The sequence below is a fragment of the Juglans regia genome, chromosome 9 (genome assembly GCF_001411555.2).
Source record: "Juglans regia cultivar Chandler chromosome 9, Walnut 2.0, whole genome shotgun sequence".
Lineage (NCBI taxonomy): Eukaryota > Viridiplantae > Streptophyta > Magnoliopsida > Fagales > Juglandaceae > Juglans > Juglans regia.
The window spans coordinates 470,441-542,529 of record NC_049909.1 but is presented as its reverse complement, the minus strand read 5'-3'; the positions used below and the strand labels follow the sequence as shown (position 1 = coordinate 542,529).

The 72,089-nt window shown below is 36.2% G+C and overlaps 1 protein-coding gene across 1 annotated transcript; it reads right to left on the bottom strand.

Moving 5' to 3' along the window:
• Positions 1 to 65,224: 65,224 nt before the first annotated feature.
• LOC109009724 (floricaula/leafy homolog) lies at positions 65,225 to 68,472 on the bottom strand. Its single transcript, XM_035694181.1, has 3 exons — positions 67,928 to 68,472; positions 67,021 to 67,382; positions 65,225 to 65,855 (listed from the first exon to the last, which is right to left on the bottom strand). Exons 1-3 carry the CDS (start codon positions 68,358 to 68,360, stop codon positions 65,493 to 65,495), a joined length of 1,158 nt encoding a protein of 385 aa, XP_035550074.1. The 5' UTR covers positions 68,361 to 68,472; the 3' UTR covers positions 65,225 to 65,492.
• Between the last annotated feature and the right edge of the window lie 3,617 nt (positions 68,473 to 72,089).

Sequence of the window (72,089 nt, the reverse complement as noted above, 5' to 3'; positions counted from 1 at the left end):
TCTATTATTTTTCTATTACTTTTTTCTCTCACTTCCATTTTCAAACTTAACTACTTAATATTTTTTCTTATGTTTTGATCTATTATTATAGTGAATATTTTAAACAAAAATTTAAATTATTTTTTTAAGGGTTTAATAATATTTTTAAAATTATTATTTTTAAAAATATTATTTAAAAGTATAATAAATATGAGTATAAGAGAAAAATGTAGTTGATTGAAAAAAGAATTTATTTTATTTATTCAAATAAAATATTAATAAAAAAATGATTTAGGAGATGAATAGTAGTTTCCTATATTATTTAGGGAACCACTGTTCATTCCCTAAATCAAAATCTTAAAATAGGGAATGGGATGGGAGGGGATTTTTGAACTTTTTCCTAAATTTTTTCCTATAATTTAGAGATAATAGTGATATGAGGAATGAGATGAGGATGCTCTTACGTAGATAAATAGGCGATGATAAATTTAAATAACCACTTCATTATTGTTAACGAAACACAAATAAAAATAGAAAAATAATTAAACAAATTTTAAATAAACAAGTCTTATATAAATCTTTATAAAAAAAAATAGATCTCATTCAAAAAAATGTAAAAAAAAAAATTATTTTTATTAATAAGATTTATTTTTTTAAAAAAATTATTTTTATTAATAAGATTTATTTTTTACAAAAGACTTATATAAAATTTATTTATTTGAAACTTATATTCAACATTACTTATTTAAAACTTGTATCTATTATCTACTATTTTTTGCATTTTAACTTGTTATTTGTGGTCCTGTGGATTGCAATGTAAGGCCCAAATTGTTCTAAGTTCTAACTGTTTTGAGTCCATAGATTAATAATATTTAGTTAAGAGCACTTTCATTGGATTAGTTAAAAGTTAAATCCAATGAGAATTTAACTATTGAACTATAAAATATATCACATTGGACTAGCTATATTCCAAGCTACAGTAACTTTTAAAGTTATTTCTAAATTTGAAAGACACTATTTATTCATTAAATTCATTTTATATTATTTGTTTCTCTCTCTCAATATTTCCATCAATGTCTTTCTAGTTTCTATTTTTAATCTATAATTTAATTATAATATAATTACTAATTAATATAAAATATTATGATAAAATAAAATAATTTCATAATTAAAAAAATAAAATTTTTTTTAAATTGATATATTAATTTGAGTTAGTGATATATTAATTTAATAAGAATATGATTATTAATTAATATGTAATAGGTAGAATAGTAAAATATGATAAAATTAAATAAATTAATAATTAAAAAAATTAAATATTTTTAAAATTATTAGTTATTCATTATTATATAATAAATAAATATATAATCTAATGTGGAGATTTGATATAAATAATTAAAATTAAATTAATATTATATTATTTTATTATTATATAATGAAAAAATAAATATTTCAATGTGGAGATTTATGTGGATGGAATAGTTAAAAGTTAATTTTTTTTTTTATTTATTAAAAATATTCTTTAATTTTGACTAATTTAACAAGAGTGTTAAAAGGGAAGCGAAAACAGAAATAGGTTGGATGCTGCAAACAATCCGAATAGCCAGTGGCCAAGAATGTTCATGAGAGACTGTTTTGGATCCCACGCCCCAGGCCCACACCTTTGGGCCTTTTGAAACTAGGTGCGTCGAAAGAATATACATTGCAACGCATGAGTCGTACGTACGGCATAGGCCACGCATGGGTCATAGAGTCAAGGCGATGTTTAAATAATGAATTGAGAAAAGGTGAATTAAGATAAAAATTAAAAATTAAATAAAATATTATTAAAATATTATTTATTAATATTAATATTATTTTAATATTTAAAAAAATTAAATTATTTATTAAATTTTATATAAAAATTTAAAAAATTTATAATAATAAAATGAGATAAAATATTTTTCCTATCTAAATGGAACTAATAGTTTGGTTGCGCTTCTCCAAGCTTATGAAGGATCAACGACTGATGAATCTAAATGAGCAGACATGTTGAGACTTCAACACCGAAAGATAGTAGATCAAGCCATTTCCTAGCTTTGGAGGAAAAATCATAAAAAGCATTACGTTTCATTTGAATATAAGAATTATTTTATCTCATCTTATTATATTTTATTTTATTTTATTTTTATAATTTTTTTAAATTTTTACATAAAATATAATAAATAATTTAATTTTTTTAAATTTTAAAATAATAATAATATTAAAAATAATATTTTATTCAATATTTATTTCAATTTATTTTATTTCAACTCACTATTTAAACCGCAATTAAAACATAAAAAAGCTGGCAGCACTATGGACAAGGGAGAGTGGGGCGGGAGGGGCAGAAGTAGGAGAAGCCGAAGCACTTCCTTCCCTCAGCCCGGTGGTTGGTGGTATTGTATGGGAGTTTGGTGGACTTTTTGTCACTCATGGGAGGGAGTGAGCCGCTATAATCACCCATATTACTCGTTAATTCCCTTGTCCTATTGTTAAAACATCGAACATTGTTAATATGGTGTAATCATAATTTTAATGTTGTGACTATCTATGTATTTTAATTGTTTTACTAGTTAATACATGCTCGTCAGGAATGTTCTTCAAGTATTACACTCATGATGCTTTCGGTATTATTACAATGTTACTTATTGCATTCACATTATTACTTCATTTTTATCAAGTAGTACACTTATGATGTTATCGGTATTCTACCTTTTTACTCCTAGTAAGATGAGTGCTGCTGTTGTGCCATCTAGGTTTGACCATTGGCCATGCTCTTTAGTGTAAATTATATATTTTTTTCAAATATTTTTATATATTTAAAAAATATCAATAATTGTCATTTTCTTTATTATTAAGAAAAAATTAAAAATTAAAAATTAAAATAAAATAATTGAACGGTCAAAATGAGAAGACAAAATTATGCGACATAATATCATTTTTCTATTAAGATATCAATAAAAAAAAGGTGCATTTTATGCCATTTTAATTATTAAGTCGAGATATTACATCTTATAATTATTAAAAACTTTATATTAATAGATACACTCCAATTAAAATATATCTTATTTATTTATGAGTTGTTTGGAAAACTAAACTCATCGCATCGCATAATTTCTCATAATTTATTTCATAAACAATACTCAATACAAACATTTTTCAACTTCAAATTTTTAATTTTTTTATCTAACTATTACATAATCATTATAATTTTTTCAAACTTCTAAACAAACACAAAAACTAATGCAACTTTTTTAAATTTAAAAAAAGTTATATTAAAAAATTATATTTTAATAATATTTTAACTTTATAATATATGTATTTAATTTTTTCTGTCTACTTTTCTAAAACCTAATAAAACTTTTAATACAAATCATTTTATTACTATTCACATATTATTTTACTATTATTTATAAAATTTTCATCTCATTCAACTCTCAAAGCAACCCACAGTATTAAGAAGTCAACCTAAACATTGGGCTCTATTTACTCAAAAATATCATTTTAACTTTTATTCTCAAGTAAACGCCACAAGTTTTTATTCCTCATCTCTTCTTCATAGAGTTTTCCTTAAAATGGGATGTGATGGTCTTGGTTCTTTCACACCCACCAATAGGTATAGGTCACATCGGCACTCCTTATTTTTTAAAGGTAGACCTTGCCGCATGGGATTGTAGACCAACTTCAGCAATCTTCTCCTCCATCTTATTTCTCTCGAACTCGTCTCCGTTGTCGTTTACCCTACATCGTCTTCATTTTGCCATAACCACCCAACACCGATAAACTCTCTTTGATCTATTTCTCCTGCTCTCTCACTCTCTCACTCATATTTTGGTCTTCTAAGATGTTCTTTTCAATCTCGTCCGTCTCTCTATTGCTGGTTAGATTTTCTTTTTGGTGGAAAAATGCCAAGTTGGTTTTAAGATGTCCCACCATCCCGTAGCATTCAATCAAAGGTTTTTTTTTTCTTCTCTTTTTTGTTTGTTTTTTGTCTTAAAACCTGGATCTCTCTGGATAAACGCAAACGGTTGGCCTTTGAAATGGATCAATTTTGGATCTTTTTCAGAAGATGTTTAAGTGACATCTAAAAGCAGATAGATTCAACTATAGATGCACCTTCTTTCTTATTATTCTAAAAAGAACCTCCTTTGTAATGGAGCTACAATTTTCGTTATGAATTTTTGTGCAGAAAAAATCTTGAGCGGTCTAATTTGGGACAATTAAGGTGGAATACAAGTGGAGGGAAACAAGAACAAAGTGTAGTAGTCACTAGATTCAAGGAACGTTGCGATGGAGCATGTGGTTAGCGACACCAACAAACACTGGTTGACGTGCTCGGTGTGGAGGGAGTGATGTTTAAAGATTTGAGCGCAAATTTCGTGTGGCAAAGCTTATTTATGAGGTTCACATGCAGGACTCCTATTGGGTGGTGTATAGTCCTACTTTACAGCAAATCTTATTAGAAGGGGCTTTCTCTCTCATAATCCAAATACATCGTGGGGGATCTGCTACATCATTACGCTTTATTGCAAAGTTGGGTGACAGTTTTACATCATTTCATCCAAAGACCTCTTCATCTGGCACCCATTTTGCTATCTCATGTTCAAGCCCATTTGCTTCTCTTTGACTCCAACCTACTTGCCAATTTCTATTCCCCTACAGTACCTGTTGACAATGTGTTTCGCACTCTGGTCATTGGGCTCAATCACCTACGACCTAAGAAATATTAGGGCTTGAGGATGATGAAACACCTTTAATGTCTAAATTAATTTTCTGCACCTTGTAGAGAATTTTAATACGTGAAAGAATGTAAGAAAACAATTCTAACTTGGTGCTCGACTTTTATACCCCTTGCCGAGGTGGTCCTCCATATCCCATGTTAGAGGTGCCTATCTCCTATAAGGCGGTAAGGGACACCATGTTGTTGCCTTTAATGTGGCGTGACTTCCCCGATTTGTGTCCTTGCGGCAGGTGGGTGAGTGCACCACCTTCTATGCATTATGTTAGGGACAAAGGACCTTATCGTGCACTCTGTCAGGGATAGGGGGCCCTACCGCAATCCCTGTCCACATCCCGTATATGGTCCGTAAGTACGGCGTGGCTCTGCCACTACGTACGTGTGTAGGGTAGTGTCAAGAGAGTTGGCGTCCCATCCTTCCACATCGATTTACTTCACGCCCAAGCTTTGGGCCTTAGTCTTCTTTGCCCAACTTGTGGGCTAACTATGCTTCGGTCACTAGGCCTCCCGAGACAAGTTTGACCTAGCCCAGTAGGGCATATAAACATCCCTTCCAATTACCTCGCAAATTCCTATTACATTTGTGCGGTGAAAATTTTCCTTCTCCTTTCTCTTTCTTTCCCCCTTTCTCTTTTTTTTTTTTTTTTTTAAAAAGACCCATAATGTTTCATTGTTTAGTAACACATAATGGGTGGGTTGCCCGTTGTGCACGCCTGTCTGCTTTCCCACATCGTGCAGCAGAAATCGCAGGATTTGCTCCTTTTCGTTTCACTTCTAGCAACGCGTGTTACTCTCTGGTTTGGGGTAGCCAGTCGACACAGGTGCCTATTTAAACCCATGCCCCATCTGCTTTGACCTTCATTTCTTTACCTTTTTCTCGTTCTTTGTTACAATCTCCTGACCCTCTTGCGTTTTAGCTTCCCTGCTTCCTTCCCCCTTTAACCATCTCTAACCTTCATTGTTTCTCTGCAATGGTGCCTAAGAACACCTTTCATTTTGTGTCTCGGGACTCACGTTCATCCCTTCCATAAGGACCTTCCAGGGTTCCCAGGGGTCTGGATCCTCCTAAGATTCGTGGTGACTCTCAATTCTTCGAGGGATACCACTGGGCCTCTATTGTTTCCTCCACCAACCTAAGGTCGTTGAAGTCTTCTTTTAGGGTGCCTGACTCCACAGATTTAGAGATTCTAGCAGCTCACCAAGGGGCAGTCTATTCGGAAGGCTTTGCCGAGAAGATGGCATTGTGCCCTTTGATGTTCTCCAATGTATTGCGGCTTCCTTTCTATCGCCCTGTACAAGAAGTTTTTGACTACCTTCGACTGGCCCCATCGCAGCTTCACCCTCACACGTGGAGGATTTTGATATTCTGTTGCATCGTTTGGCGCATTGTCTTGGGGACCACTGGAGATGATTACCTGGAACTTACCGCCAGGGAGTTTCTCTTTATGCGGGGTGTAGAGACTTGATGGACACCTGTGTAGCTTTCGTTCCTGACCAGAATATAGGGTTGCCCACCTGGAAACTCGTTTCTCTCCTATGAAGGACTAGTTCAAACGGTTCTTCTTCATGTCCTTGTGTGACAAGAAAATTTGCATGACATTAACCGGGCAAGAGCAAGCTAGGTTGGTAATGGTTTATGCTTGGGTGGAGACATAAGAGGAGGAAGTCCATACCGACACCCTGCTAACCAGAACTAACGTTGATCAGTTCCTGGTGTCCCCAAATCGATCTTACTTCCATTGTTGACACATCCCTGAGGCCTTGGGGGGGGGGGGTCAGCTACTTCTTGGGATTGAAAAAAGGCATTCAGTCCTCTCTTGGAAGCGAAAGGGAAGATCAACAGCCTACCTTGGGTCGTGTGGGCAGATCTCGGCTTCCCACTTCATTGCGACCAGTGTTCCCTTCTTCTACCGTGCCTGGCAACGTAAGGCCGACAAAGATCCTTTGCCGAGGGGAGGAGGAGCTCAAGATGGCCTTCCTTGATCCTTCTCCAAGGGAATCTCACATCACTGTCATGCCGCCCGAGGATGCACAGTAGATGGCTCTCTCCCCCAACATCGATGCTAACATGCATGTTGTAGATTTTGAGATAGCAGCTGATGTTGAGGTGTCGTCGTCTCTGGGAAATGGCGAGGATGTACATTCCCCACACCTAGACCATTCCACAGGGTAATGAGGACTGGTTCATGATTTGATAGAGCTCAAGTCGATGCCATCAGCTGGGTAGCCGACAAACTCAGGGATTTCTTTTCCTTGGTTAGGCATTTTCATCATTATTTGCTATAGTCTTCCATATTCCCTTTCCTCAACTTGTGTTTCACTTTGTCCAACTTTGTTTGGCCTGCTAGGGAGTAGATCAGTTAGCCACCCTGATTGTGTACAAGAGGGGAGAGTTAGAAGATGAGGTCAGGGCACTACAGTCTCTTTCCATCCTCACTCGCATGGAGATTTGCAAGGTGAACTAGAAGAGGAAGGAAGTCGAGGAGACTTTCGTCCAACTATACTCCAGCTGAAAATGGAAGAAGAAGAAGATTGACAGGCTTCGCTAGGAGAAGGCCTTCCTCTAAGACGATTCAGCTAAAGCTCAGGAAGAGGCCGGCAAATGCCTCCTCAAGATCAAGTTTTGAGAGGGGGCGGGGGGGGGAGAGCAGGATACCTTGTGTGATCCATGGGACCATTAAGAGGAAGAGTTGGAGTGGCTCAAGAAATCATGTCACAATCTTGAGGGTGAGAAGGATAGGCTGGTCAAGCAGCAAAACTTGGACGCGAGGTCAAACAACTAGTTGTAGAAGACCTACTTGGACCTCACCAAGTCCTGGAAATGCAAGTCGACCCTCCTAGATTCTTGGGTCAAGCAAGTCAAGACCTTGGAGTCTGAATTGGCTTCGGCCAGGGGTGAGTTGTAGTTGCGAGATCTACAGGTGGAGGCTTTGGAGTCCGGGTTAGCTACCTATTAAGAAGAGATTGTCTCTCGGGACTTGGAGGTCGAAACCTTACAGTTTGAGTTAGCTGACTCTCAAGGGGAAGTTACCCGTCTTTCTATGTAGATGTCAACGACGAAGAGATTCCATAGTTGGGCTTGGGGTTGTGGCTGCAAAGAGGACCTGAATAGGGTGAGGGCCGACTTGCTGGAGAAATGCCAGACCGACTTGAGGACTCTCAACCTGATGTCTCTCTAGCTGGACCATCAAGCGCTAAAATTTGCCAACTCACTAGGGAAGGACCATATTCCCAATGCTTTCTCAGAAACGACTATGGGCTCTTGAATGTATATTTTTGTTTTATTTTTGTAAATGAAGACAATTTTCCTTAATGTATAAAGGTGTTCTTACCCAATTTATTTGTTTCTTCTCTTCTCGTTGTTTTCCTCTTGTTTTTATGTGCGAGAAGGTCAAGCAGTCAAATGATTGTCACCGACTGTTGGGTCACGGTGAGTCTAGTGACTCAACTTTTATGGGATATCTTGTGAGACCAAACACATAATACGGGAAAAAAGATAATTTTATTCATGATCTTTCAATATTTGTCAATACATTTTTCGAGTACATTTAAGCAAAGTATTTTTGCAAGTGCTCTACATTCCAAGGGTATGTTACCTCATTTCCACAAGTGTCCCTAAGTCGATAAGAGCCCAGCCTGTTGTTGGTAGTGACAATTAATGTTTCTCCTATCGTGGCCCCAACTTTCCCTCCTCTTGCGTGGTCGTTCCTGTTTGTCTCAACACCAGATTGCCCACTTTGAAGGACCTTGGTTGGACTCTCCTATTGAAGTAGTGCTCGATCTTTCTATTGTTAATCATCATCCTAACCTCAGCTTCTTGTCTTTTTTCTTCTAGTAGGTCTAGTTGTTCTTCCAGTTTTTCATCGTTAGAGCTTTGGTTGAATTGTTGGACCCTGTAGGTTGGCATCCCCACTTCCACAAGCATCACTGCTTTGCTCCCATAGGTGAGGGTGAAAGGGGTTTCACTTGTTGGTGTTTTATTGTAGTTCAATAAGCCCATAGGACCTTGCAGAGCTCCTCTGCCCAACTACTTTCTCATCAGTTAGCTTCTTCTTCAGCATCTTGAGTAATGTCTTGTTGGTCACTTTGACTTGTCCGTTGGCCTACCAGTGTCCCGAGGAGGAGTACTTGAATTTTATTCCTAACTCTGCGCACCAACTGTGGTTGTGGCTTGAATCGAACTGTTGTCCATTGTCCAAGATTAGGCTGTGGGGGATGCTGAACCTGCAGATCATGACCTTCCACAAAAATCAGGTGATATTGTTCGTCGTAATCATCGCAAGAGCTTCTGCCTCTACCTACTTGGTAAAGTAATCTACAACGACGATCACGAATCTTACACCAACCTTACTCAGGGGCAAGGGTCCGACCAGGTCAATTCCCTCACTATGCGAATGGCCACGACATGATCGACGTCAATTCCTCTAGTAGGCAATGCGATATTGGGGCCTACAGTTGGCATTTCAGACAATGTTTTGACAAATTCTTCAGCCTCTTTGAGGGTGTGTGATCAATAGTACCCTGCCCTTACCAAATTTCCAGCTAACACCATCTACCAGGGTGAAGTGTGCCACCCGATTTTTGACCTTCATTGCTTCCCACTTATCGTCAGGGAGTTCCACAACATCTAGGTATTTGATCACTTCCAATGCCCATTTCGGTGCTCTTAGCCTTAATTTTCAGACTACAATTCCCACGGCGGGCACATCAATTATTCTAGTGACCGTTTGCTCTGGTAGGGGAAATCTTCCTATCCCAAGGCAACCCATGCTAACTTGTCGGCCCTTTAGTTCTCTCCCCTCGGTATCTGTCAAATATGGAAATACCATAAATGGTTGCATTTTTCCTACACTAGCTGTAGGTACATCTTCAATTTTTCTCCCTTTGTGGCGAATTCTCCCAAGACTTGGTTGACGAGTACTTGGAAGTCAGCTCTCATTTCCACTTTAGCGGCCCCCAGTGATTCGCTGACTGATAAACCGACCAATGGTGCTTCGTATTTTGCTTTGTTGTTGTTGGTTTTAAAAGTGAGCTTGATCACGTAATTGTGTTCCTACCCAGAGTCTGTGGTAATATGCATCCTACTCCCCCTCCAGCAAGGCAGGATGAGCTGTCGACGAAGACCTGATAGGGCTTTCTTGTGGGTGCAACTTGGATTTCCTCAGGGAAGTCGGTGAACTCGGTTATGAAGTCGGCCAATATATGTCCCTTTACCATATTTCAAGGAACGTAGTCGATGTTAAACTCGCTCAATTTGATTGCCCAATTCATCAAACGACTCGAGGCATCTAGTCGCTGTAACACCTTTTTTTAAAGGTGCTTTCGTCAGCACCTTGATCAAGTGGACTTGAAAGTACGATCTCTAGAGTCAGGCTATATCACTAGCACAAAGGCCAACATATCCATCTAGGGATATCTTGGCTCCTCTCCCTAGAAGGCTCGACTAGAGTAGTAAATCAACTTCTGGGCTCCCTTACTAAGGATGCTAAGACGACATGTAGGGACAAGGACAGGTACAGGCTTAGAGTTCTCAAGGCTCAGCTTGGCTAAGGAGTGGTGTGTTGGTAAGATACTCATTGAGTTTCCCGAACACTCGATCACACTCATCATCTCAAGTTTGTGCCTTTCGTAACACTTTGAAGAATGATAGGCACTTGTTCGTTGATCAGGAAACGAATCGATTGAGAGCTATTACTCACCTGGCCAACTTTTACACTTCATTTATGTTCTGGGGTGAGGACATGTCTTTATGGATTTTACCTTTTCGGGTTTCCTTCTATTCCCCTCTATGAAACCATGAAGCCCAAAAACTTCTTGGACTCCACCTTGAAAGTGCACTTTGCTGGATTGCGCTTCATGTTGTACTGTTGTAGGGCCGCAAAAGCCTCTAGAAGATCTGCCAGGTGCTGCTTGGGCGCTTTAATCTTAACGAGTAGATCATCCACATAGACTTCTATGTTGCACTTGATCTAGCTTTTCAACATACGATTGACCAACCTTTGGTAGGTCGCTCCCGCATTTTTTAGTCCAAATGGCATGGCTCGATAGTAATAGATTCCTCAATCAGTTATGAATGACATTTTCTCCTCATCATTGGGGTTCATTCGGATCTGGTTATACCCCAAGTAAGCATCCATGAAGTTCAACCTGTGATGACCTGCGATGGAGTCCATGATCCAGTAAATGCAAGGTAGTGGAAAGCTATTTTTCGGGCAGACCTTATTCAGGTCAGTGAAGTGAATGCACACCCTCCACTTCCCATTCGACTTCTTCACCAACACCACATTGGACAACCATTCTAGCCATAAGGTGATCAACTTCATTGGATATGGCGGTGCACTTCTCCACATTGTAGCTTCTACGCTTCTGTCGAACTTTCTTTGCCTCGTGATTTACATAAAGGGGGTGTTCAATTATTGCATTATCTATCCCAGACATGTCTTCGTGGCTCCAGGCGAACATGTAACAACCCGCTATAGACTTTAGGAACCTCGTGAAAACTCCTTAACTTTTTATGAATCAACCAATTGCATATTTTTGGAATGTCAGCGTAGTTAGTGTTGTCATTCACTATAGGGCCAAATGTGTAATTTTAGTTATTTGAGATAATTAGAAATGTCAAAATGAGATATAATCTGCATCATTTGTTTTGTTTGAATATTTAGGCTTTTATGGTGTAATAATCTCATTATTAGTTTTTGAATAGTTTTCGGATGAAATGCTTGTTCAAAAACGTATTTTATTTATTTCAAGGCACTTCGAGGTTGGATTTCAATAAACGAATTGCACAATTAGGTTAGTGTGTATGTTTAGGATTTTACAATGTAAAGTTTATTTTCACTTTTCTCGGAGTGAATAGTAATCTCAATAGTAGCACCAAGTGAAATGTTTTTAAAATCACAATGTGAAATGTCCAAATTAGGTTAGAGAAGTTTTATTTGGACACATGACAAGACCTTAGTCATACTTGGTGAATAATATTGGACACTTGGCACCAAGATGAACTATGAGATGGAAATGTGAAACAAATCAAGGTGTGAGATCATGCCACCTAAGCAAAATACTATTCATCCAACCAGCCAAATTGTGCCAAGCCAAAGAAGGTTTCAACCCTATTGAAACCCTAAATAATTAGAATCTAATTGAAACCCTAAAAACTTGGTTGAAACTGAAATCCTAAATAGTTTCCCCAAACCCTATAGTTTGCCTCCAAACATTATTGACCTGACTTCTAGTATTGTGTTTAATCACTTGATTAAAACATTTCCACAATCTATTAATTCCTCAAATTCATATTATGAAATCATTATCCAACCCTTTAAACCTTGGAAATTTGATTGGGTCAAGAAAAATCAGATTTGATCTTGATAACATCTCAAACCCTAACCCAACCCACTTTAAACCCCAAAATGAAGCCCACTTGTTTAAGGCCCATTAGGCCCACGAATTTCGGCCACCTTGGAAAAGCTTCTTGAGGAAATTTCCAACCACTCAAGGCTGAATATCCATTGTCCATGACAGCCCCAAAGTTGTGCATGATGTGAAGGCCAAATGCCACCTCACCACCACCCTTCTTTTGGAAGTTTCCTTGGCTGAAAACTACTTACTGTTTGCACATTTTGTGACCTAATCACCACCCATCAAGGTGTCAGTTAAGCCCATACTTCACTTTCAGAAATGTATTAGGCGCACAAGTCATCATTTCACCCATTTTCATTTCCGTTCTTGGAGAGAACACTTAGAAGCTCTCTTAGATAGTTTTATGAGCCTTTTTTCGTGCCCTTTTTGAAACCCTTCTATGTATTATCTCTCTAAAATTCCTCATGATAGGTATTAGTCTTTGAGTCTAGTTTCTGTGGGTATCTTTTTTATTTGATTGCACGGTCGTTTGATTAGTCAAAAATTATTTTAACCATAGAAAGGTCAATTTGGGCAATATCTAAATAGTGTGTTGTATTTTAGAGTTTTTGACCAAGCTAATGGAAAAATCTTGGTCTGAATGTTTTATGGAGTGTTGTCAAAAGTTTTATATGAATGTTTTTTGGAGGTTTGTTGCATGATTAAAGCGTTTGATGAAATATTTTGTCTATCTAGAAACTTAGAAACTAGAATGAGAAAACAAGTTTTTGTTTTAAGAAAGTTTGGATATTTTGTGGTTTAATCTTACTCCAATGACTTTGACATTTTATTTGATAATTATAAGCCTTGGATATACATGTTAGGATGTTGGGTTGAAGATTTTAGATGTTGATTTGTGAAGATATGATTTTTATGCAAGAGAATACTTGGTTAGCTCAAAAGTTTGATCTTTTCGGCTAGATCCATGTTTTGGTTTATTTTCAGCCATGTGGTTTTAAGTTTAATGTTTGGATCTAATTTAGGATACATTTTAAAACCATATGATGTTTTGGTTTGAAGATCTCATAATGGTATGCCTCGGATCAAGTGTTTGATCAAAGCAAAGTTAGAAAAAATTCTGTTTTTGACTAAGTGTTGGAGCCGAGTACTTCAAATGAGGTTTTGTGATTTTTGGGTTAATTTTATTTGTTGATTAAAAACATGTCAGTTCTTAGGAATGTGTTATGAATATGTTAGAATAAAGTTTTGAATTTTTGGGAGTTCTTGGAGATGCTTTGAAAAAGGTCAAAAGCTTGAGATTCAAGGGTTTGTGTTTTGGTTAAAAGTTTGGATCTTTTGCTTAAAATTTTTTGTGTTTATAAGAAGTGGATTTTTTTGGATGTTTTAAGCATGTTTTTAAACTTAGTATATGAGTATCTTTGTTGCAATATTTCAATTTGATCATGAGTTTTGGAGTTGGATGAAATTGCAACAAAATCAAGAAATATGGCCTTTGGAAGTTTAGGCCTTATGGTGTTTTTCATAGTTGTGATTGTTTTTCTAAGTTGATATTTGAGTTTAGGACTAAATTTACATGAGAAATGTAAATTTAGAACTCCTACTTACAGTTTCCCATGTTTCATGCTTTGCCTTCTAAAACGCAACGACCACTGTAAGGTAGCTTCGAACTTACTGTCAGATTACTGTATATGTGTGTTGGTAAGAGAACTATTGGTTATGTAATTATGTTATCATATATGCCATGCCATGCCACTACACGTTTCTCTGTTACACATTATATTCTATCAAGAAATATTCATTTGTTACACATAGTATATTTTGTCACAAAATAGTTATCTGTTATATGTTATGACATGTCAAGTAATCCTATCTATTACATGTTAGGCCATGTCACGTAATGTTGTCTATTAAATGTTATGTCATGTCGCGTAATGTTATATGTTACATGTTATGCCATGTTACATATTGTTCATCTATTTCAAGTTACGTCAAGTTATGCGTCTCACGTATATTGTCACATTACGTATGTCATGCCATCTGTCATTTCATTTCATATCACATCATTTCTCGAGTATAAAGTATGTCTCTAAAATAGTATTTTCTCATTTAGTCATGCATGGGACACTCCTAATGCAATTACTATGATTATCTGAGCATTTCCATTTATAATACCTCCGGTCTAATCATTTTGATTGTTAGAATACCTCTACTCAAATGCTTCTGGCGTAATCATTCTGATTGTCAAAGTATTACTAGGTACTCCTAGCATAATCATTCTGATTGTTTGAGTATCTCTGACGGAATATGTTGAGCAGAATCATTCTGATTGTTCACTATTCCTAACGAAACGACTGGCAAAATCATTTTTATTGTCAGAATTCATCTCACGTTCAGTTCATGTTTTAAGTTCATGCATTCAGTTATGTTACAAGTTCATGTTCAGTCATGTTTTAAGTTCACGTTCAGTTCATGTTTCAAGTTTACGTTCAGTTCATATTTCAATTCACATTAAGTTCATATTCAGTTTCAGTTCAAGCTTAGTTTATGTTCATGTTCATGTTTGAGTTTATGTCCAAGTCAGTTCATGTTCAAGCTCATGTCATGTCATGTTAAGTTTAGTTTCAGTTCAGTGTATGCTTAAGTTCAAGTCATGTCAGTTCATGCCATGTTAAATGTCAAGTCACATCAAGCTTATTTATGATCATGTATGGATTTATGCTTTTACTACCATGCATGTATCTTTGACTTGAATGTTAAGTTATCTGTTAACTTGCTGAGATTTGTAATCAAGTCTCACCACAGTAGTCCCAACTATAATTCCCTTCGGAATGGAAGACCATGTGTTAGGATCAGAAGGCACACTAGAGGTTGGCCGACTAGAGACGGTCGATTAGATAGTAATGGCACGACACGGAGCTCATAGCCTCAATGCTCCAATTTATCATTAGTATTATGACATCCTTGACTGAGTTGTGTGAGCTATAGAATGGATAAGCCTAGTGGTTGCTTTAGTTCTTGCTTGTACTTAAGGTGCTCGGTATCCAATACTCTTATGATTACAGACATTTTGGACTCGTGCTGTAATTATGGATGTTTAGCATTTCAATATATATGGATTATATTTTAAGTAATTGGGATATCTTTAGTTTGGTTTATAGTATTGCTCAAGAAAAAAATTATTTGCTGCGAATATTGTATATTGCTAGATGCATGCTTCATGCTAGGTGCATTGCATCTTTAATTGTCATGAATATGGCAGGTAACCTTATGTTGCATGTCCCAACGCTTTGGATGTTTGTCTATTCCCCAGTGGAAATCTAGGGGGGTTACAGAATACATCCTGGTGCTCAGACAGAAGTTGCTTCATTGATTGCCTTATCTTTGGTTCCATCCTGGTCCCAAGCCTTACAATTTTCCCAGGGCAGTTAGGATCCAGGGCGACTTGCTCCAATGGCTCATTCGGCTCCCCCTATTGAACGGTTTGCTCATCTCTGACTTCTTTTTTGCTGACAATGTCTGGAGGCGGTGGTGGGTCTGCTCCATAGGTCTGCCTTTCAATTATTCTAGCATCTCCCCCTTCGGTCTTTAGTTCACATTGCACTCTTGCACTAGCACTTGCTTATTGTAAACCTCTCCTACGCCGATCACCATGGGGAATTTCATCTTCAGGTGGTAAGTTGACGTTACCGCCTTCAGAATGTTTAGGGTTGGTTGCCTCGATATGACATTGTAAGAAGAAGAGGCTTTCATCACCCTGAAGTCATCCATTGTTGCGGCAATGTTAAGGGCCTTATCGGCTAAGATCGATAGAGTAATGGTTCCCACTAGTTAGACAACATCCCCAGCACTTGCTCATCGTGGACCTCTCCTACGCCGATCACCATGGGGAATTTCATCTTCAGGTGGTAAGTTGACGTTACCTTGTTTAGGGTTGGGCAACTCAATATGGCATTGTAAGATGAAAAGGCTTTCATCACCACGAAGTCGTCCATTGTTGCGGCAATGTTAGGGGCCTTGTCGGCTAAGATCGACAGAGTAATGGTTCCCACTAGTTAGACAACATCCCCAAAGATCCCTTTCTATGGGTGCAGGGCATAGGCGGTTGGGATCGATTCCCATATTTGTGAAAGCGTTCTAAAAGAGGATGTCTAAAGAGCTGCCATTATCGATTAGAATCCTTTGAGTTGTGAAGTTGGCGACGAGCATGGTTACCACAAGCATGTCATCGTGGGGGTAAAGGACTCCCTAACACTATTCTTCACCAAAAAGAGATGACCATTGTCACCGAACGCCTCATCTACTTGGTCGGGAGAGAATTTAGTCTGAAGCGATTCCCTTTAGAGAATTGGTGAAGAGTGCCTGGAGAGCCAACCTGTCCAGAGTCCGTCAGATTTGTGAGAGAGCTTAATCCTTATATAAAGGTTATTTCCTTAGAGTGGTAGAGTCCAACTTGCCTTGTGATATCTTTTCCTTTTAGGAATCTGAGCCAACTTCTTTGCCTAATCTCTTTCCTGCCTTACCTCTTGGCTTTATCTCTTTCCTTGGTGATAGGTTTCCAAAGGGTTTAACCTAGTCAATTTTGTCCCTAACAGATGTCCTTGATTCTTAAGGTTAACTTGTTTATCAAGAAGGCCTTGAGAATCTTCAAGTCAACCATGGTGAAGGTAACCTGTAGAAAAAGAAATTCTGGTAGTTGGTTTGTAGTTTTTCACTGTTATGTAATGGAGATCTCCATGAGTGGTCCTCAAGAAGAATTTATAAACTTTGTAGTAAGGGCCATCGAGGATGGGCCATTGTGAAGTTTGTAAGAACATTTGCGAAGTGATTGTATGTGAATGTTTATTGTTAGTAGAGTGCGTATATTTCTTTGCTCAGTGATCGTTTTTGGGTTTTTGGTGGCCTCAATGGATTTTGCCCCATGTTGTATTTTTTGTTGGTGTTTTTCTGTTTTGATGTGGATGTAAGAATTTGTTTGTAGTAACCCACGCTTAAGTGGTCAGGGTGTCTGTCGATCCCCTAGATCCATCTTAGGCAGTTGCTGAGCCCGTCGACTAGTTCTCGAAGGAGACCCGCGCGAGGAGGTTTTAAAGTTTGGAGGCTTGTTCCCGAAGGCAACCCGCTGGCGGCGGTTGTAGCGAGTGGAACACTCGGATATGAGTGTAACGAGAGATGCCCTCGACCGCGTAACTCTTGGCGATGGGCGTAACGAGAGAGATGCTCGACCGTGTATCCTTGGCAAATAGGTGTGGCGGGAGTGATGCTTGACCGCGTAACCTTACCGATTGGAGAAAGGCAGGAGATATGCTCAACTGCTCAGTTCTTGAGTAGAAGGTGTGGCAGGAGTGATGCTCGATCGCGTAACCTTACTAATTGGAGAAAGGCGAGAGAGATGCTCGACCACTTAGAAACTTTTTAAAGGAATTAACAATAAGCTAAGTCATACCATATGGACCATATTACAAAGAATTCATGGAAGCATCTTTTCCGATGAATGTAACAAGTATGAGCATAAGGAGATCTTAATAGTTGGAAAGATTTAAGCTGATATCAATTAGAGTGAATCCCAAAGGTATCAATAATTGAAGGATTCACAACGAAGAAACTTCAAATTGTTTCCTCAACTTCTCCACATGCCTACATATATACTAATGATCAGCTTTATGGCGATGGTATCCTCAAACCCAAACTTCATTCAAGATGTTCTTGTCAAATCAAAAGTCCCACATCCCATCTAAAATAAGCATTGAACTCTAAAGGCCTAAAACCATCCAATTAAATAAATAAATGCACCGATAAATTTCATATAGACAACATAGACTTAAAAGCTCATCACCTCAATTCAAACCAGCATTTAAACTATTGGTTAGCAAAATCAATTTGAATGATGACTAAAATCCACCAAAATAATAACCGAAGCCAACTTGAATATACCCAATCCTACACTTCACATAGCTTGACGACATCCAACAATCTATTCAAACAACTGCATCATTTCCAATAATTTGCTAAATCTATGTTAGATTTGACAAAAATCATTTCCTAAATTTGCAGAGTCTACAACCTTAAATTTGATAATAATCATTTCCTAAAGTCTACAAAATCTATAACCTCATATTTGGTCACGCTCACATATTAATGTTTGCATGATCGAAAACCTCATATTTCATAAAAATCATTCTTTAAAGTTTGCAAAATCTAACACCTTAGATTTGAGCAACTATATATTAAAGTCTAGAGAATCTAAAACAACCTAACTTTGATAACAACTGTCACGCCCTGTACTCGAGTTTGAACCTTTTAACTTGAAATCCACAAAATATAAAATCTAGATATTATAATCCTCGAAAACCAAATGTCTCAAAAGTTCTTCCAAACAAAATAAACTAAACACTGGAAAAATTTCTCTTAACTCATACTAATCCACTCATGCCACCTAGCACTTACCTCACTTTTCTCTTATAATCATGTTAAGTATCATCTATTCAAACTGACACAAACATCAAGAATCTAAACAAATGGTAGATTAACGGGTGAGTCCACAGATTTTATAATTAGCAAACTTATACTAGTGTGTAAACATGATCCACATACAAAATGTAGAAATAGACAATTCTTAAAAATGGCAGTGGTATAGTGCAATAATAGAATCTTATGCCTTGCTTTTTTAGATGTAAAGCAGTAACATAATAGTATACTAAACAGATAATATCATATAATCAAAGAAAGATTATCTCAAGATTCATATTCACCTTTTATACCGTAGAGATATAGTGAACAAAAATTGCTCATGTCGAAACCAGTAGTGATCAAATTTTATATTTCAAAATTCAGATATGGAGACTAGTGCAGAAAATAATTGAGGTTTTTTCTAAACAAAATATGGAAGTTTTTAGAAAATCAACCTTAGTTAATTTTAGGCAAAATCTAGCATAGGAGCACCTCTTACCTGACTTTTGCAGTATATTATCTAAGCTTTGAATCAAAATAGTAGCAAATCAATATCTAATCCAGAAAAATATCTCTAACACATTAATTGTGATGCCCCGAGACTTCGCTTGGGACCAGATAGACTATGAAGTGTTGGGACATGCAACACAAGGTTACCTACCCTTGTTCATGACAAATAAAGATGCAATGCACTTAGCATGTATCTAGCAATATACAATATTCGTAGTGGATATTTTTTTTTTCTCTTAGCAATACTATGTACTAGATACGATATATCCCAAACGTAAAACATATTTCATAAAATGAAGAAAATAGGTTTTCAAGTTACAACATAAGTCCAAAAGATATGTGACCATAAGAGTACAGGAGACAGAGCTCCCTAAATGTATGCACAAACTAGGGTAACTTCTAGGCTAATCCATTGAGTAGCTCGTGCAACTCGCTCCTCGTTATGCCGTCACTATCTTGTCGACCGCCTCTAGTTGATCTTTTACCACGTCTCCTGATCCTGGCACATGATCAACCATTCCAGAGGGAATGGTAGTTGGGACTACCAAGTGAGATTTGATTACAAATCTTAGTAAGTTAACAAATAACTTAAACCTATAGTATCAAGATGCATGCATGACAGTAAAAGCATAAATGCAAAGCGTGAACATGACTAACTTGACGTGACTTGAAAAATAGCATGACATGTACTAACATGACTTGAACTGACATGAAATGAGCTGAACTAACATGAACTTGAAACTAAATGTGACCTAACATGACTTAAACTGAACATGAACTAAACTGAAACTAAACGTGAAACTGAACATGTACTAAACCTGAAATGAAACATGAAACTCTAACAATCAGAATGATTTTGCTAGCAGTTTTGTCAGGAATAGTGAACAACCAGAATAATTACTCCATGAGTATTTTAAATGAGATACCCACCAGATACTAGCTTCTGCTTGTAACAGATACCCAGCGTACTGCACCTTTTGCTTCTCAGTGCAATCGCTGATCTCGAAGGTCCTATCGAGATTTAATAACCACTTGTTGGCCTTCATGGGTCCTTCAATTCCCAGGAATTTGAGATATATGTATATTAAGAACTTCTCATATGCGTAGCCCTTTATCTCAGTTCTTTCTTGCTTTCTACTTGGCACTGTTGCTCCTATTGATTTTGCCTAAGGATAATCTCCAGTTGTTGCTTCATTGTTTCCATCATTTGGCGAATCACATCAGCCAAAGCATGTTCGCCATCCAACAGGGGATCTTGCTTCCTGCGGGCACCAAAGCCTTCAGCATTCCTTTCTCGCCTTTCACGTGTCGTCCGTCATTAATCTTCCAGCTCCTGAGATGTATGAGTATTAGACCGAGCTCCAACTGCAAGATTCAAGCCTATGCAAAACTAAGATTCAAACCTACATTTTTGCATAAAATTCCTAAGGACATGTGGGTTTACCTAGAGATGTAATTGCTTTGATACCATCCTATGACGCCCCCAACCTCCGCTGAGACTTGGAGTGTTGGGATATACAACACAAGGTTATCTACCCCTGTTCATGATAGTTAATGTGCAATGCATCCTACAAATGCATCTAACAATATGCAAAAACCGCAATGGAATAAGGGTGAATAAAAACTTATGCCAGAATAAACTAAAACATCACAATATCATTCATAACCATAAATAGGTACTTCCTCACTTAAGAGTTACACTTGAGTTCAACATAACGTGGGAGAAAGAATTTCCCTAAAACTGAATTTACATAGCCAGGCTAACTCTTGCATCTGCTCTATAGTATATAGAGTCGTTGCTACAAAAGTTGATATCAAGTCCAGCCTTCTTTCTAGTTTGGGCTCCTCCTCAACCATCTGAAGCCAACAGTTCATCATGCTCGTCGTATGTCGATCCTAATACAACTTCTACCATTCCCTCCGGAATGGTAGTGGGATTACTACAGTGAGATTCCTCAAGATCTCTGTAAGTTAAATAACCAACATACACAGAGATAAGATATACATGTTTAACGATAAACATGAGATGCATGCAATGATATGCGGGAAAAAAAGCCATATTTTGCCTCCCATCCAGATTCCTCAGTATTTTCAGAAAAACTTTGATGTCATTTTCTTTCAAACAACATTTTTACTTCAATCTTAAAAAAAACATAATTTCATCATAACATTTCATCATTTTTAACAGTGTATAATTAATCATAATATTAACAACATAACGTATGGTATCTTCACAGTTCCCCATGGCACTTTGAGTACCTGCTGGTGACCGTTGTACAACTCGCGATGAGATTATGTTATTTGTAGACTCGTTCTCAAGGCATTGCTAATATAACATAACATCATCATAACATCATAACATATACAATCACCAATATTAGGTGTCATAACACTTGACTTTGCTTCGGTGTTCTTTAAAAAGAACACATTTGAATCCTGTTGACTGTTTTTCGTCAACCCAGAGGTTACTACTTTATTTTTACTCACTCTTGAGTGGGTAGAGGAGTTTCACTAGAATAGTTCCCCATCCCAGTCTTTGGGGTCATGACAAAGATTATTTTCATGTTATGCTTGAAAAATATATTTCATAACATGTGCATATGTAGCAAGCTTTCATGTGAAAGTGAAATTTATAGATGCAATATGCTAAAATAGTGAGAGTTGCACATGTCATGTAAAAAATTAATCAAATATTCAATGATGTATCATGTGATGTTTCATGCTCAAAACGACATTTATAATATGAATGTGGTGCTTATACAAGAATCATAAATAAATTATCTAAGAGTAAGTTAGAAGCTAACTTACAAATTTTTTGAGTTTAGAGAATCGAAGCGCCTGTAATCAAAATTATACTAAGTTAGGATTTGAAAATCTAAGGAAGATGTTCATAATCAAAGGGTTCAAAGATTCAGTATTTACAAAACTGCCCCTATACTTAGCAAACTTTCCACTAAGACCCCAAATTTTCAATATTTTCATTTAGGCCCTAAAGTTCACCAAACTTCACAAACCCTATATTTCCTATATTTTAAAATTATCCATGCCCTTAGAATTGTAAGAATCAAAGTAAAACTATAACAATTACACTCAACCTGTGGCATGCATTTTATTAAGGCCTAGATGTGATTTCAACTATTCAACCTCTATGGATGCATGTGTACTCAAATTCATCAAGTTCCAATAGTAATTATAACCTTAGGGACCAATTAAAAACTTAGGGTCAGATCATACAAGTTCATCCTAACACTTAAACATGGCTTTTAAGACATTAATCTTCACAAATCCATCCATTAAGCATCCATGATGTTTCTAGCTTTCCTTATCCAAAGATGTTTCAAAACTTAGTTAAATCATGCATTTTCATTATTATTCCAATTACAAGGATTTTCTAAATGCATATTATTCAAGCCTGGTTAAATTAATCAAAACTTCCATAAGTTAAGCATAAACTAATCAAAACCGATGCATGCTATATGATCAACACAAGATAGAATTAAAGCCTATTATGACATGCTTCCAACTTTGAAATTGAACCTTAAAAATTCCTTCTAAGACATTAGTGAATCATATAAAATCATATCAAGTCATGTCATGGCTAAATATTTGACCCAAAGTAATTTATTCCATCAAAACATCAAAACAGACCGGTTTGACATTGGCATGCTAAACCTTAATTATAATCAATCAAAATCTCATTCTGATGCCATAAATTAAAGCCTAACATGTCATTATAACAATTAAAAAAATATAGGGCAAGATTACTTACAAAAGTCATGGCCATTAAAGATCCCAAAATAACTTCATTCAAGAACTCTTAAGAACTTCACTTAATTTCACTCTATTGCTCACTAAGGGGGCGAAATGCTCTCAAGACTCATGAGAAGGCTTGGAGAAGAGGTGTGGAGAAATGAGGAAGTGAGTGAGGTATTTATAGGCTTGAAGAGGGGAGGGGGACATTGGCCTTGGATGAAGATGAGGCTTTGGATTGGTGGAGGTGGGAGGTGGAGTGATAAGTGAAGTTTTTAGCTTTGTGTCATGCTTGGTCAGCTGAATAGTGCCCTATATTTTCATGATTTCTTCATGGTCAAGTGTAAGAGTGAGTCTATAGGTGCAGGGGGCTCCATTGGTGCAGAAAATAAAACTAAAAAAATCAAAAGAAAAAAACACAAAGGAGAGCAACAATTTTGAATAGAAACTGTCCAAATTTTGATTCCCCTCTTGTCTCTTTTCCTTGGTCTAAATTGGGAGCATTATTACCCACCATTGAGTGAATTTTTCAGGCGATTAAGGGACCTGGTTGGTGGCATGGAGTCATTATCTTGACCTTGTTATTCTAGCCTTTTACACACTGTTAAACCCCCATGTGTTAGGGTTGGCGACCCTCGTGATCATTGGTTCTTCTCAGACAACCAGCTTAAGAACTAAAGCCTCAGGAATGAGTCATCACTAGGTGCACCGCCAATGATGCTTTCTAACGTTGCCATACATCCCAACCTCGTAGTACCTTCCTCATATGGCTAGCTCATTAACATCATGCCTTCATGCTTTCTTTCTCTTTTCTTTACATTACCTTTCCCTTACTTTTCATTCTTTAACATTAACGTTCATGTAACATAGTATTCAATCATACAACAGTCGTGCAAAACTCTAGCATCTTATCATTATGGATCGGGTTCACAAAATGGGGTTCTCAAAGAAAGGCTTAAACATGCCTATATACATTTTGGAAACTGCACTACATATATATATACACACACTTTTGAAAATAGACATCCATAGCTTACCATAAATTGATGTAACACCCCAAAAGAAATTTGATAGAAATAATTTCTTTGGACTTTAAGAATGACATGAAAATCTAGAAGGATTTCAAGGATCGAGTGATCGATTATGTATTAGACCCTTAGCGTAATCTAATTATGATTAGTTAAGGAGACAAATTTTGTTTTTGATGTTTTTAGGCACTTAGGTTTATAATCAGGCAAGAAGAATTGCTCCATTAGACTCGTGTGAGTTCTATGATTTTAAGGTCACAATAAAATTTTTTGAGTTTTTCAAGGAAAAAATAGGCCAACAAGAGAGCGCCACGTGACAATAAAAAACAAGTACCTGTCGCACCTAGGCCAAACGGCCATCACATCTCCATGTATGATGTTCAAATCAACTTAGAATAACTGGAGATCTCGTTCGACACATGACACCATCACAACCCTCCATTTGGAGCACACTTTACACTTGTTAAGTGAAGTACAAATGCGTAAGGTGGATGGAGTGAAAACCAAACAACCAACATGCCTTCTTACACCAATCACACTGTTTCAACCCCCAAAGTACAACCATGACCAGCCACCAAAGAGGGTTTGAAACCCTAATAAAACCCAAAATATTTGTGAGGAAACAAAAATCCCAAAACCCCAAACCCTAAAGTGAGCTACTCGATTTTGACCATGCAAGCTTCTCTCTTAGTTTAAACTCATCCTACAAGCAATCATCACATCATGTACTTTCACTTGCACACACATTCTGTAACAGCCCGCTAGAAATTTATTGGTGGAATTTCCTTTGACTTTAGGAGTCTCATGAAAAACCCATAAGTTTTTACGAATCGACCAATCGCTTAGGTTTTAGTCTGTCATCATAATCAGTGTTATCACTCACTATGGTGCTAGATTTATGAGTTTAATTATTTGAGATAGTTAGAAGTGTCAGAATGTGTTATGGTTTGCGCCATTAGACTCAGTGGATTATTTAGGATTTTATGGCGCAACAACCATTTTTCATAATTTCGGACGAAACGTCTGTTGGAAATTGTGAAATTTATTTTTAGGGGCACTTCGGGGTTGAATTTCGGTAAACGATTTTCACAATAGGTTAATATGAATATTTAGAATTTTTCAGTACTAAGTTTATTATGTATTTTTTTTGGAGTGAATAGTAACCTCGATAAGCGCACCTAGTACAGTGTTTTCAAAATCACAGTGTGAAGTGTCCAAATTAGGTTGGATGAGTTTTATTTGGACACTTAGCAAGATCTTAGCCACACATAGTGAATAGTATTAGAGACTTGGCACAAAAAAGAACCATTAGATGGATTTGTGAAGGAAGTCAAGGTGTGAGATCATACCACCTAAGCAAAACTTTGTTTCATCTGATCAACTAAATTGTGCCAGACCAAAGAGGGTTTCGACCCTAGCAAAACCCTAAATGGTTGGAATCCAATTGAAACTCCAAAAACTTGGTTGAAACCAAAACCCTAAACGGTTTTCCCAAACCCTAAAGTTGGCCTCCAAACCCTTTTTGATCCGATTTTTAGGATTGTGTTTAATCACTTGATTAAATCACTTCCACATGCTATTAATTAATCAAGTCATTGTTATGACATCATTATTCAACCTTTTAAACCTTGGGAATTTGATTGGGCGAAGAAAAAAATTGGTTTTGGGCTTGATAGCATCTCAAACCCTAACCAAACCCCCTTTAAACCCCAAATTGAAGCCCACTTGGTTGGGGCCCACCAAGGCCCACGAAATTGGCCACCATGGCAAAGTTTCTTGGAGAAGTTTCCTCCCCCACATGACAGACCATTCACTACCATTGACTGCACCCAATAGTGCACCCAATAGTGCCTTGATGTGAAGGAGGAATCCACTCCATCAACCTCCATCTTTCACAGCTGCTGCTGGCAGTCTTTGCCCCTCACTATTCTCCACTTTATGTCACATAGCCACCTCCAATCAAGGGTCATTCCAGCCCACAACTTCCCCCTCCAGGATTCTATAGTCGTTCAAGGCACTTTTCATTCCATTTTATCATTTCTTTTCTCCCGTTTTTAGAGAGAAACCCAAAAGAGCTCTCTCGGGCAGATTTCTGGGACATTTTGCATGGCCATTTTAGACCATTTTTAAGTATTTTCCCAATATGATTCCTTCATATAAGTTGTTCTTCTTTGAGTCTAGGTTCCGTGGATATCTTATGAGTCTCATTCCATGCTCATTTGATCAGTCAAAAGTATTTTTAACCATTGAAAGGTCATTCTGGGCTTGAAACTGGCGATGTTTTGGACATTTTGACCAAGCTAATGGACATATCTGGGTCCGAAAATTTTATGGAGTGTTGTTAACATGTGTTTATGAATGGTCATTGAGGTTTTGTTTCATGAATAAAGCTTTTGATGATAGATTTTCTTAGAGTTAGAAACTTGAAAACTAGAAGTGGAAAAACAGTTTCTATTTTGTGAAAGTTTGAATATTTCGTGGTTTAATCTTATTCCAAAGGCTTTGATATTTTTATATGATGATACTAAGCCTCTTATATACATTTTAGGATGTTATTTCGAAGATATTTAGTATTATTTTTAAAGATATGATTTTCTATGCAAGAGGATTTCGGTTAGGCCTAAAATTTGATGTTTTTGAGTTAGATCCATGTTTTATTAAATTTTAGCCATGTGATTTTAAATTTGATGGTTGGATCTTCTTTAGGACACATTTTTAAACCATGAGATGTTTTAGTTTGAAGATCACCTGTGTATAAGCCATGGATCAAGAATTTGATCAAAGTTAGTGGAGAGAAAAGTTTCTGTTTTGGACTAAGTTCAAAACCAAAAATTCCAAGTGTTGTTTTGTGATTTTTGGAGGCTTTTGTTTGATGATTTAAAGCATGGTTGATCTTAGGATGATGTTATGAATATGTTAGAAGTAAGATTTGATTTTTTGGAATTCTTGGATATGTTATTATTAAGGTCAAAACTTGTGATTTAAGGGTTTATTTTTTGTTAAAAAGTTTGGATCTTTTTACAAAAAGTTTGGTGTTGATGATTAGCTTTTGTTAATGGATATTTTAAGTGTATTTTTAAACTTAGGATAGGAAGATCCTTGTTACAAAATTTTGGTTCAATCATAGGTTTTGAAAATGGAAGAAATTGCAACCAAAATCAAGAGAAATGGCCTATTTATGTTTCGGCCATTGTGAGTTTTCCATAGTTGTGATTGGTTTTAAATTTTTCTGAGTTGTTATTTGAGTCTAGGACAAAATTTACATGAAGAATGTAAATTTTGGTAATTTTTGGAGTTAGGATGTGAAATCTTTAAGTTATGAGTAAAATAGTTAATTTCCCACATGTAGAGGGTAAAATGGTAATTTTACTCTAAGTTGTCCCTCTTCACTTTTCTAATTGTTAGTAATTAATTTCTAACTTTTAGAATACCCTCTTACATTTTCTCGTGTTTCGCGCTTTACACTCATAGGACGCGACGATTGAGGTAAGTTAGCTTTTAACTTACTATCAGTTTAATGTGTATGAGTGATAAGTAAGAGAACTAAAGAGTATGTATGCATGTTATCATATGTGCCATGCCAAGTCATTACATATTTATCTGTTACACAAAATTTATTCTGTCATGAATTATTCATCTGTTACACAAGATATTATGTCACGTATTGCTATACATTGCAAGTATGTCATGTAAGTATGCCATCTATTACATGTATTTCATGTCACGTAATATTCACTGTCACATGTTACGCCATGTTAAGAAATATTGTCTGTTATATGGTATGCTATGTTACGAAATGTTGCATGTTACATGTATGCCATGTTATGAAATGTTATCTGTTACATTTATGTCTCGAAGTATGTCATGTCTGTCGTTTTATGTTCATGTCACGTTATGTTACATCAGGACTTCTGTCTTATATGTCATGTTCATGTTACGTCACATTACGAAATGTCTTGTATGCCAGTTAAGTCATTCATGTCAATCACGACCTTAAGCGCTAGGATAGGGTAATATCCTAGTGAAACTCCTTTGTTGTGAAATAGGTGTGAAATTCCCTAGGTTGACGAAGTACAGTCAACAGGTTGCAAATGGGGCCTAATTAGCTGGTCACCGGAGCGCGCCAGGCACTAACGCCGATGGTGCCACACATTATGTTACGTGTGTCCACAACAAGTGTGGTACAAACAAATAAGTCATGGGGCCACAACAACTGTGGAGCATGAAGTATGGGGCCACAACAACTATGGAGCATACACTACGTGAGACACAGCAATTGTGACACGTAGAATATGAGAGGCCACAACAACTGTGGAGTACGTATTAACGCACTCACAGCTGGTATGGACACCTGTGATGTGATGCGGTAATCGGCAGGGACACACGGCTCAAGAGGACTTGTGTAACACCCGTATGGTCACTTTATTAATTAAGTCCATTGAATAAGATTCCAAGTTCATGTATTTCACGTTCAAGTCATGTTTCATATTATGTTATATTCAAGTTTACGTTCACGCAATCCTGGTAATCCCATGAGACAAGAATATGTTTCAAGTTCATGTTATGTTATGTTCACGTTTACGTTATGTTCTAAGTTCATATTTATTTTATGTCACGCTCAAGTTCATGTTCAAATTATGCATGTTCACGTTCATGTTATATTTCAAGTCCATGTTATGTTTCAAGTTCACGTTCATACTATGTTTCAAGTCCATGTTATGTTTCAAGTCACGTTCATGCTAAACTTCAGTTTCAGTTTAAGTTATGCCAGTTATGTTATGTTGTATGTCAAGTTATGCTATGATTACTTATGATTTGATTATGCATTCATATTTTTACTGCCATGCATGCATCATTAACCTGTGTGGAAGTTTTCTGTTAACTTGCTGAGATTTGTAATCAAATCTCATTGTGGTAGTCCCAACTACCATTCCCCCCGAATGGTAGATTTTGTTATAGGATTTGAAGGAGAACCGGGAATCAACCAACTGGAAACGGTCGACTAAGCGACGATGCGACGTAGATGGTAGTACAGTAGTTACCTCAGATTACTACTTGTATTTGTGGAGTTCAATCTACAGCACTCTTTTGATCACAACTATATGGACTATTATTGTGATCTTAGTTGTTTAGTATGTCGTTAAGTATGAAGTATGTTTTAAGTATTTGGGATATTTCAGTTTGGTGCATAGTATTGCTAAAAAAAAAAAAAAATTTATTATCCGCTGCGAATATTGCATAATGCTAGATGCATGTTAGGAACATTGCATCTTATATGTCATGAATGGGGGCAAGTAACCTTGTGTTGCATGTCCTGACTCTTTAGATGTTCGTCTGATCCCAAGCGGAATCTGGGGGCGTCACACATTCACTCCCTTGCAACAAGGTATTTCATTTGACTAACTCAATTTGGTTTGGACTTGAAACCCTAAATGAAACCCTAACTAAACCCCATATGATGCCAATCAGATTGGAGGATTTTTGTCCAACTAAAAGACCCACATCCCCTTGGCTCCACATATGCAAACCCCCAAGAAATGACCACTCACTTGTCTGAAATTGTACCTCTTGGTCAACCAAATAGTGTACTTAGGATTGGCAAGCCAAACATTCAGCCCACTTCACTCAAAACCATCACTCGACAAGCACGATTCCAGCCCATCCAATTGATTCATGCTTCCCCATTTTCACAGGCAACCGTTCCATCACTTGTCATGAAATTCACCTACTCAATTCAACCCTCACTTCTTCCCCTTTAGTCCCACACCACTCTCCATCTTCCCTCACATTGAACTTTTTCATTATTCTTCCCTGAGAGCAAACTGAGAGTGAGACTTTGAGAGAAAGCTTTGGTGCTTAGTTCTTTTGGATCTTCAAGCTTGTAAGTTTTATTTTCCTAACTTCAATACCTTTTTATTTTTATGATGCTTTGAGTTGTATGTTGGATATTTTTATTCAAATTTTGAAGGTTGGATGATGATGTTTTGGTGATCAAGGACTCGATTTGAGTATGTTTGGTATGGCTTGGAAGTTTGTGATGATATGTTGTGTAGTCTTAAATATTTCGATTCTATGGTGTAGTGTTTTGATGTTACAAAAATGTTTGGATGGATCTCTGGCATATGAGTATTTAATAAAAAGATTTGCATGTTCCTCTAATGGATTAGAAACAGAGTCCATCAAGCAAGGAATCGTTGGACTAAGTTTGTCATTTTAGCTTTACAAACTTGAATCCATGGTTTGATTTCATAAACTCTTATTCCTAAATCTTTAATGCATGATTTGATTTGGATTTTTTGAACATGCAAAGAGGTATGTTTTTAGGCAAAGTTTGGAGGATCTTGACTTGTTGGTTTCTTTGACTTTGTGATTTGAATTGATATGTTGAAAATGGCGCTTAGATCAAGTTAGGACAAGAATATGAAATTTATAGATGTGTTATTTCAAGAATATATGCATGCAACTTAGGGATTTAGCCATTTTGTTCATACTTAGGCATGTTTATTTTTCAGGTCCTATAGTGAATGTGCAACCCCATTTTGATCAAGTGAACAAATTGATTTTTGTTGCTTAGATATGCACAATATCAACTAGGTTTAAGTGATTAGCATGTTATAGGTTAGGACTTGTGATCCTTTGGAATCATTAGTGTCAAAATTCAAGTGAAAGACCAAAGATATTAAGATTAGGTTCGATTTGACCTAATTTTAGTGTTTTTTGTTGATTCTTGATATGTTAAGTTTATGGTCTTGAAAAATGCATGATTGGTGTATTGGCATGTTATTAGCACTAGAAGATTGATGTTATTAAGTTATTATATTCAGATCTTGGCATGATGGTGTGCTTAAGGGCCATAAAGCAAGCCTAGTGTAAGTTTTAAGATAGTTTGGTTCGGCCGAGTGAAATTCTTGTATTGGATGTGAGTTTTTTTTTTAATTATAAGTACATAGATGGACTTAGAATGGAATTTACATGAGGTATGTAAAGTCCATTCTAATCACTCAAAAAGTCGAAGGGCTTATTTGCAAATTCTCAAGAGTTAAGGGTTAATTTTGTAAATAAGGTTTTAGGTTGGTAAATTCTATTTCTACATGGTTAAAAGAGAATTACTAATCCTAGAACGTCTCTCGTTTTAGCCCACTCCAAGTTTTTTTTACACAAGGATTTTTGAAAATTAGCTTCTAACTTACTGGTAGTATATATATGTATGTGAGATGGTAAGATTCATGCAATAAATTAATGTTATGATTTATGCCTATTTATTTGAAATGTTTATGCCATGCCATGTCATTATAAGCATCAATCATGAATATCTGTCACATGTCACGATTACCATGTCATAGCATACAAGTCTGTCATGAAATGTTTTCCAAGTCATGCATGAACTGTTAAGTTTTATCACAACCACAAATGCTAAGATGAGGGATTGTCCTAATAGAACTTCTCTGTCTACTCTGCAGTGATTAAAATGGAGTGGAGTCCCCTGGGTTAACAAAGAACCATTAATAAGATTTTGAATGAATCCAAGAGCATTCCAGAGCAAAGTCAAAGGCACCCAACGCCGGTGCCGAAACATGCTACAAGCTCAAGCTATGGAATTACCTTCGAGTAAAACCTTCATGGAGTACTCATAGCTGGTGCAAGGACTTGTGATGTGCTGCAGTATCGATAGGAACACATGGTTTATGGGGAACCGTGGAACATCCATCGTCATGTAAAAACAAGAATAATAATGATTGAATTCATTTATGCAAAGCAAGCATGCCATTTTCATGAAAAGTTATGATGTTTCCAATTATGTTTTTGCATAAGCATGTCCATGTCCATCATGCATACATGTCATGTTTGTTTTCATGCATGCTTAATATATTGTTAGTAGCTTAGGAGCATAACTTGTTGAGATTTATAAATCTTACTGTGAAAGTCTTAACTATCATTCCCCCTAGGAATGGTAGACAATGTGTCAGGGCATGAAGGAGAACCAAACCCCCAATTGGATGATGTCGAATAGACCAAGGAGGAGCCTCGAGGTGTTGATAGAGATGATTCTCCAGGTTTTGGATATTATTTTGGAGTTGATAGCAGAGTTGCGTGAGTGGCTTGGCGCTTAGACTAGATTTCTATTTGTCTATAACTAAGGAGTTCCAACTCTAGCAGTTTGTTTATTTTGTTTACAGAGTGGTTGGACCTATGAAGTGACTTTGGGTTATGTGAATATGAATGGAATGTAAAGATGTTTTAAGATTAGCATTCTGGTACAATGTAGGTCATTCAAAAGAAATTGTCTGCTGCATTTACTGCATATTGTTAGTAGAATGCTAGATGCATTGCATCTTAATTGTCATGAACAAGGGTTATAACCTTGTGTTGCATGTTACAATGCTTCAAACTTTGTCAAATTCCGAGCGAAGTTAGGGGGCTTCACAGTGTGGTATCAGAGCAATACGTGTCTTGATAAACTCGCTCGTACTTTGGAGTTGGTACTAGAATATAGGATTGGAATATTAGAGCATTACTAGGCTTGAATTTTTGAAGTTTTGGGTAAGGCAAGTGAATATGATACATGTAAGCCTATGTCTTAGGATGGAAAACATGGTATGTGGATGACTGCTTAGAGACCCATTTGGAGGAAATAACTAGGAGGAACAGAATCCTCCTATGGATGGAGGACATGCCATGATGGAGGCTATATGTCTGCTGACGGAAGTACTGAGGCAACAACAATAAGTCCAGGGCACTGACCCGAAGTCAGAGGTTGCCCCTATGAGAAGTTGCTAGTATACCGTTACCCAAACTTCATGGGCAACGAAGGGCCTATGTGGTTAGACAAATGGATGATCAATTTGGATCAAACATTCAACATTTGCAGGTGTACGGAAGACTAGAAAGTGTTGTATGCTAGTTACCTACTGCAGGGTGAAGTTGGTATTTGGTGGCCAAACAACAATTGTTGGCAAGAGAACTGGGAACTTTAGCTGCTTTGACCTGGGGAAGGTTCCAAGAGGAGTTCGATAACCGATTTTTCCCAAAATCAGTTAGGCAGTAGAAGGCATAAGAGTCCACATCACTAGTTCAAGGCAACATGGAAAGTCGAGTAGTTCACTACCCAATTCATGGAATTAGGGAGGTTTGCACCTCACCTGATTTCTATGGAGAAGATACATGCACAAAAGTTACAAGGAGGTTTGCAGCCAAGGATCTGCAACCATGTGGCTTCTTTTTGGATTAAGAACTACTAGGAGTTGGTGAACATGGCTGTAATTGCAGAGTTAGAACATAAGGGCTTGACCACTCAGATAATTTCAGATAGAAAGAGGACTTTCCCATACGTTGCTAGAGCAACTGGAGAAAAGAATAGGGATTTTATTGGGGTAGATAATGAAGGGTGTCGCAATTGGGAGACAGATGCTGCACACAAACATACACTATGAAAGTGTGGCAAGTACAATGTTGGAGAGTGTCATTACGCTATTGGAGTCTGTTCTGGGTGTGGACAACCAGGCCACATAATTAGAGAATGCCTCAATGTAGCTCAAGGAAGTGGAGCCACTTCCAACATAGACAACAAGCCCAAGCCACGACCCCACATACCAGTTCGAGTGTATGTTGTCACTTTGGGAGATGTAGATGTTGATGCTCTAGAAACAGAAAAGCCTGGTGTCATCACTGGTATTTGTCTAAGACCTCTGTGTCATAAAGCTTAGCCAAGATTACTAGAATTGTTGTTAATAGTAGTAATACGTTATAGTCAATTATTAGGGAATGTCAATCTGTTTAGATTCACAACTTATGCACTATTCGATTCGGGTGTGTCACAATCTTTTGTGTCTATAGAATTTGTACGAATATGTAGTTTGCAAACCAAATCGTTACCCCATAAAGTAGTGTGACGATTCCCAATGGGAACACTATAACTTGTACCCGAGTAGTTAAGGAATGCCCAATAGAAATAGAAGGTAGAGAACTGAGGGCTGATTTGATGGTTTTTTACTATGCTAAGATAGATAGTCAGAAGAGGGAAGTTGTGTTTGAACCATCAAAGGAGGTTAGGGTCAGCTATGTGGGGAATTCAACTAAAGCTAGCCCTCCAGTAGTTTCGGCTTTACGAGCTAAGAGATGTATCGAGGATGGTGCTTCAACATTTCTGGCAATGGTAGTCAACAAGTCAGTAGGGAACGAATAAGTTTTGAGGGATACCCATGGTAGAAGACTTTTCCAAAGTTTTTCCAGACGAGTTACCCAAGTTACCGCTTGATAGAGAAGCGAAATTTGTAATATAGTTGGAACCTGCAATGACTCCAATGCACAAGGCACCTTATCGCATGGCTCCCGTAGAGTTGAAATAGTTGAAGGCACAGTTAGAAGAACAACTAAAGAAAGGGCTCATTCATCCAAGTTCTTCTCCTTGGGGTGCACTTGTGCTTTTCATAAAAAAGATTGATGGATCGATGAGGATATGCATTGAATATAGCAAGTTGAACAAGGTGACAATAAAGAACAAGTATCTATGACACCTAGACCAAACAACCATCACATCTCATTGGATAATTAGCAGCATCACAACCCTCCATTTCATGCACACTTTACACTTGTTAAGTGAAGTATAAATCTATAAGGTGGATGGAGTAAAAACCAAGCAACCAACATGCCTTTCTTATACCAGTCACACTATTTCAACCCCTAAAGTACAACCATGGCCAACCACCAAAGTGGGCTCCCTAGTCAAGACTCAGGCATTATTCATCTTCCTCAAGTGTCAAACCAAGGTGAAAACCTGCACAAAAATCTATGTTCCCGAGAATAAAACCATAGGTAGGTTAGGCAACTATAACAAGATCATTCATAAAAGATAATGCTATCAGAGATGTAATGAAAATATTTCATGTAAATATTGGAAGAGCACGTATGTGCATGGTGAGGTATCGCCCTCTCTCTTCCAGCTTCGTGCATCCTCAAAACCTGGCGATGAATCATCCTCACAGTGAAAACATATATATACATAGGCATTGCGAAGAGTCACCATCTCGGGATGTATCCCTTACTTTATACAAAATAGATAAAAACTTAATAGTACTATTATGGCTAGGAGTTACCCATCTCCATATAATAGAAAATCTGCAAGAACCAATATTGGGTCAAGTATCATCCTTTGCTCATAGGCATTCAATTCCACCATTGTTCATAGGCACACACATGCTCATATGCACACACTAAAACATGCCTTGGGGATGCTACTCTACCCGACCTCAACCGACTCGAAGACACCAACATGCGATACGCCAAGGGATCCCACATCCCGACTATGAGGTGAGGTCATGTACCACATCGTTCCACCTCACTCCCCACAAGGCATTCCCTTTCTCATGTGATATACGTGGTAATGCTTTGCAAAATGGTTCCGAGGAATTCTCTGTCTTGTACCATGATGGTAGACTCTCATTTACTCCACAAACACACACACACACAGGTATCCAAGGCTCCCAACAAGATATCAACATAGTGCTGGAAATTTGTTTTTATTCTTTTAGAAAAAGGGAATAAGATTACAAAGATATGCAATGTCTCTCACACACAACATACATTCCTACCTCGAAAGTCCTATCGAGGTCTTTAGTGAATAAGGTCTCAAAAGTGAGATCTTATCCCACGTCTAGGTCCTTTAAATAGAGTGAGAATGTAAAATGTCCTTTATGACGTATCTCTTACTCAATATATGCTTGGATAGGAATCTTTCATTCTTGTCTTATCATATTGTAGGATGATAGAGACGAGTGACTAGGGTATCGTCCGTACACCCATACAGTCCACCAACTCCTCCATCCCTCCTTGAATAACGGCTCTCCATGTGGGGTTGGGACATGTTTCTACGTTCAGTTGACATGACTTGTCATTCCTTCACCTTTAATTGCAAACCCACTCTTGACTTGACCCTTCAGATGGGGTATGGCTCTGAATACGATATTGATACCCTTCTAACTCTTCCTTGTTATACTGGAAAGTTCTTATATCTGGTTGTGTTAGTAGTTGTCTGTAGCAACCCCTGCACTTATGGAGGTCTTCTAGCTCTCTTCCATGATGAATTATGACACTTTAGACCACTATTGAACTGAACCAAGTGATGTCACCCTTGGCATTTTGCACTCCACCTCCCACCTCCACCACTCACATTCACTTCCCTGTAGCCCAAACCAACATCCCCCTCCCCTCTTGAAGCCTATAAATACCTCACTCACTTCCTCATTTCTCCACACCTCTCCTCCAAGCCTTCTCTTGAGTCTTGAGAGCATTTCTCCCCCTTAGTGAACAATAGAGTGAAATCGAGTGAAGTTCTTGAGAGTTCTTGAATGAAGTTGTTTTGGGAGCTTTAAGGGCCACAATGTCTGTAAGTAATCTTGCCCTATCTTTTGTTAAGTGTTAGAATGACATTTTAAGCTTTAATTTATGGCATGGGAATGAGGTTTTGATTGATTTTACTTAAGGTTTAGCATGCTAATGTCAGGCCGGGTCAGATTTGATGTTTTAATGAAATAAATTACTTTGGGTCAAATTTTTTAGCCATGGCATGACTTGATATGATTTTATATGATTTACTATTGTCTTGGAATGAATTTTGAAGGTTTAATTTTGAGGTTGGAAGCATGCCATAATAGGCTTTAATTCTATCTTATGTTAATCATCTAGCTAGCATGTATCGATTTTGATTAGTTTATGCTTAACTTATGGAGTTTTGATTAATTTTACCTAAGCTTGAATAATGTGCATTTAGAAAAGTCTAGTGATTGGGATAAGAATGATTAGTGAAGATTAAGGTTTAAAGCCATGTTTAAGTGTTGGGATGAACTTGTATGATCTGAGCACACATGCATCCATAGAGGTTGAATAGGTGAAATCACATCTAGGCCTTAATAAAATGCATGCCATGGGTTGAGTGTAATTGGCATAGTTGCACTTTTATTCTTACAATTTTAAGGGCATAGATTATTTTAGAATATAGGAACTATGGGGTTTGTGAAGTTTAGTGAATTTTGGGGCCCAAATGAAAATAGTGAAAATTTAGGGCCTTAGTAGAATTTTGCCAAGTATAGGGGCAATTTTGTAAATATTGAATGTTTGAACCCCTTGATTATGAACATCTTTCTTAGAGGTTCAACTCCTAACTTGGCATAATTTTGATTACAGACACTTGGATTCTCTAAACTCGGAAAGTTTGTAAGTTAGCTTCTAACTTACTCTTAGATAATTTATTAATGATTCTTGTATAAATGCCATATTCATATTATAAATATCATTTTGAGCATGAAACATCATATGATACATCATTGAGCATTTGATTACTTGCTACATGACATGTGAAATTCTCACCATTTTAACATATTGCATATAAATGTCATTTTTGCATAAAGCTCACTACATATGCACATGTCATGAAATACATTTTGTTCAAGCATTGCATGAATATGAATTTTGTCACGATCCCAAAGGCTAGGATGGGGAATTATCCTAGTGGAACTCCTTCGTCCACTCTGGATTGAGTAAAAATAGAGTGGTAACCCTTGGGTTGACAAAAAACCGTCAACGAGCTTTGAATGAATTTTTTTTAAAGAATGCCAAAGTGAAGTTGTATATGGTACCTAATGCTGGCGGGTGCATACGTTATGATGTAACGTTATGATGAAATGTTATGATACCAATGCATTGAGAATGATGTCTGCAGACAAAGACGTAGTGTCAACATGAATTGTGCTATGGTTACTGGCTGGTGCTCACGATGCATATGGGGAAACGTGTTTCTACTATACGTTATGTTAATGATGGCTTTAATAACAATGAAATGTTATGTTTTTTAAAGTAATAAGATATGATTGTTCTCTTTTGAAATATCATATTTTTGAAACAAGAAAATGAAAAATGTTCTCTGAAAGAAATGTACATTAAAGTTTTTCTAAAAAATATTGAGGAACCTAGATGGGAGGCATATAGTAATTCCTATGCATCACATGCATCTAATGTTTATTATTAATCATGCATATCTTATCTATGTGCAAGTTGATTGTTTAACTTATTAAATTTCAAGTAAATCTCACCCTTGTGGACCCACTATCATTCCCCCGTTATGATAAAAGTTGTGTCAAGACCGACAGAGGATGAACATGATGGACCGCTGGATACAGATGGTTGAAGAGGAGTCAGACCTTGAACGAAAACTAGATATAATTTTAATGCTCATAATCATTGACTCTTAATACTTCAGAGTGTATGAAAGAGTTGATCTAATTATGGAACTTGGATTAAGCATTTTGCATTAAGGAAATGATATTCTTAAGTTTGAACTTATGGTTATTAATATTATTGGGATGTTTAGTTCATTATGGCATAAATTTTTGTTAGTCACCATATTTTCCGTTACAATTATTGTATATTGCTAATTGTATACTAGGATGCATTGCATATTAACTTTCATGAACGGAGGTATGTAATCTTGTGTTGCATGTCCAGACAATCTAAGTCTTTGTTACATCCCAAGCGGGGGTTTGGGGGCGTCACACTTGATAACTTATAAAATCCCTCCACAAATCTATGATAATAACCAACTAAATTTTGGGTTTCGGGAGCTTGAAGATAAAGCCTCCCTTGGGAGAAGATCCTTTGGAGTCACTGTACGTGGTGAAGTCTATGCATAGAGAAGTGGAGAGCCTCCTTTTATAGAGGTCTATATCCTTCTTGGAATGATTGAGTCTTACTTGCCTTATGGGCTAGATTATTGACTGCTGACTTTATCCCAAAAAAAGTTGTTGCCAAAAGTCAAATTTCTTGTAAACCCTACTTACCATTGTTTTATGTGGATATTATTTTATTGCTTTAAATATACAAAGGTTTGTTGATGGTTAGAAATATTGATATTTGTTGTTATGCGATTGCTTTGTAACCTTGACTGGCTACCGGTATGATTATAAACTGGATATGAACAAGTGAAACATTTGGCATTGCATGGCTTCATGGAAACAAACATGATTTGTGCTCTGTGTGAGTTTGCACAATTCATCTCCGAGAGCCAACTAGACTCAATTAGGAATTGAAGACACACCCCCTTGTCTATAGGGGTAAATTAAAAGCGTGTAATTGTTGTTGAGTCAGTAGAATCTGCGAGAATCGCTATAAATGAAGACTGATGGATTGTGTATTTAGGGTGCAACTTACAATATTTTTGTGTTAGGGTGAATACAAAAAATATAGCAAAATATTTTTCACCTTTTTTGTGTAAGTAAAATTGATAATTTAGTAAAAATAAACTTACAAGCAGAATAAAAAGATTCAAGCAACTCACAAGCAATGCATCAAGATTCTTACGTGAGAAAACCTCCAATGTGAAGGGTGTCATTAAAACCTCCACTATCAATAACAATGCCGTTATAGATTGTCTTTTCTAAAGCAATCTCTAGAGGCTACCAGAACATCAAAAATATTTATATTCTTGGTTCAATACATAATCATCACCATATAAGTAGATATCAACTAGGGCGACAAGAAAGATCTCACCAAGTGGGTATTTCAAATAAACAATCGGAAAGAACCTCAACGATCAACACCAATCAAAACGAAACTCTCACCATCAGGAATAACATACAAAAATTTCAAAACCAGACCGCGGATAATCTCTCAAAACTCCCTTTTTATTATTTTCTTTTCTCTCTTACCACTCAACACACGGCACACACTTACAAACACAAAACCTTACATTAACAAAATTACCAATTTGCCACTTAGTGGCTCACAAGGATTTCCCTCACATTGACAGACCCACTCAACATATGGATGTATCTTAACAGTTGACTAAAACAATATTTTCTTCGATGCCAAACCATTTCATTTTGAAGTCATATGGATGAGAGATTCAACCAATAGGGAGATAGTTGCCAAGGCATGGAAAGCTAAAAGAAGGGGTTCAACACTAGAATTTAGATTATGCTGGAAAATGAAAGAATCCAAAAGAGCACTATGCAGGTAGAATAAGAAGAGATTTGGGGATGTGCATCACAAGTTAAAGGTGATGACAAATTAGGCACTCTAGATGACTTACAGCAAGATGAAAATTTGGCTGTGAAAGAGATCTGAGAATAGCAATTCAGGAAGAAATGAAGAGGGAAGAACTACTATGGAAGCAGTAACCGAGGATCAGGTGGCTTAACTCAATTGATTTGAATACAAAGTTCTTCAATTTATCAACCATCATACGGAGAATGGATTCTATTGAACAAATAAAGGAATGGCTCGTGGATCACGAGAAGAGAGAAGATTGGTAACTAATTTGTTGAGCACTTTAAACGCATCTGCTGATTTTCTAACCCACTTGAACCAACAGAGTTATCAAACTTGAATCATCCAACCATCGATGAAACTGACAATCTGATGCTATGTCCGAATCCAGATGATAAAGATATTTGGGAAGCTTTGGACCAGATTGGTTCATTGAAAGCATCTGAATGTATTGTTTTACAAATTCTATTGGGAGACCATGAAAATGATGCAAGTAGTGTGGTTATGGTTCTCATCCCAAAGGTTGAGAATCCACCTTCCATTAATCAATACCGCCCCATACGTCTTTACAATGCGGCCTATTAGATAATCTCAAAGATTTTAGCTACAAGACTTGAAGGGTTATTGATAAATACAAGAGACCTTGTTTACTATTGAAGAACACAGAGGATCTTCTTTCATGCCTAATAGACTAATACAAGATAATACAATAATAGCTCATGAGATTGTTCACAATGGAAGGGAAAAACGGTATTGATGGCCTAATGACTATTACACTTGATATGGAAAAATCCTATGATAGAATAGAATGAAGCTTTGTTTCCAAGGTTCTCCAATGCTTTGTTTTAATAAAAAAAATGGATCCAATGGATTAACCAATGTGTATTAAATGTTTCCTTTTTATCAAAAGGTCAAAAATAAATACATGCACACTAATAGAGAAGGTCCTCAAATGATCGAAGGATGGAAGGCAAAGGTGCTCTCCCAGGCTGGGAGAAGTATACTCATTAAATCAGTAGCTATTATGTAGATGCCATTATACTGGATGTCATCATTATTGCTTAACAAAGAATACTGCTCTTCAATGGACGCTAAGTTGAAAGATCTTGGTGGGTTTTTAAAGAGGGGAAAAGGCACTACACTCCCAAGCTTGGGAGCCCATATGTAAACCAAGGGAAAAAGATGAATTGGGTATTAGAAGATTTTAAGATTTGAACAGAGCACTTATTGTTCTTGCTAAATCTATTCTATAAATTGTTCTTACAAATAACAAATATCAGGCTTTTGAATGGTATGCCCTTTAGCAAAAGAGAAAAGTTTATCCTTTCAAAATCATTGATATAAAGCCACATTTCCTTTCCATTTAGTTCACTGTGATATATGGAGCCCTTTTTCAACATCTCACAATGATTTTAGGTATTTTCTTACAATTGTTGATGATCATTCAAGATCAACTGGGTTTACTTGATTCGACAACTCAACCTAGATTTAATTGATAAGGCATAGTAAATTCTATCACTAAGTAGTGCAACATTCTTATTGGAGATGTGCTATGCTACTGAACTAGGTACATTAGAATCCAATAAGACTTGGATCCTCACTGACCTACTAACAGAAAAAGTTCCTATTGGTTGTAAATGGATTTATAACATAGTTCATTGCTAATGGATCAATTGAGATATATAAGGTAAGATTAGTTGTCAAAGGGTATATTCAATGGGAAGATCTTGATTATTTAGAAACTTTTTCTCCTGTTTCAAAAATGGTTACAATCCGATGCTTCTTAACACTACTAGCTGTTCATAATTGGCATCTCATCCATTTAAATGTCAATAATGCTTTTCTTTATGGATATATGGAAGAAGATGTTCACATGAAACTACCTCTTGGGTATCTTAGAAAGGGGAACAGTAGAGTTTGCAAATTGTAAAAATCTCTATATGGCTTGAAATAGGCTTCTCTGCAACAGAACTCAAAATTCACATCAGCTTTGTTGGGTCTAGGATATACTCAATCTAAATCTGATTATTCTTTGTTTACAAAAAGGAAGGTGATTCATTTATTGCTTTATTAGTATATGTTGATGGCATTCTGTTAGCAATCAATGATATATCATTTGTCAAATTTATCAAATATTTCTTAGTCATGGAGATTGCTCGATCGAAAAAGGGCATTTATTTATGTCAATGCAAGTATGCTTCATAATTAATTTCATATGTTGGTCTACTTGGTTGTAAACATGTTAGTTTTGGATCCTTATTGCATATGTCTAAAGTTGATGGTGAATTACTTGAAGATGTATCCTGCTATAGAAGACTCATTAGTAGGTTATAATACCTCACCAATACTAGACTTGACATTACATACTCAATGCATCATCTAAGTCAATATCTTGATTCCTCTCAAATCTCACATATGCAAGCAGCTCTTAGAATTTTGAAGTACAACAAGATGGCACAACAATAAGTTTTTTTTAGCCTCATCTCCAACCCATCTTAAGCCTTTACTAATTCAGATTGGGGCATCTGTCTTGACAAGAAGATCGGTTTCTTATGAGTCTTTCATATCCTGGAAGTCTAAGAAGCAAAAGACAGTTTTTTGATCTTCTGCTAAAATAGAATTTAGATCCATGGCATATGCAGTTTGTGAAGTCACATGGCTTCAATTTTTACTTTGTGATCTTCATCAAGAGCACTCTCAACCATCTTTGCTCTTTTGTGACAATAAAGTAGTTCTACATTGCAACCAATCTTGTATTTCACGAGAGATCCAAACATATTGAATTAGATTGCCACCTTATTAGAGAAAAATTGCAAGCTGGTGTTCTTCACACTTAAAATGTTTCCTCATCTCATCATATTGCTGATTTACTTACAAAACCTCTTGGTTCTACTTTTTTTATTCTATACTGTCCAAGATGAATGTTCATAATATCTACCATTCTTGAGGGGGAAATTTATGAATAGATGATACTGCAAGCCTAAATTGGCATTTTAGTTAGTTAGTTAGTTCATTTTCCTAGTCTTTTACTCTACTCTATATTATATATAGATAGAAGCCAACTCATGTAAAGGGTTGAATACAAGATTTCAATTGAAGTTCTTTTCTTCCATTTGTTTCAAAGATTAAACAAAGTTGACATTAAAGGAGATAGTTTGTTGGTAAACAAGGCCATTAACTCTCAAGATGGGGATCGAAATAGCTGGAGATTTGAAGGAGAGTTGGAGGAGATAAAAAGGAACATGAAGGAATGTTTGGACCCTTACTAGGCTAGCCCAAACTTGATCCAGGAGGCTCAGTGACCAAAGCATAGTCGGCCCCCGAGCTGGGCAAAGAAGAATAAGGCCTAGAGCCTAGGCGGGAAGCAAACCGATGTGGAAGGATGGGACACTAACTCTCCTGGCACTACCCTGCACACACACGTAGTGATAGGGCCATACCACACTTACGAACCCACCCACCTACCGCAAGGACATAGCCTGGAGAAGCCATGTCGCATTAAAGGCGACAACATGGTGTCCCATAAGAGAGACATGCACCTCTAACACAAGATATTGAGGACCACCTCAACAGTGTGTATAAAACCTGAGCACCAGGTTGGAATTGTTTTCTTACATTCTCTTACATACTAAAATTCTCTACAAGGAGCAAAAAACTAACTTAGGCATTAGACGTGTTTCATCAACCCTGAGCCCTCGTCTTCTTATGTTGCAAGTGATCGAGCTCGGTGACCAGTGTGTGAAACATGTTTTTAACAGTGGAGCCGTCTGTGAGATCGCAGTAAATATAACATGTCCGTTGTATGCCGGTTGTGACGCACTCTCAAACGACTCGCAGATAGGAAGCATCGTTAAGGAACATGGAATAGAGATTCGTAGAGATGGATGAGTGCATGAGGAGAATGGCAACAGAGATGGAGAACATCCAGCAAGAGAATGAAGCCCTAAGAAGGAGGAATAGCAAGCCGCAGGAGGACACAAGGCCAAGTCAAAATAAACATGCCACCTAAGCGCTAGAGGGGCAGACATTGATGAGGAAGAAAGGAGAAAAATGCACCATGAACTATGCAGCCTCATAGATAAATATGAGGAGATGGAAAAAAGGATGAGAGTTTCATCATCGGTTGGTTAGTTGCTCACTAGCATGGATTTACCACATAGCACAAAGGTGATGGCAGCATTGTTACCCCTAAAGTTCAGAGTTCCACAGATCAAAATTTACGATGGGTCCAAGGGCCCCCTCGAGCATCTAGAGACCATCAAGGCCCATATGTCTCTACACGGGTTTCTCAGAGAGATAGTTTGTAGAGCCTTTCCATTGACCTTGAAAGAAGCCATGAGAGGATGGTTCAAAGGGCTACCACCCGGCTCAATTGACAATTTTGGCAAATTGGCCCAACTATTTATGATACAGTTTATGGCGAACAAGAGAAGAAGGCATCCTGCTACTTACCTCTAGATCGTCAAGCAGTTGGAAGATGAGAGCTTAAAGGCATACCTAGCTAAGTTCAACTAAGAGCGTATGAAGACGGATGACCATGATGAGAAAATCATGCTAGCAGCACTCCTAGGAGGCATATGGCCTTAAAACCAGTTCATGACGAGTTTGGCAAGAAAAACTCCCACGACGTTGTGGGAGTTCATGGATAAGGCTGATGGGTTGATTAATGCCAAGGACACTCTTCAAACCTTGACCTTCCCGAGAAAAACCGAATTAGAACAAGCCGACAGGAGGTCCAACATATCGGGCCAAGTGAAAACCCCAGAGAAACCTAAAAAGGGGTAGTAGAATAGGAGGCGAGAGGAGAACACTTCCTTCAGAGGGCAAGGTGCCAAATATGCACAATCCAGTCTAAACGTGTAGGAAGAAAGTAAATCAAACACCCGGGAAATTGACAACCGTGACTGAGGTAACAGTCATTTTTGCACCTACCTCCAACTGACAAGCCACAACACCGAGGATTGCTACACCCACAATAAGAGAATGGATGAGCTAGAGAACCTTGCTACCCAATATCTTACAGGTCGTAGGAGGGAGTCAGGGCAAGGCAGGGGAAGACCTCGAGGGTCGAGAAGGAGTGAGAGCCCCAAGAGGTGAAGGACGAATGAGAACACATACGCAACCCCCCACGCCAAACCCTAGTTAGCGAAAATAGCCCCTTGGGCAAGATCCATACCATAGCAGGGGGATTCACTGGGGGCGGCCCCACCTTGGCTAGAAGGAAAGATATGATGAAGTATATTCGTCAGAAAAAGCGATATGTGAGGCCATGAGACATTGTAAAATCATCACCTGATATAGTGGATTTCGCCTCCAACAACCCGTGGACATAGGCTTTTATGCCAAATCAAACATCACCTTAATACTTGGAAGGGAATTTGGGCTTTTAGGAAATCAAATTTTAATTGCTAGATCTAGTGTTTGGGACAAAAACCTCAGTCGAAATGAGAGAAAAAATCATCACCAGTCCACGGTGGTGGTTTGGGTCTCGAGGATGCAATCTAGAGTCCATGATGGCGGTTTTGGGTGTCGGTACAGTACCCGTATGTACGTCCTTAGCAATAAATGATAAATAAATACAAGAAATATAAAGAAAGAATAAAACATGCAATTTACGTGGTTCGACATAGAACATCTATCCCTGGGTCGTTTAGGGGGCTAATCTACTATAATAAAAGTATTTTACAGTCTCTCGTATCTCATTGTATGAACCCTTCAACCTAGAGTCGATAATATCTCCAAAGACGTCCCTCATGGTGAGGTTGAAGAAGCCCTCTTAGTGATCCAGCTAGAGTTGACCGGAACCTTGCTCTCTCTCTCTCTCTCTCTCTCTCTCTCTCTCTCCTCCGATTAGATCTCAGATCCTCGTTCGTCTATCTCTTTCTTTGTGTAGGAAAGCTCCCTTTCTTGAGACATTGATTGGTGAGGAATGTTATTTTATGTCACTTCACCATCTCCCTTTGAATATCTGACTTCATTTCCTGAGCCTTGACGTTTTGTCTTGTCTTGTCTCCCATGCCTTTCTTTTTCTTCTACATTTGATCAGGGTCACCCAATGGGTTGGGCCTGGAATACTATTTTGGGCTTGGGTACTTTTACCCCTCAACATCTAGGGTTAAACTATGAACTTGCAACTAGGTTAGGTAGGTATGGCAATATGTGATACGATTTGTAAACTCAACACGAATACGATACGAAATTAGCAAGCTTGGGTTTGATATAAATGGGTTTGGTCAAAACGAATTGACCTATTAAGACACAATTAATAAATGGGACAACTTGCTTAACTTGAAATAACTCATTTAAATTCTATTTCAATATTAAAATTTTTTATTGTTGAGTTGTAATATTGATATTTCTTAATATGCTGATGTTTTTATTGTTTAGATTGGAATTTTGGATCAATGCTCATATTTGTTATTGTTGAGTTTGTAATATTTATTTTATTATAGGTTAAAATATGAAAAACGTTGATATCTTTTATTAGCATGTAGTCTTTTTTTTAGATATTGTAGCTACTAATAAATATAGATTTTAATTTTTATGTGAAATTATGTTGATCAGGTAAAATGGGTTATATAGGTCAGTTCAACTCATTTACATTAAACGAGTTGAAATGGGTCATGCCATGTAACCTATTTCTAATTAATTATTAAACAAGCTATGTCATGTCACTCATTATTTAAATAAGTCATATTAGGATTTGAAGGTCAGACTCGTTTAGCTTAACGGGTCATGTTCAAATTGACTCATACACTACAACACAATTACGTTTTAGTGATGGTTGGGAAATTGTGACAGTCCCCAAACCGTCACTAAAAAGCCTTTTCTGTGACAGTTTTTGGAAACTGTCACTAAAGACATGAGATTTTTTTTTACGTTCCAACGTATGGAAAATTTACGTTCGAACATTGTGGCTACTTACGTGCGAACGTGAAATATTTTGGCGCCAACGTTCAAACGTTAGTAATTAACGTTCAAACGTAAAATGTTTTGCGCCAACATACGAACGTTAATTACTAACGTTCGAACGTTAATTCTAAATTTAAATTAAATATGACTCTAATTTAAAAATCATATGATTTTTATAGTGCATAATTTGTGAACAAGTTTATATAATTAACTTGTATATATTTATATATACACAATTTGTAATATATAAATATATATTTATGTTTATATATATTTGAAGTGCAATGATTATTAAAGATGGAAAATATAACATTAAATAAGATTGAGAATTGAATAGTGAAAAACCATAGAAATATTAAATAATATTTTTCTTTACATATAATAAAAGCAAAATACAAAATATGATCTAATTTCTTAAACAACATTCAGATGATTGTGTTGTTCTTGAAACTCGAACTCCGTACCTTCTTAGTCAAGGTATCAACCTTGTCGTTGAGGATACCTACACGATGGGCGATCTCGGAGACAGAAGCCTCTATAGCCATGAGCAATCGATCAATCTTACAATCGATATGCACAATCAGCTGTGAGATCACCGCATCAACCCAAGTAGGCCGTGCATCTCCCACAAATGTACTCGGCGGCTACTGACTACTACTCCCTACATGACCTGGCTCAGACTGTGTCGGAGGAACTAGATCCTCTATAGGGGGTAGCTGACGTCCCCTCGCCTGTCCAATGCTACGTCAATACGTGGTCATGTCGAGGGGGCTCATCTGATCTTTGAGCCTCTCCTCTGGCTGAGTTGGCACGCCTCGTGCAAGTAATAGCCGACTGATCAGGACACCGTATAGGAGATTATCCATGAAGATGATGCTCGCCTCGTAACGGATCCTCTCAAAGATGTGTAGTGGCAAATCTATGAGATCACCACGTGCCACTCGTATAAAAAACTGTGCCCGAAGCCGACTAAATCTGGTTTTATGTGCCACAGGATCCACGTTTGTTGTAACAATAAGGTGCAACATGAAGAAAAGTAGCAAATGGTTCTGGTTGAAGGCGTTCTTCCTCTCGATCTGCATGCAGTCCCTCCCGGTGAGAAATAGAAATCCTCATCTCGATCATCATCCTGAGCCTCGAGGCCAGTATCCTCGGCCTCCGATCGATCTGCATCTCTGGCTGATGCTAGCTCAAATGGGCGGCCAGTAGATGATGCAGAAGTGCCTACATCCTCAAGGGGTGTAGCGTGTGCAGATGTCTCAACTCCTCGACGAATCCTGAGGTGCTCGGCGATGACATCTGGTGAAATCTCAATGGAAACACCATGTACAATCACGGTGTGAGAGGATGTGTCCTGAGGCATGTCACACATCCCCATATAGAACTCCTGAACTATTAAGGGGTATACCTTCTCCCTCAATGTGCAGATATTTCCCCAGCCTCTACTGACAAAAACATCTCTCAGGTTCGTCTGCTCCCATTTGAGTTCATCGAACTCATTAATCAGGACCTCTTGCTCTACCATAACAGTACGAGCCCCGATACGAGCAGTGTCCTGAGTGGCTCATTCCCTACCTTGTTTCCTAGTATGTAGAGGATGAACCATATCCTGAAAATAGAAAAGGAAAAAAATTATTTACAATGATGCATTTTTTGTGTCAATTTTAAGGTGCTCTACATTAACATTCGAACATAGTAAACTTACCGTTCAAACGTTAAGATAAAACGTTCGTACATGTATACTTTACGTTCGCACGTAAAACACATATGTGCGAACGTATAACATACACATTTGAACGTAAGTAGTAAATAAATTTAAATGACGTATGTTCGGACGTTTATGTTATACGTTTGCACGTATGTGTTTTACGTGCGAACGTAAAGTATACACGTCCGAATGTTGAAGCATAAATAAATTTAAAAATTAGTACGTTCGGACGTTATAATTAAATGTTCGGATGTAAATTTTATGAAAAATAACGTCCGAATGTAAAACAATGCACGTTCGAACATAGAAGCCTTAACGGCTATGTAATTGAAACGCCGTATGTTCGAACGTCTTGGTAAAATGTTTGAACGTTACGACACAGAATGGCTGAGTCGACTCAGCCATTATTAAAATCTCAAAAATCAATATACAAGATTCTAAATGCTGAAATGCCACTGTAGAAATGAAGTATACACTTCAAAAAAATTTTCTACAGTGACTATTTGGCCAATGGCAAGCCGTTGTGGCCGAAAAATGGAATTGAAAATCCGGCCACGACTTGACCCGTTTTAAACAAAACTGAATCCAAAACTCAAATAAAATACATGTTATTTGATTAAAAGATGAATGCTTACCTTTTAGTGACAGTTGTGGCGGAGTTTGATGGCAGCAGTGACGGAGGAGTAGAGGCGTGCAAAAGGGAACGAAGTTAGATAACGGTGAAAATGACGTTTCCCCGTTTTGTTTTGGCCTTATATACACGAAACGTTCGAATGTAATTCTTATTACGTTCGAGCATTTTTTGATTTATTTTTCAAAATAATGACTATAATATATTATATTATTAATATATGTTATATATTATAATGTATACTATAGTCTATAACATATAGCATAATATATATAATATATAATATAATATTAGTCATATAATTTACTCTATATATAATAATGTATTATATATATTATATAGTATATTATATATAATACATATACTATATAATACATTATTATATATATAGTAAATTATATAACTAATATTATATTATATATTATAAGATAACAATAAAACAGATAGTAACAGATAGTAAAATAAAATATAATATAATCACCAATGGCTCTGATACCAAAGGCGTATATCCCAGGTATAAAACAAATAGATAATGAAATCTGTAATATTAATAATAATGATAATAGACGGTATAACCGGCCATATGCATGATAACAGATAGAGCAGGCGGTTTAACCAAATGCGTATGTCCCAGGTATAAAACAAATAGATAATGAAATCTGTAATATTAATAATAATGATAATAGGCGGTATAACCGACCATATGCATGATAACAGATAGAGCAGGCGGTTTAACCGACCATATGCATAAGGAAATTAATAATATAAGAGAGATATAAGAAATAAACTTCTTCATTTAAAACATAAGACTTACAAGGAGACTAATTCTCAAAGGAGTTGAAGGTTCAAGACATGGGGGAAAGGATTGAGTGAGAAGGACTGGACTGGATTGAGTGAGAAGGACTGGACTGGATTAAGTGAGAAGGACTGGACTGGACAGAGAGGTTTGAGCGAGAGAGGAAGGGATTTCAGATCAAAAATTCTGAATGCCCTTCTTACCTCGTGAACCCCTTTATATAGACACTTAAACAGTAAGTCTAATAATACATGAATAGTACCAGCCGACACTAAAAACAAGAACAGTATCAGCCGACACTAAAGACAAACACAGTACATGACACGTAAACACAGTACAGCCGACACTAAAAACAAACACAATACAGGACACGTAATCTTGTATAATCTTCTGGAGAGATAATAGTCTTGATGATTTCCATCTGTCTTAATTGAAAAGCAATAATCTTTTAGAGTCACATATTCTGAGGATCGTAATTTGCTAATTCAAGTTCAAATGGGTCTTGAGAATCCATCAGTTGCACTGGATGATAGGGTGAGTAATCTTGAGAGGGAGAGGCGGCTTGGTTACTTTGGGAGGCCTGTTGAGAAGGAGAGGCCTGATGAGCCGGTGAAAATGCGGATTGCTGTAATGGAGATAATCTAGCTGGATGTTGCGCTTCTTCTTCATCGTCACTGTCTGATACTTGTGACATTGCTTCAGCTAATTTTTTCAAATCTTTCTTGTTGGTAATGGATGCTAATTGTGCTTGAAATCTGCTTCTTTGGACTAGGACTTCCGTAGTTTTGGTGACTTTCGAAAACATTTTTAATACATGATCATAATTGTATTTTTCCCACCATTTGACAGAAACTTGACGGGCTAGAAACATAATGGTTTTGAGAGAGGGATGAGGTTTGATAACATATTCCCATTTCATAATCCAATTTAATTTTGTTTTGAGAAAAAAGAGCAGAAGTGGAGAACAATGGTTTAATGCTGGTGGATTGTCATTCTGTGAAATAAAATTTCGGAGACTTTCTTGAAGGGGAACAGGAAGGAGAAGAGTTTCAGATCCGTAATATTCCCACCATAGTGAGAACTATCTCGGGAGTGTGGTGATTTCTTGTAATTTGTCAAAATGAATGAACTATGAATGACGCAGGTTTTTATTTTGTTTTAGAAACATTTTTGTCCATGCTTGCTGGTAATCATAGTAATCATAATAAGGGGGGTCATAAGGATGAGAGAACTTTCTTGTTAAATAGGGATTTTTTCCCCATTGTTCCAGAGTAAGAACCTGTTTAATGGTGACTTTATGAAAAACAATAATTGGTGATGCAGGTGGAGAAGGTTGAGTTTGTAGAGAACAAGGAATTTCAGAGAGAATAATTGAGTCGGTATCTACTAATATGAATTCATAAAAATGCTGAGTTTTCTTAATGTTTTACGGAATATAATGCCAATCTGGTAAAAAGAATGCATCAAGTAATTTCTGGGGGTCAGACATGTGTTGAATTTCGGATTCAATTGGAAAGACTGGATGCCAATGAGACTTGATGATAATAGGAGATGAAGAAGGTTGAGATAATAATGGAGGATTAATAATTTGGGAAGGAGAAGAGGAAGAGGGAGAAACAGCTTTGGAATAGGTCGGTAATTTTGGGGCTGCTGGTGAAAATGGATTATAAGAGGGTCTAATGTTTTGTGGTAATGATCCCAATACCGTATATGGTCTTGGAGTTGCGGAGGGACAAGGTGAAGGATAAGGAGGAAATGGTGGCCTCGCATATGAAGATTTGGACTTTACTGTGGACTTTGAGGAAGACATGATTTTCCCTGTAAGAATTCTCGGGATAGAAAATCAGGAAGAGAATTAGATTCTCCTTTAATATGTTCAATATCAAAATAAAAAATACTTAATATAGCTTGCCATCTGGCAAATATTTGCTTAGCAGCCAGGTTTTTAACATCTTTGATCAAAACTTCCTTGGCTGATTTACAATCTATTCTAAGTAAAAAATTTTGATTCAGCAAATCATCTTGAAATTTAGAAATACATAATACAATAGCTAGAATTTCTTTTTTAATAGTACTATAATTCTTTTGGGCAGGATTCCAACATCCTGAATAGAATCGAACAATTTGTTCCGAATCATTTGATAATTTCTGTTTCATAATTCCTCCATATCTAAGATCAGAGACATCTGTTTCAACAATTTTAAAGGTATGCGGAGATGGAATTCCTAGACATGATAATTTCTTAACATGAGCCTTAATTTGTCTTATAATATTAGTATGTTCATCTGTCCAAGGAGGTGGGTTCTTTTTTAATCTTTTAAATAATGGCTTACATAATAGTCTGAGAGATTGATAGAAGTCTGCGACATAATTGAGACTTCCTAAGAATCTCTGTAATTGATTCTTATCTTTTATTTCATCTGAAAATTTATCGGCAAATTCTATAACTCTGCTAATTGGTGTAATAGTTCCTTGATAAATCTCATGTCCAAGGAATCTGATTTTATCTTGAAATAATTTTATTTTTGGTGATGAAACTACTAATCCATTTTGTTTGATGATTTGAACAAAAATATTTAAATGTTTCCAATGTTGTTCAATAGATGAAGAAAATATTAATACATCATCTATATAAACTATTGAAAATTGTGTAAAATGGGTAAATATTTCATTCATAATATTTTGGAATTCACTAGGGGCATTTTTTAATCCGAATGGCATAACATTCCATTCAAAATGTCCACAAGGGACTGTAAATGCTGTTTTATATTGATCTTTTTCAGCAATTTGAATTTGCCAAAATCCACTTTTCATATCAAATTTTGAAAATACTGTAGCATTATAAAGTCGAGATAATAGATCTTTTTTATTGGGAATTGGATATCTTATCCATTGTAATACTTTATTTAGAGGTTTATAATTGATGACTAGGTGAGGAACTCATCTTTCTAATTCTGCTTGTTTTTTAACATAAAAGGCAGCACAACTCCACGGTGATTTACTTTTTCTTATTAATCCTTTTGATCTTAAATCATTTATTTCTTTTTTACAGTATTCTAATAATTCATTATTCATTTGGATAGGTCTGGCCTTGGTTGGAATATTTTTCTCAAAAAAATCTTTTTCATACGGTAATTCAACTATATGTTGTTTTCTGTTCCAGAAAGTATTAGGCAGGTTAGAGCATACCTCATTTTCAATTATAGTTTTAAAATTTTCAAATCTTTGGGTTAATATAGGGTCTTTTAGTTGTTCTTGGATTCTTTTGTATTTTAATTCTTATTTTAAAAAACTTATCTGATTTTCTTTTGTTTTAATTCTATTTTGTGTTAAAAAATTAATTTCTTTGGTTAATGAGATTTCTTTTAAAGTGTTAATTTCTTTTGATAAATAAAAATTTAAATTGGGTTTCTTATCCAAGTATTTTAGTAGAGATTCCTTCTTCTGTTACAGAGAAAGGATATAGTAGAGTAAGGAAAGGATTTCCTAATATTACTTTAATTTTTTACTAAAATAAATGTTGTTTTAAAACAAATTCCATTATTACAAATGTGTGCATTGGATAATTTATAATTTATGTTTAATTTTGTTCCATTGGCTTGGGATAATGTTTCTTTTGTCTTTTCAAAATATTTAGAGGGTATTATTCCTTCTTGTATACAATTTAAATCTGCTCCTGTATCTAAGAGGGCAATTGTTGTAAAAGAAAATTCTTGGTTAATTGAAATTGTCACCTCAGTATACCATTTTTGAAAATTTATCCTTTCAAGGATATTAATGAAGTTATTTGTTTCGACTTTTATAGTTAAAGTTGAGCATTCTCCTTGATCTTTATCATGTTCTTTATTATGAAAATTATTTCCATTCTTCTCTATTTTTAATAGTATAATTTCTTGTAATAATTGTTCATTTGAAACTTCTAGTTTAAGATTTGATATTTTTAAATTTTTAATCTCCTGCTTTATCTCATTAATTTCCTGTTGTATATCTTGTATCGTAATTTCCTTTTTGCTGGTTTTAAATCTTCCTATTATTTTTGAAAAATTATAAGGTGTAGCAGATGACATTGCTGAAGAATTTTGATTATTAAAAGTATCTTTTAACTTTTCTAAGTAATCTTTTCTTTCCTGAGGGTTATTAATTTTATCTATTAATTCTAATATAATGTCTTCTTGCTTTGAAAGTACATTAATAGTTTTATTATAGATACAATTATCTTTATTTAGACAATTATAAATCTGTACTTCATCTTCTTCGGATTCATTATCAGAAGATTGTTCTGAAAAACTTGATTCTTTTAATTGATAGATTTCTTCTTCTTCTGAAGAACTATCTTCTTCCTCTTCGCTTGAGTGTATTATAAAAATACTTAATAATCTATCTTTTAATGCTTCAGATATATCTAATTCATTAATCTGTTGTTTGACTTTACAATTTGATTTATAATGTTCAACTTTTTCGCATTTATAACAAACAATCTGTTTTTTCTTTTTACTAGTCTTTTTAGGATTTTTTAGGGGTTTATTATATGTTTGTTTCTCTTTAATCTTTTTATAGGGTTTTTTGTATTTTTGTCTTTTATTAGAATAATTCTTGTAGACTTTTTTCCCTTTTTTATGTCTACTTGAGGGGGCTAATAATGGAGTATAACCAAATTGTTCACAAAATGTATCTAATTCTTTCCTAGCAAATTTCTTTTCTTTCTCCATTTGCTTTTTTAGTCTTAAATCATTGCACATGGTTAATGCAGTTCTATTAATTTTACTTATTATATCACCATATGTAAGATTAAGGAAATCAATAGTACCATCTGATCTTAATAATGATTCTCGTACCTTTTGGGCGAAGTAATATGGAAGTCCGGCTATGAACTTTTCCTTCCAGTATGGCTGTTGGCAATCATGTCTAATCATAACTTTAGTTAGAAATACATCTTTATACCAACGGAAATCAGATAATTAGGGGCATTTTAAATTAATCAATGAATCACTAGTTCTTTCTTTGAACTGAACAGGATCACCAATAAAGTGTTTGGGTAATGCATATATTAATGTGTTTACAGCATCTTCTATGGGTAAATCATTTTCAGTTTTAATTATTTGCATGTTTTCATCATATTTATAAGCATTTAATATTTGCGACTTTTGTTCGTATGAAAGATAGTGATCCCACCATCCTTTTAATTGGCCAGTAAACCCTGTGATAATAATGTGTGCTACTTGATGATCAGTCTTTCTATTACTTTTATAGACATTGGCAACCATAATCATTTCTTGGAAATGATTTAATATTTCATATTCAGATAATCCATCTATATTCCATTCATATAATACATCTGGTGCGAAAGCAGATCTCACTATGTGTTCTCTTTCTTCGAATTGCATATCAGGCGGAGTAGGCCTAGGATACCAATTTTGACTAATAGAAACATGTTGTTTAGAATCTCTAGCTGAATAGCTATTAACATAATCTCCTCTAATCTTATTTATTTGTAGGTCTTTAAATTGGTTTTCTATATTACTAATTTCAGAGTCAGATAATACAGGTGAGTCTGTCTTGCTTAATACATTAATATGAGGTTGTTTTGAGGTAGAAGCAGAATTACTAATAGTTAATTTTTCTAATTTACTAGAGATTTGTTCTAATAAATCTATTTTGTTTTTAGAAAAAGTAGTTTTTAGATGAGATGGAATCTCGTGGGGAACAAACAAAGGGGTTTCTTTTTCTTCTTTAATAGTAGGTTTTATAGGAGATATTTGGGCTTCAATTCTTTCTAATTGTTTTCCCATTGTTTTTAAATATAAATTGGTATAATTGTTTTGTTGAATTATATTATCAAGATTTTTATCAGTATTTGTAATATTATGTTTTTTTATTGGTGAAGCTAAAATTTGAGTGTTTCTTTGATTGAATTTGATGGCTTCAAAATGGGGGTATTCCTCATAAATAGTTTGATTATTTTCTCCTTTAATCCATTGGTTAGTGGTTCTATTTAGAGTAGATAATCGATTAGATTTATATATTTCAAACCATGTAAAGAAAGGTATATTAGTCTGTATTTTTTCTAAATCCTCATAATATTTTTCTTGGATATAATCTCTTTCTAATTTTGTAAAAGTTGAGAAGAATATTATTCTTTTGTGACTATTTTCCTCTTTCATATAATCTTGTTTAAGGTATTTCTTATTGATTTTAAAATCTTCTTTATTCAGGGTATATATTTGGGCGTCATCTCCAACTACTTGTGAGTACGTTGGAGAAAAAGGTTCAGGTTCTTTTTCAAGATTACGAGAGGTGGATGATTTATCAGGATGGTTAACAGTATATACTGGTGTATCTATAATGTTTCCAGGAATAATTCCCCGAATCTGTGTGTCAAGATTCTGGGATCTAGTATCAAAATTTTGAGATCTATTCCGAGAAATTGATGTAAATACAGATTTGGGTGTCTGATAACTAGAGGGTGCTGGAGAAGAATAATATGAAAATGATCTTCTAAATGGTTGAAAGGTTATTTGAACTGTTCCGTCTATTTTTTGTTCTATGTATTCAAGATCATCTTTAGAATTATTTTCTATCTTAGGTAATGGAATAATATTCTCTAATTGCCATTCATTTGGAAGTGTAATTTGATTCCAATTGATTTGTTTAGGAATTTGTATACTAGAGTTTTGTGTACTAGATTGCAATAATAATGTATATCCTTTTGGACTGGTAATAAGAGCTTGTGGCTCTAATGTTGTTTTCATTAATTTATAGTGTATTCTGTAAACTACTGTTAAAGGATGTGATCCTTTCATCATATGATAACCATTTGTTTTAATGTTTAATATTAAAGAATGCAAAATATTGGTATCAAATAATGAAAGGGAATAATTGGGATAACAATTAAAATATACTGGTCCTTCAAACAGGCTTGATTCTACCATTCCAAGTAAAGAATCATGAAAATTATAGTGCCTTCTATCTCTTAAACAGAGTAATACTGAAGTATTTAATCCACTTCTAGTAAGTGGTTTTATAGCCACTTGTACTAATCCAATATGTATGAAAGAGTAATTCTGTTCTTTGTGGTGATTAATTGTTTCTTTTGTTAATAAGTGTAATGATTCATAATCATTATTTAGACTAATAGTTTTCTCTACTGTTTTAATCGTATAATTCGTAAAAATGATATTTTAGAAAAAGTAGACTGTTTGTATATTTGATGATTTGGAACATTAGGAATTGTCCAGTCTTGTAAATTTCTTTCTATATCTATTATACTATAATCTTCTTGGTTGATGTTATTAGGTTCTGTGGGAATAATATTAGTAGGTTCCTTAGATTTGAATAAAAATTTCATTGAAACAGGTTTTTAAGCAAAGATTTCCTATACTCAAAGAGGAATAAGTAGATTAAGAACTTGAGGGAACACCACCGGGACCACCCTTAAAGCCTTCTGCACATATGGGCTGACCATCGGTTTTTCATGGCTTACCAACACAAGCTTCTTAATATACTTCTTCTTCTTTAGTTATGGGTTATCTTTGTAAAAATCTGTATCAGTGATTTTTTACTCTTTTTTTTTTTTATATATAAAGTAAGAATAGTTAAATGATTTCTTACACTTTTAATTTCGTTTCTTAAAAAGGTGCAATCAATTTCTAGATATTCTATTGCTGATTGTCTGCTTTGATATATATGATATTTTCTCATCATTAATGTATAATCTTGTCTCATCTTTTGTTGTTGTCTTTTAAGATCTTTTATGTTAATCATTAATATCTCCAATTCAAGTCCTAAATTATATTCTGTACATTTCAATTCATACAAATCACGATAACCAGTATTATGAGCATAATAATAATCCATGTTAAAATATTCAACAACAATTAAGATAACAATAAAACAGATAGTAACAGATAGTAAAATAAAATATAATATAATCACCAATGGCTCTGATACGAAAGAAATTAATTTTTTAACACAAAATAGAATTAAAACAAAAGAGAACATTAGAATATTATAATATAATATTCTATTTTGTACACAAAATAGAATTAATTTTATATTATAATATAATATATAATATATTATATATATGATCCATTATAAACTAATGAAAAGAACATTAGAATCACAAGCTTTTATTACTAACCTAAAACGATATACTTTATTATTACAATCTAGTACCCAAAATTCTAGTGTACAAATTCCTAAATAGATTAATTGGAATCAAATTATTCTTTATAATAAATGACAATTAGTGAATTTGTGAGTGCTAGTTATATTTCTAAAGTTTAGCAATATGTTTATACATGTTGTTGTGATTTTATGCTTACTCTTGAAATAATTGTGATTATTGTTTGTGAATTTTATGAATAGTTTGTGAGTTTATGTTGTTCATTGATGAATTAATATGTATAGAAATATTGTTGTGAGAATATTGTTATTGTTGTGATATGGATTTGAAATATTGTGATTATTGTTTTTAAATTTTTATTGAATATGTTTAAAAAGAAAATTATAAGTTTTGGATCTTAATTTAAGTAAAGATTAAAGACGGGGCTGGCCATTGGATCAGTAAATAGAAAGGCAATTTTAGTGGGAGGATCGATTCCTTTTGTTTTCAAAGTAATGTTCAAACATCCTCCATGATTGTGTTACAAGTAATAAATATATAGAGGACTAACTAGCTAGCTAGCTTAGTGATCACATTGTAGTTGCGTACCTTCATTGGTTGCGTTTGTGGCTATGAAGTAGGCCATACGTATCTTCAAACATCGATATAGGTGTCCATTAAGTGAGTCCCAGCCGTACAGGCCTCTGCTGATAGTCACAGTTCCATTAAGTGTCCATGTCGATGGTGTAAAAATTTGTGTGCGATAGGGTTGAATGAAGTTGAAAGTCATATATTTATGAATGATATGGATCTGGGTTTGATGAAGTTGAAAGTTATATATTTGGATGAAGTTGAAAGTTATACAAATTATGACCCTCAGATGATGTGATTCCAGAAAATCATTACTATACATTAATTGACCGCTGTTTTGGTATCAGAGCCATTCTGGTATCTAATTGTTGTTAATTACACCCTCTTGCATTTTATTCTATTTGTTGTTCTTCTACTTGGTGTGAGACTTTCTACTTTCCCTAGGTTCAGGATCAGGTCGGAGTAGCTCAATAGTACCCAGGTAAGACCCGTGCTAGCCGGAGTGGTGTTTAGGGCAGATAGTGGTACAATTGGGGTAACCTCCCAAATGGCAAGTTCCCAGGTGACTGAGATGCAATCCTCCCTGTAGATTAGGAACAAATAGTTTAAGATGTGGAGAAGTAATTCTTCAATTAGTTCCAGGTCGGCTTTGCCTCCTGATATTGTTAATGAAGAAGACGATTTTCTTACCCGTGAATTCTTGCAGAAATCCCCAAGATGAGCAAGAAAAAAGGAAAAGATAAACAAACTGCTCCTCCTCCTCCCATTCCTGATAAGAAAAATATCAAGAATGAAATTGCTTCAACCCCTGCTTCAAATAGTTTACAAATTGCCAACAGGTTTACCCCTCTTGGTAAAGTAATTCAACCACCTATAAAAATTTCTCTACATTCTCCATTTCTGCCAACGATACAAAGTACCCTGGATAATGAAATGGACTTATGAACGACATGCTGATATTTTGATTCGCTATTGCTGCACAAAATGGTTGGATAGGTTTTCCTATACCCAACAGATAATTGAACATGTAATTAGAGACTTTCCCCAGACTGCTCCAGATTTGCAGAACAAAAAGGAATTTCCCGAAATTACAAGAACTCAAGAACATTCTTTTTCTTGGAGGAGCTTTTCTTGGAGGAAGTGGCGGTTGCCTTTCCTTTCTGGGAAGTAGTTGGTGAGGTAGGAGCCTGGAGTTGTGGATATCCAGTTGAAACAAGAGAACCATATGTAATTTCGGGAAATTCCTTTTTGTTCTGCAAATCTGGAGCAGTCTGGGGAAAGTCTCTAATTACATGTTCAATTATCTGTTGGGTATAGGAAAACCTATCCCACCATTTTGTGCAGCAATAGCGAACCAAAATATCAGCATGTCGTTCATAAGTCCATTTCATTATCCAGGGTACTTTGTATCGTTGGCAGAAATGGAGAATGTAGGGAAATTTTTGCATATGCCGATCAATTTTTGGATTTGCGAAAGTGCAATAAGATTTGAAAGCTCGGATGAGCTCATCAGGGAAATTTTCAGGAATAGGTCCAAATTGGTCCCACCATCTGAGGAACCAGTATGAGAGATTTCTTTTGAATTTTTTGTCAAAATTAAGAAACCATGAATGACTCATATCTGGGAGTTGGAAAAACATGAATCGATTCCAAGCAGAGATATAGTCATAATAGTTGAAAGCAGTGTCTGTTTTGGCCAGTCTTTTAGGAGTGGATGGGTTTGTTCCCCATTCTTCCTCATTAATGACATGGAGAATGTAGGCACTGTGGAAAATTAATTTTTTGGGATCAATCTTATCATAAATTGGTTTTATGATAATTGAATCAGTATGGATTAGAATACTGGAATAATACTGGAGATTCTTGGAAGAATCTTCAGGGATCTAATGAAATCCTGAGGGAAAATAGGAAGAAGCAATTTTGAATGGATCTGTCTGAGCAGACCTATTCGGTTCAATGTAAAAAAGGTGAACAGGGTTTACCTTTTTAATGTACACAGCTTTTCCTTTTGGGAGGAAATACTGGGTAGCAGAAGCAGAAGAGGAAGTAGTTTTAGATGCAATTGCCTTGGCATAGGGGTCGAAACTACTAACAAGTGTTGAAGCAAAAGTAGGTGGTTGAATTACTTTACCAAAAGGGGTAAACTTGTTGGCAATTTGTAAACTATTTGAAGCAGGGGTTGAAGCAATTTCATTCTTGATATTTTTCTTATCAGGAATGGGAGGAGGAGGAGCAGTTTGTTTATCTTTTCCTTTTTTCTTGCTCATCTTGGGGATTTCTGCAAGAATTCACGGGTAAGAAAATCAGGAATAGAATTTTGAGATCCTTTGATGTATTCAATATCAAAGTCAAAAATACTTAAAATAGCTTGCCAGCGTGCAAAAATATGTTTTGATGCAATGTTTTTAACATCTTTTTCTAAAACAAATTTAGCACTCATGCAATCAATTCGAACCAAAAACTTTTGATTAAGTAAATCAGATTGAAATTTAGAAATACATAATACTATTGCCAAAATTTCTTTTTTAATAGTACTATATTTTTCTTGTGCAGAATTCCAAGTTCCAGAATGGAAGCGAACAATTTATTCAGAGGAACCTGGTGAAACACATTGTTTCAGAATGCCACCATAACCAATGTCAGAGGCATCTGTTTGAACAATTTTGAAAGAATTAGAAGTAGGGATACCAAGGCACGGGAGAGTTTTGACATGTGTTTTGATTTTCCTTACTAGATTAGTATGAACTTCTGTTCAAGGAGGAGGATTGGAAAGGAGTCGTTTGAACAAAGGACGACGCTGTTTCCTCATATCCTTGTAGAAGTCAGCAACATAATTGAGAGATCCTAAGAACCTCTGCAATTGTTTTTTGTCAGTGATGACATCAGGAAATTTGTCAGCAAATTCAATGGCTCGTTGGATGGGCCTGATTTTGCCTTCAGAAATATCATAACCAAGGAATCTAATCTTGGTTTGGAATAATTTGATTTTTGTTGCCGAAACAACAAGACCATTATGTCTAATGATGTCAAGAAACGAATGCAAGTGTTTCCAATGTTCATCAATAGACTTGGAGAAAACAAGGACATCGTCTATATAGACAATGGTGAAAGTAGAGAACGAATTGAAAATGTCATTCTTCAATTAGTTCCGGGTCGGCTTTGCCTCCTGATATTGTTAATGAAGAAGACTGCTCTTTTGGTGAAGAGCTATCTCCTGCTCTGGATCTTGGAAGATCCCAGAGATTGCTCCAAACTCAATTTACAAAACTTCTTGGTTTAAAGATACTTTTTTGAAAACTTTGAATGTTCGAACAGTCGAACAAACCTATAGTATATCTAAATCTCAAGAAAAATGTTTTCTTTTCAACGAAAAAGATATTCTTAAATATCAAAACATGGGATCTAAATATATTCATATAGGTTCTGTTCAAGTTGCTGCTAAGCCCCTAACAAGGTTAGGTATCAACGCCTCTGTTCTATTCTGTTTACGAGATGGCAGATTCCTCAATTTTGAGGATAGCATTCTCGGAATGATTCAATCCTTCCTTTCGGAAGGACCAGTTCATTTTGATTGTTTTCCTAATTTAACTTTGTCTTTAACAGACAAACATATTTTAAAATGCTTAATTTTGAATATTTTGACCTATGTAGTGTATTATATATATATATATATATAAGTTTTGTTGTTAGTTTTATTAATTATATATTATTGATTCATATATATAGTATAATATATATAATATACTATATCATATATTATATATAATTTAGATTACTTACCTTGGCATCCACCTTTCATATTCCTAAAAATGAACTTTTTTCTCCAATATATTTACAAATGATTGGAGATGATGTCCAAGTACACACCTTGAGTAAACAAGAATTTAATAAGTAACAAAGAATATCTTGAACAGGCGGGTTATATGAAAGAAGAAAATAGTGACAAAAAGTTAGAATGTGAAAAATGCGGAAAATTTCTCACTCGATTTAGTCATCTTTGTGATGATCTGAAACGTTCGGACGTACATTTTCATCAGATGTACATTTTCAATGTAAATGTTCGAACGTTGGAAGAGGCTGCGCAGTCTCCTTTCTAGCAGATGAAGTTAGATGATTGGAGAAAGTGTTGTGATCTTTTTGCATCTCCAGATTATCAGGTATTTTACATTTATATTTTTTAATTATTTACATTCATAATCATTCTATATATTATATGTATACATATTACAATTAACATTCTTAATATATTTTGTAGCACTTGATTTCTACAAATGCACATAATAGATCCGCTCTGACTGTCAACCATCATGCTGGTTTAAGGTCATTCCACCGTCTTGCTGAGAAAATGGTAATTAAAAAATTATAGAATTCATTTATTTTTCTGATATTCTTTTATTTAAGTACTAACATTATCTTTTTAAAATTGCTAATGTCGCTTTGTTAGACACATGATGATCCTGAAAACTTTTTCCTCATTCATGTCTATGCTGCTGCTCACATTAATGAGCATAGTGAGTGGATGGATCATGTCGCTGCAGATAATTATATAAGCAATATTAATTTTGTTAAATAAATTATGTAACATATGAATAATTTTTTTTATTTTTATTTCTTTTAATACGTTACTTATTAACGATCATTACCTTTCAAATTGCAGGAAAAAATGATGGAGATGCAGTCGGCTTCTGGAAAATCTTCTCCTAGTAACATAGATATATTCATGCAAGTGCTCGGGCCATAGTCTAGTATGGCAAGAGGTTTGGGATGATCTATCAAACATATATGTTCATCCTCCTCAACCTCATCGACTTCACAAATTAATAATCTTATCAAAGATTTAGAAGCTGCACGACGTGAGAATAAGTATATGAGGTCAAGACAGTAAGAGGTAGAATCTCTTTTAAAACGATAGTCTCATTTAGAGACGCGTTTGCAGGACCAACAGAGAGACCAGGAGGAAAGAATACGCAATGAAGTCCAAGAGCAAGTGCAAGTACAAATGGAACGTGTTATGTCGTTGCAACAAAATCGTGGTGGGTGAGGAAAAACGAAGAAATAAATTTTATCAGTAGTGGTGGCTAGTTTTAATATCTAATTTTAAAATTTTATAAGACATTTTTATTTGTTAATTGATGTTATGTAATATGATACAATTAATATGCTTTTAAATTTTATAAAATTATTATTTCTAATCTTTACGTTCGAATGTAAAGTAAACACGTTCGAACATTGGTTCCCACTCGAATCAACGTTCAAACGTGAATACATAAAATTTTATAGTAACATTGAACATAGGTATCTACGTTCGAACATACTGACTCTCAAATGAACAAAACGTTTGAATGATTAAACGATTAACATTCGAACAAACCTCCGAACGTACCACTTGAATTCAAACGCTCCTTCGTTTACGTTTGAAATAACATCCCAACGTTAAACCAGTAACGTTTGAACATTGGTCCGTTAATGTTTGAACGGATATTCGAACGTTTATTATAATTAATGTTCGGACGTATAAACGTTCAAACGTAAATATGATACGTTCGAACTATAATCAACGAACGTCAACTTCTCTCATTCGAATGCCAATCGATCGGGTTACCGTTCGAACTTTCAATTTGACGTTTGAACGTTACTTTCTGTGACAGTTCTCAACCGTCACAAAGAAAAAGGGAACGTTCGAACGTTCAACTAAACGGAACACCTCTAACCATCACTAAAAATAGTTTTAGTGACGGTTCAACAATAAACCGTCACCAATTGTTTTCTGTGACGCACATTAGGTGATTGTCATGGTGACAATTTCAAACCGTTACCAAATATTTTTAGTGACGTTTTGACAATTTTTTGTGATGATTTTCTCTATTACAAAAGACAAATTGTACTGTAGTGATATAATTAAACGTCCATGACTTGACTTGACATGTTCGAGTTACCGCCCCTAACTAATTAATTAGGAACATAAACCTAGCCTCTTAGAACTCTCTATGGCTCCATCCCTATGGCCAAACTGGAAAAGCTTCATCGCACAATCCTCTCTTCACTCCACGAAGACGGCTCTCTTCTACAATCAGCTCTTCTTTACTTGCACCAAAATTTAAAAAGTACATTTCTAGGACGAACTTTCTCTTTCTATACCAGACAACTCTCTTGATTTTGATTCTTTTTCTTTCGAATAAATTAAGAAATACGACGTAGTTTGAGTAAAATGAGAGAATAGAGAAAATATGGGAAAAAATAGAGAATAATATTGAAATGAAGTTGGGAAGGATTTAATGTATGATATTTTGGGAATTGATTTATTAAAATAGAAATCGTGTTGATGTGGATACTTATTTTTATTTGTTCTTTAAATTTTCTCTGTTGGGGACATGGGGTACTAAGATTTCAACGATGTCAAGTCCCTTGTTCAATGAGAATATAATTACGTACTGGCCGCTCGAAATCAATTGCATGGCTCCCCAAGTAAAACTCGTAGTAATAACTAATGCGATGTAGGGATTGTTTTCTATGGATACGCATGCCGTAGGATCCATACATGAGAGTGAGTTATATATATAAACAAAGACAATAACATGAATTAATATTAGAAATTTATAATAATAATTATACATATGGTCTTTAATTGGTAGAATTACTTGTAGCAAACTTATAACGAATATTTAAGCAGTTGGAAGTTCCCACAAGCTAGCTGACCATCATCATATATATTCGGTAGAGTACTCAGTATTACACGACCAAGTACGTACGTACGAAAAACATAAACTATAACGTACAGAACATATACATATACATATATATATATGTATATATATTGGGTCATACATGAATTAATTAGTCATGACCTGATCATCAGGGCCGTGCATGCAAATTTATTTGTAATTTAGAAGGGCATGTGATCACCCCCTCCAGAAACAGAGCTGGAAGCTGTGGCATTGTTTCTCTCAGCGTGACAAAGTTGACGAAGTTTGGTGGGTACATACCAAATGGATAGTCGCGGGTGTGCGTTGAAAATGGCATCAATGTCCCATCCTTGGCGTGCTGCTATGGCGACCAAAGGCTTGTAGCATGCCTGCCTCCACGCCCCAACATTTTCTCCTCTCTCCTTAAATGCTCTTCTCAGTGTGTTGGAGACTCCCTCGTCGATGCAGTGCAACGCATAACAATGAACGTAGTGTCGCATTTTGGGCTTGTTAATGTAGCTAGCTCCAGCCTTCTTCGCATACCTAAACACTTGGTTCGTCACCTGCAGTGTAGTTTGCATACGTGCGGCATTATTGCTACATCACACATCAATAATCATATCATGCGATCACAAAGATATGATTTCATGATATATATATATATCACATGTTAAGTACTTGTAGCCTTACCGGGCGGGCTTCTAACAATCTCATCAATTAAAATTGTTTGTCATTAGGATATACCTTAAAACTTCGAACTATGAGAGGCATGGGGATCATGAGCATCTTAATTAATTAGCTTATAAGGAGTAACTCGGATCTGGACCATGATCTAATGTGGGTATGCCAAGGAGGGATTGGAGGATGTCGCATTTATTTAATTAGAGTATACCAGAGGGCAAGGTTCTGTCTCTATTCCTCCTCTTTCTTTTTTTTTTCTTTTTTTTTTTATTCCCTGAAGGCATGGGTCACCGACTCACCCACTCGTCAACTAAATATTGTTTTCCTTGTTCTGAGAATCAAAAGGCAAGAGTATAGCAGAGGCCAGCTTTTGTGGGTGCCGTAGGCCCGTAAGTGAAAAAGAGAAGGGAGAAGAGTACGTACAGGTCAGGAGACACTTTAGAATCCGGGATGTAATTGGGGGGCTTACTATTTCTTGGTAACTAAGAACCAGCTGTCAGAAGAAGGATATGCCACCTAAAAGTTCAGACTGGCAAAAAGAGGACATAAAATCAATAAAAGTATCCCCTCTACGTCTTTACTCTTTACCACATTACCACATACGACAGGAACACCAGCCTGCGCACCTGACTTGTCACATTTGTTTTCTTTGAACAGTGTTAATTAATCATCTTAACCCAATTTTAATCTTAAGATTGCAAAAGTATAAGTGCCGTATAATTACTGGACTGAAAGGAACCGCAAGTGTGGTATCTCATTTCTGGACTGTCCAACAAGCGACCGATGCACCAGATGCATGCTGGATGAACGGTACCAATGCAACTGGATATGGAAGTTCAAAACCTGAACATGAGAAGGAAGGAGAAGAGCTTTCTAGCTAGAGGCGAAGCTAGGCCCTAGCTAGCTACGTCGTCGGCTAACATGGATTCACAAAAATAAAATAAAAATAAAAAATATAGTCGGCTACCATGGACAAGCGGGAGTGCGGGCACATTTCCTATATACAATCGTGAAATTAAAGCCTTAAAGCTGGGTGTACGTAGGTACCTTGGTGGGGCATTTTTCACCACGCTCCTTCGCTATGTTCTGGACCTGGATCAAGAAATCACGGCACTGCTCGTAGAGATGGAAGAGGTAATCGAGACCGTTCTTCTTTCCACGTGCAACCTCACCGGGCTCCGTCACAATGAAAGGGTGCTCCCGCTGTCTCTCACTTCCACCGCCATTGCCATTACCGTTACCATTGTCATCGTCCTCCGCACCCTCGTTATCATCATAATCAACGTCCACCACTTTCCTCAGGCTCTTCCTCCGCCTCTGTTTCCTTCTCTCGCCCACCACCTCCCACGTGCCACCTCCGCCGCTTCCCACCACCTCCTTTTCCTGCTGCACCGGCTCTTCGGACAACCCTGTTGATCACATGCATGATAAGTGATAAACGTTGACGGTCCCCTCAAATACATGTGCAAATTAAGAACCATTTAAGTAATTCCAATATAACAGTATTGAAAGTATTCAATAAAAAAGTTGCTGATATTTGATTCTAGCTAAACTATCCTTCCTCAGTTAACATGAGAACTAGAACTTCAATGTCAATCATATATAATAGTGTTAAGATATGGTGATTTCACAGATAGTATTGTTACAGTCCTTCTGGCTGTCACTGAAACTGTTCCTTTACGTAAATGTTAGTTTTTAATCCAAAAACTCATATGGTGGTTTTCTCTTGATGTTTCATATATAATGAAAATCCCTTATGTTTAAGCCTTAGTTTGAACCCTTCTGCCAAAAAAGGGGAAAAAAACCCTTCTGCTCACGAAAAACCAAAACCAGTGAAATTAAAACACAAAAAGGGAGCAAAAAATGAGATAAATAATTTTACATTGGCAATATCGCATGAAATATATTATAAAAGCATGCAAATTAAGGTGATACAGCTTAAATGCAAATTAACCTTCTTGGGAGAGCGCATCAAGAGCATTGGTGGTGGTGTCGGCGGAGAGGTGGCGCCGGCGAGACTCCTCCTCGTCGAGGCGTCTGCGCTCGGCTCTAACTGCAGCTTTAATACCGTACCTCTCCCCCACGAGAAGATCACACCTGAATATTTGAGAGAGGCTGTTCATCATGTCATCCAGCTCCTCGTCCTTCATGTCTAACAGCGTACTCACTGTAAACCCAAGCTCTGCAATCCTTGCCGCCGTATAGTATCTAATCCCGTAAGCTTGGAACAAGTCCTCCAGCCCTCCAAGCTCTCTCGGCCGTAATGAGTATGCTGCCGTTGCAGCTGCGGCTGGTGCCGCCACGGCTTCCAGCAGCCGGTTCGGAGGCGGGACTACCCCACGAGGGTCCCACTTGAACAAACTCGCTGTAAAGGGGTCGGGATCCATCGATGGATCAGACACCTTCTGTCTACAACTTCTTAATTTGCAGCTAGCTCGACTCCCTCACTCACGTCTCCTTTTGTGGTTTGATAAATGTTTCGTGAAGGTGGCACGCTGTTGCTTCCTATAAAGGCACCAGTATTTTCTCGGGTTTCCGAAACTGCCCCCTCGTCTCTATATATTGAGCGAGGGAGGGAACTTTTTCTCCCAAGGAAAAGGAAAATTAAGAAAGAAACTAGATGCTGTTACATTGAAACTAGTCAGTCCAAATGAAACCAGACAGAATTAAAGTACTCCTTCCGCTCCCACTCTTAGGGCTAGCTACAGTGGGCATGAGTAATACCCAATCAAGTTTTTCCATATATGTCAGAATTTTTATCTTTCTTTCTTACACGTCTTTTAATGGACAAAATAGACAGTATAGACACATAAGATCCCTGTAATAAGGCTGCCATTACAACAATGTTAAGAAAGTAGAAGTGAGGACATTTTGATGCTCAAAATCCCGTACACCTTTTTTTCCCCTCCACGGATGCATATATTAATATGGTAATATACTAATATATAAGATCTAATACAAAGGCAAGCTGAAAATATCCCAATCAGAAATAGTAATTAAATTAAAATTTATTTTATAAAATAAAAATTGAAATTATGACTTGATTAACCTATATATGGATCGTATTATTTGGTGTAAACTAAAAGTTTATACCATCTCATGGGACAATGACAAGTCAAGTCTCCTATTTGCTCTTGAGAAAGAGAAGATATAGGTTGTGTTTGGATGTTGAAGTAAGTTGAGTTGAGTTGAGTTGAGTTGAGATGATAAAATATTATTAGAATATTATTTTTTAATATTATTATTATTTTGAGATTTGAAAAAGTTGAATTATTTATTATATTTTGTGTTGGAATTTAAAAAAGTTGTAATGATGAGTTGAGATGAGTTGAGAGGAGTTTGACAATCAAACGAAGCCATAGTGTTAGAGGCATAAATATATTATACAAAAATAATTTTATAAATTCGCACAACGTAAAATGAATTATCAGATTTTAAAAGCATCTTCCATAGGGCCACCATTTACAACGACTGAAAGTGGGTATATTTGAAGTTGACATGGAACATGACGCCAACATGGCTTCATGCATATTGGTATTGTGCAAGAGGTTAAGACTGTAACATTAATTGTTGTCTGAAAAATAGACCATTATAAGGAACAAAGTATGCTTTCATGCCCAAGAAGTAGTGCAGCCGCCCCATCTCTTTGATAGGAAAATCCTATGCCAAAAGATGAGATAATTGAAGCAACAACTTTGGAAATTGAATCTCTTATTACGGTATCATCCATGTAGACAATGAAACAAATAGTAACATTAGCATGATGATAAATGAATAGGGAGTGTCAACCCTAGAGTTGACAAAGCCAAGGGATACATTTTTTCACTCAAGCGAGAGAAGTGGGCCCTTGATGTCACATCCCGTACTCGGGGAGTGAACCCTTTTAACCTGAAATCCACAAAATATAAAACCTAAACACAATGATCCTCCACAATCAAATATCTCAAAAATCATTTGAAAGAAAGTATACTCGACACTACTACATATTCTCTAAAATCTCATCAATCCACTTATGCCACATGGCACTTATCTCACATTTCTCTTATAATCTTGTCACATGCATCAAACTCATATGAAAAAAATGGTACAGATAAAAGGGTGAGTTCGCCGGCTCAATAAACAACGAACCTATACTAGAGTGTAAACATGATTTAGTTATAGAATATAGAACAAAACAATCTCAAATGTAACAGTGGTATTTCATAAGCATTTTCTTATAATAATAATATAGACAAAAGACCTTGGAACAAGCATAACTGAAATTGAATCAGAAATAGAAACACATCTGCTGCAGTTGTGTATATCTGCGGTTAGCCAAGCAGGAGAAAAATCACTTTGTCACTTAAGTGAGTGCATTCAAAATAGAGGTCATATTTACCCATGTGGCAAGGTTATGCATATCTACTGTTAGCCAAGTAGAACATAAATCCCTTTGTCATCAAAGTGATTATACTCATAACAGAGGCTACAATTTTACACATGTGGCAAGGTCAGATCAGAGGCCACCATTTTACACTCGTGGCAAGGTCAGAACAGAGTCCACATTTATCTAGCAATGGCAAGGTCATGACAGGGACACTATTATAACCCATGGTAGCCCATAAATAAAGCATTATAGAATCTTATACCTTAAGATTTTCATATACAAATGCAATAACATAATAGCATACTGAACATATAAATATCATATAATCAAATAAAAATCTTAAACTTTTATATTTTATGCAATAAAGAAACAACATACAAAACTTACATATGTTTTCACTAGTCATAATAAAATGCCACATTTCCATGTTCAAATATAAAGAATAGTGCAGAAAATGAAAGAGGCTGTTTTCATAACAAAATATGCAAGTTTTTTACAAAAACAACCTCAGTTTTTGGTAAAGTTTAGCATAGGAGCACCACTTACCTGATTTATATAGTGTATCATCTAAGCCTTGAACCCTAATAGTAATAGTATCACATCCTAATCTAGAAAATATCATTAACAAATTAATAATTCGTACTAGTACAAAACCCAACCTAACTAATAAGATTCTATAACCCAAACTATAGTTTAATACGAGCCCCATCAACAGCCTAAAAACAAAATAGTTCATCATGGTCCCTTCGGTTTATAGAGGCCCAACCTCCTTGGATTTGCTTAAATTTCACCATAACGCACATAACCATTTACAAACATACTCCCGACACATTGAAACACCGACCAACATTTTATGTCCATGCCTTCCTCCTACCATGACATTACAAACAAGGGATCCTCCAAACATCAACTAACCATGAAATCACTCAACTACAAATTCCAATATGAAAAAAGGGACAATCCAAACTACCCATAGATGGACCGACAGTTACACATTTGAAAGAGTGAGCATCGAGCATCTTACCGAGCTTGGATCGATAGTGTTGAGGTAACACAATGGCACGAAGGAGATATTTTCTATCCATAATGGACCATGTGGTGGATAGAGCTTGCTACTGGCTAATATAGTGGAGCTATATGTGTTCGTTGTGGAGTGACTCAGCCTAATGGTGTGTGGGTGTACTCAATGGTGCGATGGAAACATGGTGGCCACTAACACTACGATAGAGTAGAGAGAGGAATCACTTGAGTGAGACTAAAAGAGAGTTAGAGAGAGAGGGAGAGAGAGAGAGAGGCAAACAAGTAATGGAGAGAGAAAGTCAGAGGAAGAGACAGGCGAAAAGAGATGGTCAGAGAAGAGCATCGTGTGATAGACGAGGCAAACAGGGCTTGGACTAATAGCATGTGACGTGAGAAAGGAGAGAAATACTGAGAAAGAAGAAATATAAAAGTGGAGTTGTAGGGCTTGTACAAAATGACGTCGTTTTGGACCCTTTTTCCTTTTCTTGTTTTTCAACGGGCTTGGTTTTTCTCTTTTCTTTGGGCCTAGGTTTGAATTGTGTTATAGCACTTGAGGCTTCCTTGAGATCATAATTGCCTTGTAAAGCTTATAAACATGGTGCAGCAACTGAGAGTGTGTGAAATCAAGGGGTTGCATATAAACATTCTCCTTAAGAAAGTCATGTAAGAATGCATTTTGTACATCTAACTATTGGATTGATAGCTTGTGGGAAATAGCAAGAGAAAACAC

Coding starts and splice junctions, on each gene's coding strand:
- LOC109009724 (XM_035694181.1), bottom strand. CDS start 68,360: ATGGATCCCGACCCCTTTACAGCGAGTTTGTTCAAGTGGGACCCTCGT. Junction 67,383..67,927: donor TGATGCGCTCTCCCAAGAAG/GTTAATTTGCAT, acceptor TGTGATCAACAG/GGTTGTCCGAAGAGCCGGTG. Junction 65,856..67,020: donor GTGAAAAATGCCCCACCAAG/GTACCTACGTAC, acceptor ACTACACTGCAG/GTGACGAACCAAGTGTTTAG.